Raw genomic sequence first — 72,089 nt, 5'->3', positions numbered from 1 at the left:
TAACACAGAGTGTACACTGACCTCACACTCCAATTAAACTAACATAGTCTACACTGACCTCATACATCACCGCACTCTGAATTTGGAATTTATATTCAATATTCTTGTTGTATTATGTTTTATTACCCCAGCAGGCACCCATAACGGATAAAATAAAAATCATAATTTCTCACTGAGAAATTATCATGCAATGGTCAAAAGAACAATACTATTGGATGATTTGACGCTTACAAACCAATGACCTTGTCGGTACTAAATATGACGTCATCACGATTTGGCAAACATACACAATGACGTCATGTAGTTTAAAGAGTTTCGTTTACGGCTGTCTGTTGTTGGTGTAATAAATTTATAATAAAATGTCATTTTAATGCAATTCATGTTAGATTTTGTACCAGAATAAAGATAACTCTTGTTTTTGAAAATGATCTGAAGTTACTAATTTGTTTTGAAAATGATTTATGTCGACGTTTAAATATAATGGATGACGCGGAATTAATATATTATCGAAAACACCACACTCGAGACTAAGTGACAACATATTGGACGAGTTCTCGGAATGTTGTCATCGTGGTAAATCCTGGTCGTCCATAACAGCGTACATCTAACGTCTGATATATGCAATTAACCAAGGAAAAAAGGCTTATATGAAAGTTGTATTAGAATGTTATATATAATGTCATTGTTGTTATATTCAATAGTGTTGTTGTTGTTATGCTAAATTATATAGCATAATGTTGTTATTTTGTTCAATATTGTTGTTGTTGTTTTTTGCTGTTGTTGATAATGACAACATAACAATCACATTAAAGGGACATCCCTGAGTTTGTTGCAGTATTTAAGATGTTATCGACTAACAGACTTTCTAACGATTGTAATTACATATCAAATATATTTTTCTGCATAATATATTAGTGGCTGTATATTAAACATGTTTCTGATCGTTCTAATATTTGTACTAGGTTAAATTTCATTATATTTCCTAAAATATATTTTTTCGTACGTACGAAATTATTTGAAGATAAAATCCAGTTTGGGCTTCTTACAAATATTAAGACGATCCGAAACACATTGAATATACAGCCATTGATATTCTAAACAAGAAAATATATTTAATATGTAAGTTTAATCGTAGAAATATTGTATTAGTCGGAAACATCTTACAATGTAGCAAACTCGGGAATGTCCCTTTAATTATCCCCTGTGCCAGTGCTTTAATAATTTTGCTTGTAACAGTCAAACAAGACATACACACAATATATAGATATTAATACATCAATACATACATCCATCCATCCATCCAACCATCAATCCATCCATCCATCCATCCATCCATACGTACATACATACATACATACATACATACATACATACATACATACATACATACATACGTAGGTACATACATACATAACATGCAATACAACACAGACTGACAGACATACTGACAGACAGACAGAGAGATACATAGATAAATATATATATATATATATATATATAGATAGATAGATAGATAGATAGGTAGGTAGGTAGGTAGGTAGGTAGGTAGGTAGGTAGGTAGGTAGGTAGATAGATGATAGAGAGATAGGTAGATATATAGATAGACATGCAGACAGACAGACATATAGATACGTAGAACAAGTCAGAATAGCTATGCTTTATGTGGGATGTTTAACGTTTTAGTCATTTGAACGACCTTGCACTTGAGAACGCGAGTAGAGTGAAAAGTGCTTCACAACACTAACAGACAATGAACAGCGTAATATTTATTTTCGTGGTTTGCCACCCAAGAGCACCGACCGCGAAATAAATCATACTCGAGCGTTCAACCCACGGAGATGGACACGTCCCGAAACACCCGTTAGTGTCTTCCATCAAACGACTTGACCAGCGTGGAAAGATGGCGATATTAAAGCGAATTCTCCTCTCGATCACAAGCAGCATCTTGAGTCATCTTGAGTTATCTTGAGTTATCTCCCGCGCGGCGGCCTGGACGCGGAGATTGATGAGCCCCCCAATAAGGTAAATAGATTGCGTTAAAGGTCAGCTACAGAGTTCTGTTGTCGCGCTCTCCCCCTAGGAATGTGAATTCTGTGTCCGTGGCAAGTCATTCATAAAACTGTCATGCTCGTCGCTTGTTATTAAATATAAACTCCGCCGGGACGGGGTTTGGTGTCGAGAAGATGTCACTGACGTGATTAATGCCTGTCACATCCCAAACCGCGCGTAAAGTCAGCTCAGCCGTCACTTACTAGCTGGACTAAAATGATTCCGTCTAACAGAAAACATGCAATGAGCAAGATTCTATATTAAATACAAATCTCTGTTTACAGTATCAAAAAAAGAAAGAGATGTTTTATTTAACGACGCACTCAACACATTTTATTTACGGTTATATGGCATCAGACATATGGTTAAGGACCACACATATTTTTAGAGGAAACCCGCTGACGCCACTACATGGGCTACTCTTTCCGATTAGCAGCAAGGGATCTTTTATTTGCGCTTCCCACAGGCAGGATAACACAAACCATGGCCTTTGTTGAACCAGTTATGGATCACTGGTCGGTGCAAGTGGTTTACACCTACCCACTGAGGCTTGCGGAGCACTCACTCAGGGTTTGGAGTCGGTATCTGGATTAAAAAGCCCATGCCTCGACTGTGATCCGAACCCAGTACCTACCAGCCTGTAGACCGATGGCCTAACTACGACGCTACCGACGCCGGTATGTGTACAGTATCAATGGATGTGTATCCAGAGGGCTTCCTGCTCTGTTTGATAACCAGCAAGGGGTTGTTTTGCATGCTCTTTCCCACATATAGGGCATCGCATACCATGTCCTGTGATACGCTAGTTATAGGGCACAGGTGGGGACGGGGAAGCATTAGAGATTAGGTTCGTCAAGGGAAATTGATCCTACGACCCAGTGAGTTCGTGTTAAAACGATTTAATTTAAAACATATGACCAAACCCCGGTTATGTTTACAGTTAAACTTTGTTTTGTTTAACGACAACAATGGAACACACTGATTTAATCACTGGCTATTAGATAACAAACATTTGGTAATTTTTGACATATAATCTTAAGGATTACTAGCAAGGATATTGTGCATGCACCATCTCAAAGATAGAACAGTACATGCCACGACCTTTGATATACCAGTTGTGATGCACCAGCTGGGATCATGTCTATAACAGGATGTCAGTGTATCAGTTCGTTGTCTCTAGTTGAGAGGTGGAAATAGGGGTTTCTGATAAAAAGTATATACACACTAGATTACACGTTAACTGTCTGATAAAATTATATACTCATCATATTACAAGTTCACACACCCATAAAAATATAGATCTATCACAAGTTAACTCACTTATAGAAATATAGACCCATCACAAGTTAACTTACTTATAGAATTATAGACCCATCACAAGTTAACTTACTCACAAGTTAACTCAATCAAAGAACTATAGACCCACCAAAAGTTCACACGCCCATACACATATAGACCCATCACAAGTTAACTCACTTATAGAATTAAAGACCCACTAAAAATTAACTCAATCATAGAAATATAGACCCGTCACAAGTTAACTCATTTATAGAAATATAGACCCATCAAAAGTTAACTCAGTCATAGAAATATAGACCCATCACAAGTTAACTAAATCATAGAAATGTAGACCCATCACACGTTAACTCACTCAAAGAACTATAGACCCACCAAAAGTTAACTCAATCATAGAAATGTAGACCCATCACACGTTAACTCACTCAAAGAACTATAGACCCACCAAAAGTTAACCCAATCATAGAAATGTAGACCCATCACAAGTTAACTCACTCAAAGAACTATAGACCCACCAAAAGTTAACTCAATCATAGAAATGTAGACCCATCACACGTTAACTCATCAAAGAACTATAGACCAATAAAAAGTTAACTCAATCATAGAAATGTAGACCCATCACATTACAAGCTAACTCCCTGACAGAACTATAGAACCAACACATCACAAATATAGGGTGGGATTTAGCACAGTCGGTTGAGTGCTGGCTTGAGGTGCTTGCGTCGCAGGATCGAACCACCTCAGTGCATCCATTTTTCTCGCTCCCACTAGTGCAACACAACTAGTCAAAGGCCGTAGTATGTGGTTTCCTGTCTGTGTCAAAGTGTATTTAAAAGATCCATTGCTGCATTACGAAAAATGTAGCGGGTTTCATCTGATGACTACGAGTCAGAATTACCAAATGTTTGAAATCCAGTAGCCGATAATTAATTAATCAATGTGCTCCAGTGGTGTCGTTAAAGAAAACAAACATTTAATTTTTTCTTAATCGATTATTAAGATAAATTGTGCAACGTATCATTTCCTGTTTATTTGTGTTAATTATTTAACGCGTACTGGTTATTTATATTGATTGCTACACAATATCACATTCCTCTGGTTTACTACACTGCCGGCCTCCAGTCCAGTGAATGTGAGTTTAAATAGCCAGATTTACTACTCTGCCGGCCTCCAGTCCAGTGAATGGGAGTTTAAATAGCCAGATTTACTACACTGCCGGCCTCCAGTCCAGTGAATGGGAGTTTAAATAGCCAGATTTACTACACTGCCGGCCTCCAGTCCAGTGAATGGGAGTTTAAATAGCCAGATTTACTACACTGCCGGCCTCCAGTCCAGTGAATGGGAGTTTAAATAGCCAGATTTACTACACTGTCGGCCTCCAGTCCAGTGAATGGGAGTTTAAATAGCCAGATTTACTACACTGCCGGCCTCCAGTCCAGTGAATGGGAGTTTAAATAGCCAGATTTACTACACTGACGGCCTCCAGTCCAGTGAATGGGAGTTTAAATAGCCAGATTTACTACACTGACGGCCTCCAGTCCAGTGAATGGGAGTTTAAATAGCCAGATTTACTACACTGCCGGCCTCCAGTCCAGTGAATGGGAGTTTAAATAGCCAGATTTACTACACTGCCGGCCTCCAGTCCAGTGAATGGGAGTTTAAATAGCCAGATTTACTACACTGCCGGCCTCCAATCCAGTGAATGTGAGTTTAAATAGCCAGATTTACTACATTGCTGGACTCGGTGATGTAGTGGCTAAGACATCGGGCTGAAGGCTGGTAGGTGCCAGCTCCCACCCAGAGTTCAACATGTACGTGTAAGGTCACTAAACCGAATTATCTCTCACTAACCACAAACAACTAACCACTACCCGACTGTCCTGGACAGAGGGCCCAGATAGCTGAGGTGTGTGCTCAGAACAGCATCTTTGAACCTTAATTGGATATAAGCACGAGCATAAGTTCAAATGAATTAATGAATGAACACTACTATGTACACTTTATATATATAATATATATATATATATATATATATATATATATATATATATATATATATATATATATATATATATATATAGAGAGAGAGAGAGAGAGAGAGAGAGAGAGAGAGAGAGAGAGAGAGAGAGAGAGAGAGAGAGAGATTACCAGAGTGTTTTTCGGTATCATCAATATCATATATTAGGAATAAAAATTGTATTATGCGAGCCTCTGGCGAGCATAATACACTATTTGTATTCCTAATATATGATATTGACGATACCGAAATACACCAGGGTAATAATCTCTTTATCATATAAGCTCAAGCTTAATACATCGTGTTTCTGTAAACTGTACACGCAACTTTAATTCCAGTCCGCCATTACTAGATATGACGTAAGAATATTTATTACCCTCCTGGTGAAGATATAGCGGTGTCGTACAAATTCCGTACGCACCACCAGGTGCGTATTACAAACTGTATTTTGATTTGTCAACAGGGAACAGAGTCAATTTCGATTGGTTGGACAGCGACCTTATTAGCATAACGGGACTTCTTTTTTTTCATTCATAATTAATGTCAAGGTCAGTAACATCCACAACTTTTACTACAAATGTCATTCACTGATTCAGCAATGTCATTCATTAAAAGTCGATGTAAACTGGACCGCGCGAGAAATATTTTTAAATACAAAATAAAAAATAAAATAATGAACAGAACAATAATTAAACATATTTATTTTATTTATTATGTGGATTTTTGGTCTACAAATTGTTATTGTCAGTTGTGATTTGTGAATTCATCATTATCAAGGTCTACGACAGTCACTTTTTGGACCCTTGTTTTGGCTTCGTACACAATAAATGAAACATATTCAACGTTAATTTTTTCATATGATATATTTGACAAAAGGTAGTTTTTTTTTTTTTTTTAAACTTAAACTTAATATTTTTTGTAGAATTATGAAAAAGTAAAATATACCGACCTGTAAACAGCGTTGTTTGCTTGTTGTAGAAATTTAACAGGGGTCAAGGTTAGTAGACCAGTTTTTATTTTAATGTGGCGATGCATTGTAATAATAATAGCTAATTTTGAATTTGAATGACGTCAGAATTCCAATGACGTCAAACTGGAATGACGTCATTTTGGATGTCCTTACATCAAAATAAAGTTATGCCTAACGTTTTTTTGTTTTCTGAACGCTGCACAGTTTTCAGTGTCAAATTGTCATTGAAATGTTTTTATTTGATGACTATGAATGCGTACGTCAATCATGGAGTGTCACCCAAGTACGTTTGCTTAAATGTTAATAAACCTAGTGCCGAGACCTCGACAAATTTACATCTAATTTGCAAAGTTATCAAATTCTTAAAGTATCTGATCTGAAAAATATCACATACTTTGATTGCACTGAAAATGTAAGATATTATTTGATAAATAAATAAATATTTGCGTATTAGTATGTATGTGCGTGTGTGACTGTGTGTGTGCGTATGTGTGTGTGTGTGTGTGTGTGTTGCTGTGTATGTATGTATGTATGTATGTATGTAATTATATGTATGTATATATGTATGTGTGTGTCTGTGTTACTGTGTGTGCGTCTCTGTGCGTATGTATGTGTGTGTTTGTGTGCGTGTGTGTGTTACTGTACGTGTGTGTTATATTGTGTGCGTTACTCTGTGTGTTACTCTGTGCGTGTATTTGTGTGTGTGGGTGACTGTGTATGTGTGTATGTGTGTGGGTGTATGTGTGGGTGTGCGTGTGTATGTGTGTATGTGTGTGTTTGTGTGCGTGTGTATATGTGTGCGAGTGTGTGTGTTACTGTACGTATGTGTCATATTGTGTGTGTTACTATGTGTGTTACTCTGTGTGTGTATGTGTGTGTGTGGTGGGTGGGTGTGTGTGTATGTATGTGTGTGTGTATGTGTGTGTGTGTGTGTGTGTGTGTTTGTTTGTGTGTGTGTGTTTGTGTGTGTGTGTTTGTGTGTATGTGTGTGTGTGTGTTTGTATGCGTGTACGTGCGTGTGTGTGTACGTGTGCGTGTGCGGGTGTGTGTGGTGTGTATGTGGTGTGTGTGTGGTGTGTGTGTGTGGTGTGTGTGTGATGTATGTGTGTGTGTGGTGTGTGTGTGTGTTTGTGTATGTGTGTGTGTGGTGTGTGTGTAGGTGTGTGCGTGCGTGTATGTCTGTGTGTGTATAATATATGTGTGTGGTATATATATGTGTGTGTGTGTGTGTGTGTGTGTGTGTCTGTGTGTGTATAATATATGTGTGTGGTATATATATATATATATGTGTGTGTGTGTGTGTGTGTGTGTGTGTGTGTGTGTGTGTGTGTGTGTGTGTGTGATACTTTATGAACGCTTTAACAGTAATATGTCAGATGATTGTCTGGTGTCCTATCCAGGCCATTATTAGGTGGTCTGGCATACTGAGGTGGAATTTCGATAGTAAATGGGATCACGAGTATTTCACATCGTATTGTTATATTCACAACGTATACATTGTTGTCATCTCTCTAATTATCCACTTGAAAACATTTTCCTATCTAATTATTTGTGTAACATTAATATCCTTGTTGACGTCATTGTTGCCATGGCAATCGATTTTTTTTAAACGGTGACACGTTTCTCTTCCAAAAAACTTAACGTTAATAGTTACTATTGAACACCTTCACTTTTTTCTTTCTTCTTACTTTCTATTATTAAAACTGGGTTTGTCATTAGTCAGTGAAACGAAATGTGCAGTAAAGTAAATCGCATTATGGCAGCGGTTGTTAAGTATTTATTATTCAGTCACAGCTAAAGCACATGTCCCGCAAAATACCGCTTTCTGAAATCAATACAGTCTTAAGCTTTAATGCCATGCTCGTTATCAAACACAGATCCAGTCAGCCCACACATTGTTCAGCTGTGTTCTTGCATCCATTCTTTATTGACTTTGAGCTATAAAGCTCACGAGTTACATGAAGAAAATATATAAATACATAAATACACAAATATACAGGTGAACAATGGTCACACATAATGAAATAATGTACAATGGGAAGTATTTAAACAATAAATAAATAAATAATAATTCTTATAAGTAAATAAATAAATAAGATAAGATAACTACATAGTGTTGTTTCTTAACTGGGTAGCTTGATACTGATAATTTCCTAAATTGCGTAACTGCTTAATGTTATTAATAGAAAATAGTTGAATAAATTTGCAAACAGACGGGGTTTTCCAATAGTAGGGTTTAATATATGCCCTTCTCAATTCACTATAAAATGGACATACGAATGCAAAATGAAATTCATATTCAATATCTGTATCACACATTGAACATAATCTATTTGCTCTGTCAGTATTATTGTATCTGCCAGTTTCAATAGCTAGATTGTGTGATGATAGACGGTATCTTGTTATCGCTTTCCTACTTCGCTCTGGGATGTACGTTTAAAAGTAATATTGCAAAGCATAAATATTAATATAATGTAAGTAATGTGTGCATTTTGTGAAATCTGAGATTGTAGCTCTAATGACGTGTTGAGAATGGTCTATTATGTTATGTCTAATGACTGTTTAATGCATTGGGTTTAGCTGGGAATGCAATAATTTGTGTTCGAAAGCTTAGACCAGTACTTTATCATGTTAAATACTCTACTAATGGGAGGCGGCCGAGTTCAGCATACACCACATAATTATTAGTAGGTTGTTTAACAGCAAGCAATGTTTTATAAAAAATTAAGATGTACTATTTCAACAATATCTCCCTTATGAGATTTCCACACTTCTGAAGCATACCATACAATGCATGTGATATAACAGTCAAACAATGATAACAATGTTTCAATATTTAACTTCAAATGTTTTGGTTTAGGATGCAAGGCAAATAAAGCGTTTCAACCTTCATTTATCATTATAATGCAACATACATCCTAGATTCGAAAAAATTATCAACCAATTCTAATATTTTACCGTTATAAATCCATTTCTCTGTACTATTAATTTTCCCACCATTCCTGTAAATCATGACTTTAGTTTTAACTTCCATGTTTAGTGTCTCATGAATTCAGCCGACACATTCTTGAACTGTGTACTACGTGTGTCTTCGTCTTCTTGCGTTTAGTGTCTCATGAATTCAGCCGACACATTGTTCATCTGTGTAATACGTGTGATTTTACCTTCTGCTCCTTGAGTTTCGGATCTGATCAATTCAGCCCACTTGCTGCTCAGCTGTACGCTGTCCTCTGACTGATATGTCAGTCCCAAAACAAAGAGTGTAGTATGTGATGCCCTGCCTGCAGCATGGAACATATATACGAATCATTGCTGGTAATGAAAAACAAATGTTTTTTATTCTATAAATTATGTTATAGATTTATCAAGTGCTTCATTTCCAGTAGCCAATCAGGGACTGGTTAATACTCTCCACAGGTGTCGTTCAAGCAAACCTTTTACATAAACAACATCACATTCCACATCTGGCAGTATTGTGTAATATTATACAAGTATCTATCAGCATTGTGTAATATAGTACATATAGTATTGCATAATGCAATAGATGTATGTATCAGTATAGTGTAATATAATATACGTATTCATCATTATTGTGTAATATACTACACGCATTTATCAATAGTATGTAATATAATACACGTATTTATCATTATTGTGTAATATAATACACGTATTTATCAATAGTGTGTAATATAATACACGTATGTATCAATAATGTGTAATATAATACACGTATTTATCATTATTGTGTAATATAATACACGTATTTATCAACAGTGTGTAATATAATACACGTATTTATCAGTAATGTGTAATATAATACACGTATTTATAATTATTGTGTAATATAATACGCGTATTTATCAGTATTGTATAATATAATACATACATTTGTCAATAGTGTGTAATATAATACACGTATGTATCAGTATAGTGTAATATAATACACGTATTTATCAATAGTGTGTAATATAATACACGTATTTATCAATAGTGTGTAATATAATACACGTATTTATCAATAGTGTGTAATATAATACACGTATTTATCAGTATTGTGTAATATAATACACGTATTTATCAGTATTGTGTAATACGAAACCTGTATGTATCATTATTGTGTAATATATTACACGTATTTATCAATAGTGTGTAATATAATACACGTATTTATCATTATTTTGTAATATAATACACGTATTTATCAGTATTGTATAATATAATACACGCATGTGTCAATAGTGTGTAATATAATACACGAATATATCAATAGTGTGTAATATAATACACGTATTTATCATTATTTTGTAATATAATACACGTATTTATCATTATTTTGTAATATAATACACGTATTTATCAGTATTGTATAATATAATACACGCATATGTCAATAGTGTGTAATATAATACACGTATTTATCATTATTGTGTAATATAATACACGTATATATCAATAGTGTGTAATACAATACACGTATGTGTCATTATTGTGTAATATAATACACGTATTTATCAATAGTGTGTAATATAATACACGTATTTATCAATAGTGTGTAATATAATACACGTATATATCAATAGTGTGTAATATAATACACGTATTTATCATTATTTTGTAATATAATACACGTATTTATCAGTATTGTATAATATAATACACGCATGTGTCAATAGTGTGTAATATAATACACGTATTTATCATTATTGTGTAATATAATACACGTATATATCAATAGTGTGTAATATAATACACGTATTTATCAGTAATGTGTAATATAATACACGTATGTGTCATTATTGTGTAATATAATACACGTATTTATCAATAGTGTGTAATATAATACACGTATTTATCAGTAATGTGTAATATAATACACATATTTATCTTTATTGTGTAATATAATACACGTATTTTTCAGTATTGTATAATATAATACACGCATTTGTCAATAGTGTGTAATATAATACACGAATTTATCAATAGTGTGTAATATAATACACGTATTTATCAGTATTGTGTAATATGAAACACGTATGTATCATTATTGTGTAATATAATACACGTATTTATCAATAGTGTGTAATATAATACACGTATTTATCATTATTTTGTAATATAATACATGTATGTATCAGTATTGTGTAATATAATACACACATTTATCAGTATTGTATAATACATGTATTTATCAGTATTGTGTAATATAATACACGTATTTATCAGTATTGTGTAATATAATATACATATTTATCCGTATTATGTAATATAATACACTAGATTTCGGTTGCCATGGGTATGTTGTGCAACATGACACTCTTACGACTGGCAGACACAAAGAGTAGACAGTGATTTATGCACGCAGACTGATGGTTTAATCTGACCTCGTTGAATGCAGACACCACCAGTTCACATAAAACACTAGTTTTGTGAATAACAGAAAGAGCATTATTGAGTTATTGGAGATGGGATTATACCAAGAACCAGAATACCCCCTCTGGTTTGAATGTCTATGGTTGCTACTGTCCAGCGATCGTTGTGATGTATAGAAAATATCCCATCACAACTGAGCAAACACGCAGTATTGCGATACGAGTTCAAGACAATATCAGACAAGACTTTATTCTATACGGAAAATAGACCACAGGTGTATACGTCATATGAACAACACCCCTCATAGGTAATATCCCACATTGAGCTGTGTATTATTATGGACCAATTCGTGAGAAACAAAACCAATCAAACATCCTCTTAATAGACACGTGGCGGACTGTCATCGTGTCATCAAGCAAATCGTTTTATTTTGGGGTGTCGTTAACATTCGTTCATTTTTAATTAATTAATTAATTAACTAATTCATTCATTCATTCATTCATTCATTCATTCATTTCGTCATGCCTTCATTCATTCGTGGGGTTTCTGAGAAATGTATGGAAGACGTAACGTGTTCTTTGTTTAATGAGCACGTATTCTACTAATACTCGTCTATTGACTATCAAACATTGAGTCATTCTGACGCTTTGTCTTCAGACGAAACCTGCTACATTCCACCAGGTACGCATGCTTCAGCCAATGAGAGTTCAAGTTCGGTACAATACACTGACTGAGAGATGGATAAGCAGCAGAAGTATTTTACTTAAAATTTCAAGCTGTCTGACATATTTACCCATAAGCAACAAGAAATAGTTTACGTACAATTTCAAGTTGTCTGACATATTTCCACATAAACAGCAAGAAGTATTTATGTACAATTTCAAGGTGTCTGACATGTTTCGCTATAAGCAGCAAGAAATAGTTTACTTAAAATTTGCCATTTGACATATTTGTCCAGAAGTACCGGCCTCGGTGGCGTCGTGGTTAGGCCATCGGTCTACAGGCTGGTAGGTACTGGGTTTGGATCCCAGTCGAGGCAAGGAATTTGTAATCTAGATACCGACTCCAAACCCTGAGTGAGTGCTCCGCAAGGCTCAATGGGTAGGTGTAAACCACTTGCACCGACCAGTGATCCATAACTGGTTCAACAAAGGTCATGGTTTGTGCTATCCTGCCTGTGGGAGGCGCAAATAAGACATCCCTTGCTGCCTGTTATAAAAGAGTAGCATATGTGGCGACAGCAGGTTTCCCTTAAAATAACAGTGTCAGAAAGTCCATATGTTTGACGTCCAATAGCCGGTGATAAGATAAAAAATCAATGTGCTCTAGTGGCGTCGTTAAATAAAACAAACTTTACTTTTTTGTATTTGCCCATAAGCAGAAAGAAGTATTTTATATACACTTCCCCAGCTGTCCTGCGCTGGGTGGGTTTTTTTTTTTTTTTTTTTTTTTTTTGGGGGGGGGGGGGGGGGGGAAGAGACAAAATTTATATTCTTAGTGGAAAATGGGCAAGAGCAAACTCCACCCCACACACACCCCACAAACACGCGACAAACGGGCCACAGGTCAAAGTCTCTTAACAGTTGCAGTACTGATTTTTTATGATTTGTTTTAATGTGATATTTATCTCAGTCTGTAGGTCGCTCGCCTTGTGTATTTGTTTTCAGGATCGAAGCTTCTTGGCGAATCTGTTGGCTTTCCCCATCCCAACCAGTGCCTCAATATTGATATATCACAGATTGTGGTATGTGATGTCCTGCATATTGACAAATGCACGTTGGCATGTAAATAACAAAGACGGTAAATTTTAACATAAAGTTTTATTTACACAGTCAACATGATACACGTGACAGTTTACGACCAGATATGATGACTGTCGTTACATCGTATGCTTGCATGTATGTGTAGATAGACGGATGTATCGATGGGTGCATGTATCACAAGCATGCGCGCGCACACGCATTCGTGTATGTTTCATCTATTTGTGTGTGTGTGTGTGTGATCTAAATATATTAACACAACATACCACCAAAACAAACTAGTAACCACTGGTGTGTGTGTGTGTGTGATCTAAATATATTAATACAACATACCACCAAAACAAACTAGTAACCACTGGTGTGTGTGTGTGTGTGATCTAAATATATTAATACAACATACCACCAAAACAAACTAGTAACCACTGGTGTGTGTGTGTGTGTGTGTGTGTGTGTGTGTGTGTGTGTGTGTGATCCAAATATATTAATACAACATATGTCTTGTAGTGTAACAGCAGTCATGTGTAACAGGCGCGTTCCTGTGCACCTGCATAAGTAAGACAGTATAGTCATAAAAACTAAATGTCTACGACAAAACTGTTATACGTAATCAAGACCGTATTTTGAGTCGAATGGGCAAACAAAAACACTTTGTCTACTCAGTGTCAAATGACGTCCGACTAGGCCGCTATAGACTACGTCGTGATGTCATAATAATATCACAAATGTCGGACTTGACTGCTATACATTAGCTCGTGACGTCATAATAATCTCAAAATTGTCCGACTAGGCAGCTAATTAATGTTAGGTTTGAAATAACGTTGAACTAGGCCGTTATATTCTACGTCGTGACGTCATATTAATCTAATAAATGATATGAGTGAAATGGCGCCCAACTTGTCCGCTATAATCTGCGTCGTGACGTCATAATGAACTTATCTGTTACGTTGAAAATGACGTCAGACTAGGCTGTTATATACTACGCCGTGATGTCATAATAATCCCATCAATGTGTCCAGCAAAACATTTACGCCATTGGAAGATGATGCGACATATCGTTTTGTTTTTCTCAACATTAACTTTACACAATACAAGTTGTCCCTATTCGTTGTTTGAGCTGCCATAGTAAAATATCAACATAATATTGAAACAAGATGAGATGTGATACAGAATATGAGAAGAAATAACAATAACAACATCAATAATAGTAGTAGTAGTAATAATAATAATAATAATAATAATAATAATGGGTAGTGGACCATCGCTAGATAGACTTGTAACAATAGAATATAACTATACAAACATACTCGCACATTTTGTGGTGTAACATAATATTGCTAAATATGTTTTCCAATGTGTAGCATGTAAATGCATAATACAAAAACTCTTGAGACGTGCTAAATGACGTAGCCTGGGGTCAATAGCCGATGCATTTTTCGTGCTGGGGTGTTGTTAAATATCTATTTTGTTCTATTTATGTGGGTATACACTATATATTAGTGATTTTATTGAGCGACATAAACCACGTGGTGTGGACACAAAGAGGTGTGTTTGGGGGTATGACACGCATTTTCCTTCCCCCTGGCTACGCCATGCAGGTGCTACACAAATACAAGTGAGAATATGCATAGTGTGAGATACACATATGTAATAGTTTAGGTGCACATACACCCTGTATAAATGAATACAAGAACCACCAACGATGATTTGCTGTGAATAATAATTTCAACCAGTGGCCACATTCACAGAACATCCTAACTTTATAGATTACGAATCATGGTAAATATGAAATGAAATTAAGTTTCTTACACTCCCATGTGAGACACCACTTTTGAGACTTATGATTAGCTTCTCAGTGATGACATTGTCGCCACAGCCATTCCATGCAATAAAATAAGCACGATCGAAATTGATTTATCTGTGACCTGCACATTAACACATACATATGTGACGTACGAGATAACTGCAAGCGCGTGTGCCATAAATTAATTTTAGAAGTAAAACAAACTTTAAAATTTACTATAACCTTTTTTCCTGTTCTTTTTTATTGTCTCAAATAAATAATACTAACTTCGTGTCCGCTAGATACGATTTACCTTACAACTCGTGTTTTGAAAAAATCGTATCTAACTCGATTTCACTCTTCAGATATGTAGTGTTCTGTTTTGTTTTTTGTTTTTTTTGGTTTGTTTGCCTTTTTTAAAAATAGCTAGTTCTAAGGTAAGTGATACCTAACAGACACTCGTATTGCATTTCATGAGTGAAAACGTCGATCTCACTGTACTACAAAGGTTATTTTAATCCTCGATTTAGTCTCCTAGTTTTGCACTTAAACGTAAATGTACTCACACACACACACACACACACACACACACACACACACACCACGCACACTATATATATATATATATAGATAGATAGATAGAGAGAGAGATAGATAGATAGATAGATATAGATAGATATAGGTTATTACCAGAGTGTATTTCGGTATCGTCAATATCACATATTAGGAATAAAAACTGTATTATGCGAGCCTCTGGAGGGCACCTATATATGATATTGACGATACCGAAATACACGAGGGTAATAATCTCTTTATCATATAAGCTTAATACAACGTGTTTTTGTAAACTGTTCACGCAACTTTAATTCTAGTTCGCCATTACTAGATATTCAAATGACGTAATGATATGTGGCGCGGTGTATTTTTGAATGGAAATGACGCCAAACTCGAATGACGTCATTTTGGATGTACTTACATCAAAATAAAGTTATGCCTAACATTTTTTTTTTTTTAAATTTTCTGAAAGCTTTATTTGATGACTATGAATGCATATGTCAATCATGAAGTGTCACCCAAGTCCGTTTGCTTAAATGTCAATAAACCTAGTGCCGGGACCTCGACTAATTTACATCTAATTTGCAAAGTTATCAAATTCTTAAGGTATGTGATCTGAAAAATATCACATACTTTGATTGCACTGAAAATGTCATATATATATATATATATATATATATATATCGAATACACGAGTATTTATCCACGTCTGACAGATAACTTACACGCGCGATGTTTTGTGAATTCAGCTCCTGTTGTGTGATTGGCTTTAGAGAAAAGCTTAATGATATCAATAACAAACCTACACTATAAAACATCTTCATACGGTTTACGTTAACACATGCACGCACTTAGCAATAGCTTTATTTAGTTAATTATGCTCAGCCGCCGAAACGTCCTGAACTGGTCTCGGAACACAAACAGTCGAATATAGCCCCTCTCTTTTGTAAGTGGATTTAAAGTAAAATGGTCAGAAATTATCCACACAAACGTGCACTGAAAAACGCATTGCAGAAATGGTATGAATTCGCACCCCAACCCCTCCTTCGTGGAAATAACAATTGCATAACTAATAATCGCTCACGCATATCAAATGCTAAAGGTCTGGATGTAGAACTGGTATATGTGTTAGGTATGTGCGTTTTGCCGTTGGTACCAGGTGCTTATCAGTTTTATGGCAATGGTACAAAAACATTTGTATCTCTTATATTAATCATTTTAACCTAGCTTAGCTTACGTTACTTCCATGTAAACTCACACATTTTAAAACTGTAAATGCACTGTTATTTATAATTAAATAAGAGGACATGAAGGTAAAAACCGTAACAACATTCAGTTTGAAGGGAAACAAAATAATATATAATGATTTCTCAGACACATTAATATTCTAAACAACGCCATGCCGTTCACTTGAATGGCCTATCCAAGTCTGCGATTTCGAGTCAGTGTTTGTGCCATGCAGTTCGTGAACACGTCCATCTCTAAGTGACATTTCGTCAGTGCTCAAAACGTCGAACACCACATCTCATCACGTGGTATGGTACCGGTAAACAATGTTCTCTGCTCATTGTGACGTCACAAAAGTTGAGGGAGGTCAGGTTCCTAGACTGTGTATAGCTCGGACTACATCTGAAAACAGAGATGCTCATTTAAGATTAATATTGAAACAGAGTTTGCTATATACAATATGGGTGGGTTTTTTTTTTTTTTTTGTTGGGGGGGGGGGGGGGGCTTTTTTTTGGTTGGGTTTATTTTATGGATGAATTCATAAACTATCTGAATATTATCAATGTAAATACTACTACTACTACTACTACTACTACTACTACTACTACTACTACTACTACTACTACTACTAATAATAATAATAATAATAATATTAATAATAATAACAATAAATAAAACTACAAGATGGATGTCATGTGTAAATCCAAAACATTTACTATACGCTTGATCCTATGCAGTCAGAAATGACATGAATAAACTGGCCATATCTAAATCGGCCTATGGAAATGATATGAATAAACTGGCGATATCTAAATCCATATTGTCCTATGGAAATCACATGAATAAACTGGCCATATGTAAATCCATATTGTCCTATGGAAATGACATGAATAAACTGGCCATATCTAAATCCATATTGTCCTATGGAAATGACATGAATAAACTGGCCATATCTAAATCCATATTGTCCTATGGACTTCATTTTGATTGGTCGAAGGCGGCTATCTTGTTTCCCGGATACGCTTGTTCAAGTGATATCAAATACAGCCGCCGTAAATCATAGATGACCTATATTCGTGAGCCGTTATTTTTCGTGATCTGCAATTGTCCAGTTCACTATGCGTGCCACGTTTCAATGCACTTAGCTCAGCTCTTTCAGAACAATAATTCGTATTAAAAAGTAAGTTATTTTTAAATTCAAGATGGCCACCATTACTGTTGACCTACAGTTTTCTGTTTTAGTTCGTGTGCATCTTCGGCTACTGTCCTACCAATTCCCAAACTTTCAGATCTCACTGATCAACGTTTGTCTTGTTTAAAGAAGAAGTGGAAGAGGCTGACGACGACGACGACGAGAAGAAGACTCGGGAAGACAAACGACGGGAACGCGGTCGGATCCGTGACAATAATGTGCTGGGTTGGCAGTGTTTCACCGTTGATTAGTTCGACGTAGTCGTAAACCAGATACATCGACGTAGTTAGCGGTAGATTAAAGCTGTCAGGCAAACGTCAAAAGTATCATGACAGCGCAGCCTATGGTGTTGATATCACTGTATTATGTGTGTCGTTATTGCGAGAGCGTTGTCTATATAACGCTTGCTATTGAACACATTCCGCAATAAGTTGTCTCAGGTGTTACGGGAGTATTTTCTGTGGTGATGTGTTTCACATATAGATAAAAGGCGCCTCCAGAAAAAAAACATCGACTTTGTTCTGAGGTTGTGCAATAACTGCGTGTCAGTCGTAAAAAAATCGACTTTGTTCTGTGGTTGTGCAATGACTGCGTGTCAGTCGTAAGAAAAAACGACTTTGTTCTGAGTTTGTGCAATAACTGCGTGTCAGTCGTAAAAAAACCGACTTTGTTCTGAGGTTGTGTAATAACTGCGTGTCAGTCGTAAAAAAAACGACTTTGTTCTGAAGTTGTGCAATAACTGCGTGTCAGTCGTAAAAAAAACGACTTTGTTCTGAGGTTGTGCAATAACTGCGTGTCAGTCGTAAAAAAAACGACTTTGTTCTGAGGTTGTGCAATAACTGCGTGTCAGTCGTAAAAAAACCGAATCACTACAGTAATACGATATTCACTTTTATTGTTAATCTAGTATTGCAGGGTTTTTTTTCTTCATTTTAAGTTGTTTTTATTTTGTTTTTATTTATTTATTTTATTATTTATATATTATATTTATATATGCATGTTTGTTTCTTGTTTTGTACAAATTATTGTTATATAGTGGTCAAAGTTCCACTAATATCAAAGAGTAAAACTAGTAAAACTATTACTTATTTATTTCATTAGAACAATATTAAAATGATTAAAGCTTCATTGCAACTATAGTAAAATTAATACTATTTTTAGAATTATTGTAAAATTGTTTCATTCGAAGGTAAGTAAACATTATCCATTTCATCATAACATTAATAATCTTTTTAGAGTTATTTTAAAACTAAAACTGTTTCATTGGAGCTATAGTAAAAATTATTAAGTTTCGTTGGAACTATATTAAAATTAATTTTATTTTTTATAATTATTGTAAAACTGAAACTGTTTAATTAAAACTATGGTAAAAGTATTACAGTGTCATCAGAACTATAGACACAACATTATTGTTTGGTTAGAATTGTAGTAAAGCTAATACTGCTGGTTACAACAATACTAAAACTAACAGTTTTATTAGAACTAGATTAAAATTATCTTCATTATTAGAAATATAATAAACAAAAACACTGTTTTATTAAAACTACAGTAAAACTAATAATTTTGTATTGGACGGGCATCTGGTAGTTGATAAAGGAAGCATTCACAGCTTTCCCTAACATCCTGTCAACTATGACTTGTGCAGAGATACGATTTTTATATGGAACAACAGTTTTGTTGTTCAGATGTATCAGGACCACATAATAGTACACACAACCTAAAACTAAGATTGCTGTATCAGGCCGGTAAACGAAACCTCAACTGCTACATTACACTAAGTAAAAGAAATATTGTTTCCGTAGACCTATAGTGACACAAATATGTTTTATCAAAATTATAGTTAAACCATTACTGTGTTTGGAGAACTACATTAAAACTAATATCCATTTTAGAACTATTGTATAATTAAATGAATACTGTATTATTCGAACTGTAGACTAACCAAACCTTGTAATGGGTAGCGTGTTGGCTAATGACACTAGGCATACGCAAGCAGTTAGTAGTCGTGCTCGTCTAGCGATTAAAGTTAAAACATGTTGTATTGGGCACAAGTTTCAATTAGCTTGTAGATAAAATAAATATTAGTCTACTACAGACAGTGAAATGAACAGGCCTGCACTGAATTTCAAACTCCATGCAATGCATATATATATTATGTATGTATGTATGTATGTATGTATGTGTCTATATATATATATATATATATATATATATATATATATATATATATATATATATATATAAGACTCATTGGTCGATTTCTTTTATAAGGAACCCGAATTCGCCTTATTCTGATTTATCATAAAATGCATGCAATGCAAAACAAAGCAGTCATCCTGATTATCTTCGCCAAAATAATCAGTGATTGCCTTTATACTCTATAAAACACTGCCCCTCTTTCCTGTTAGATTGCCTTTATACTCTATAAAACACTGCCCCTCTTTCCTGGTAGATTACCTTTATACTCTATAAAACACTGGCCCTCTTTCTTGGCGCACTTTATCAGATCTTCCACTTCGTCTGCAGACATTCGCTCGCCCATTGTCGTCATGAATCGGCGGAACTCGTCAATATCAATTCGGCCGTTTCCGTTGCGGTCGAGTACCTGGAAGGCGGCATGGATGTCGTCCTCCTCGTCGTATCCAATGAACGTGCAGCCACGACGTGCGATGTATCGCTCCACGTCCGGCAGAGAAATAGTCCCTCGACCTGCGGGAACAAAAACAAAAATTCTTTATGATAGTCTATTGTTGTTGTTTTTTGTTTGTTTGTTTGTTTGTTTGTTTTTGTTTGGGTTTTTTTTTTTTTTTTTTGGGGGGGGGGGGGGGGGGGGTGTTTTTTTTGTGTTTTTTTTATTGTCCCAGATCACAAACATAGCAGTGTCAGGGATGGGAGCTCCAATTCACTGCTGTACATATAATAAATATACAACACATATATCCATACACAGATACGTACACACGTACCCGGATGTCCTCCGATGCATACACGTATGTGCATACATAGATTCACACATACATACATATATGCAAAAAGGCATCAATGTAAGTGAGTACAAGAGTAGTAAATATACATACATGTAATTGGTTTAATCTGGGATATTATAAAGAGAAGAGAAAGGATAAGAAAGAGGAGAAAGAGGTAGAAGACGAGATAAGGTTATACGTGAGGTGTATGCTTATTTTTGCTTGTTTTCCGCTATCTCCAAACAAGCCATAGACAAGAACAAACTTAAACTAACATCATATATTTCATTTAATCGTTATCATTAAATAAATTAGCCCATGGAGCCCATTGTTTATTAAACATTTCGTATTTGCAATTTTTATATAAAATATATCTTTCTATTTTAAACTGTTGCTTCAACAGATTTTTAACAACTTTGATTTCTAAATATTTTTTTTTTGTATCTTAGTTCCATAAACATAATATTTGATGTTAATAATTAACCAGTTAAGGAAGTTAGATTTTTCGTTATTAATAATACCAAAGATAATATTATCTTTATTGAAATTAATTATAATACCAGTCTGAGTCAATATCCAGTTTTTAACTGCAACGCATAAGTTGTGAACGTTATTCCATTCGAAAAATAGATGTGGTATCGTTTCTGGATGGTTCTTGCAAAAGCTACACATGTTTGACTCAACATAGTGAATAATATATAAGAAAGTGTTCGTAGCTAAGATTCGGTGAATTAGTCAATATTGAAACCATATTAATGTTGAATCCTGAGTGCTCTGAAAAGGAAGTAAATAATATTCTGCCCATTCACTTGATGAAAAGATAAAACCTTGATTGGTGTATTTAGCTTGCGATTTTGGAGTTATGGATTTAGAGTTTAATAAGTTGAACATATCCTTACATCCTCTTTGTCCTTTTAATAAAAGATTAAGTTTAAATGGAAGAATTGGGTTATTAACCATTTTAAATTTGTTATCTTTCAAATCATCTAAACTATATATGCACGTTTTTACTGCATTTGTTAACGAAGCATAGCTAATGAAATTGGTGGATATATTGTATGTTTTATGAACTGATCATATTTTAAAATATCACCTTTTTCGTCAATACGGTCGTTTATAAAAACAATTCCTTTTTCAAAATATTGTTTATATAGAAATGGCTTACGATCAATGAGTATTCTATCATTCAGCCAAATAATATACATAAAATATCATCTACGGTTTGAGGATTAAGTTCTTTCTCTGTTTTTAACCAGTTAGTATCTCTCCACAATCTATTTGCAATATTATTATTTTTTGTTTGTTTGTTAAATAATAGTCTATTGTTGAATATGAACTATGTTATTTGTGATTGCACGACCTTGCTATTAATATGAAATACTAATTGATTTGATTCTTACTGAATGATTCGCACTGGATGTCTTTGCTTTCCTTTTCGTCCTTTGTATTGTATTTCATTATATTATATTTTATTTATTGTATTTTGTATTATTTTATTTTTAATGTTGTCAAAGATATCCGGGAAAACCTGATGGCTTCAAGCTCACAATCAATTGTTTATTGATTGTAGTGCTTGGTGCGTGTTTGTGAATCTTCTTCTTTTTCGTCTGTTGCTTTCTTTCTTTTTTGTTTTTCTTCTCTTGTTAATATACTTCAAAACGTATGCATGGAACGTTTTGGCCACCAATTAACATGCTGGCGTGTATGGATAGTAATATTTTGTTATTCAAATATATTAATGTATTAATACTGCCAACAACAAACATTTGACAACAGCAAAGTTCAGCCACTCATGACAAACTGGCGTTTATAGATAGCAATGTGCTGTCGTTCAAATATATCATTATTACCAACAACAAACGCTTAACAACGCCAAAGTTGTGACCACTAATGACAAACTGGCGTTTATAGATAGCAATATGTTGTCGTTCAAATATATTAATATTACCAACAACAAAGTTAGATAACTTGTATGCAATAAAATATGTTTTAATCAAAACTAACAAAACACGCTTAACAACGTCAACATTAAAGCCACTAATGAACCTACTGACGTTACAATATTTTGTCATTGAGATATATTAATATGACTAACAACAAAAACTTATACACGCCAAAGTTGCGACCACTAATGAACAAAGTGCCATGTGGGCTGATATTGACGGGGCTCCGAGCTTTCACACCCAAACTCCTCTCAATCTGTGATCACATCAATAGATTGGTTTCACTCTCCATTTGATGATTGACCGGCGCCTGACGTTTCTTAGCGGATCACCGCAAACGAACCAGTTGGAGTGGGACCGCCAGATTCACAATCTCGGAGATGAGATCAGCGAGATGGGTTTTAGTACGTTTCAATAATACCGCCACGTGCGACTATAAATAGCCACTCGTCGATTCGCTTCTAATAACACCAACTTAAAAGGGACGTTGCTAAAGTCAATACGTGCTGGCCACAAACAGAATAGTCATGTTACAGAAATATCCCATCTTGTCTCGGTCAACTAAACAAACTGAAGAACCATGTCACAGCAATATCCCTTCTTGTCTCGGTCAACTAAACAAACATAATGACCATGTCACAGCGATATCCCTTCTTGTCTCGGTCAACTAAGCAAGCATAATAACCATGTCACAGCAATATCCCTTCTTGTATCGGTCAACTAAAGGAGCATAATAACCATGTCACAGCAATATCCCTTCTTGTCTCGGTCAACTAAACAAACTGAAGAACCATGACAGGGTAATATTCTATCTTATCTTGGTAAACCAAACTGGCCCAACTCAAAAGACATATTAGAATATTTGGCGCACCAGGCCAGTGTTATTTTTGTGATACACCCCCCCCCCCCCCCCCCCTCCCTCACCATCTCTCAATAATCGTAGGCTGTAGCACAAGTTCTCTGCCGTTCAAAAGCAAGAGGGAAATTTGCACACATCTGGTACTGTCGTATGTCTTCATGTAGTATGTATTACGATTAATATGTTAAGTAGTTGTTATCAGAAAACTCGAAAATGATCAATGTAATGGTATTCAACGTCGAATATAGATTTATTGTTGTATTACAGCGGAAATCTTTGCCTACCCGATGGTTGGCAGCCATTCCGTGTTTTCACTGTGTAGTTATCGCTGACTGAGAGAGCTATGATAACCGTCCGAATGTCCGTCTTGCTCTCGAACGGTAGAGTACTCAGGCAGTGTAGGCTGTAGCCAGTTAGCTAGGCCAGCTGTGCACCCTACACAATGCACTGCAGCAGTCCTCCTCAGTTAAGACCCCATCGAATAAAAGATCCCGACCTCTATAAAATACCTACCTATTGTGATGCTAGAATTGACTTGACATGTAAATGAATCACTCTCAAATAACTTCCCCTGAGATAAGACCTCAATGTTATTGACGAATAGTAGGTCTCATCTGATGGAGACTACTGTAGCAGAACGTAATGACTGATTGAAAGAACAACATACTGACATGCAAATTGCATTATTGCGTTCATACACAAACGGCCACATTACATCTTGATGTGTAAGGATACGCGAACGAATATGAGGGTGGTGGAGTGGTGCGGTTTTATGGAATAAAGAATAGTTTTTAAAATAGGGCTAGGCGGATGAACATGAGTGGAGGGTGGGATGGATGGGTCGGGAATAAAAAGAAGCTTCTACAACTTAGTGGGAAAATCGGGAAGTCAAATGAGTAGAAAAGTTATTTTTGCGCTGCATGCCAAACAAAAATATTGTTTGCTGCCATGACAAAACATATTGATTATCAGGCTTGTTAATGCAATTACCCTATTTTGATTTTCTATATTATGTCCTTTGTAGATAAAAGCGACCACGACTGATTTGACATCTGTAGGCCGAGCCCATAATGAGGGTGATCTGTGAGGCGGGGACATGGTGAGGGTGATATGTGAGGCGGGGACATGGTGAGGGTGATCTGTGAAGCGGGGACGTGGCGAGGGTGATCTGTGAGGCTGGGACATGGTGAGGGTGATCTGTGAGGCGGGGACGTGCTCATCTTAAGCAAACACATCAACATATCCTCGTTGTTTTTACACTGATTCGTATGCGCATCTCATACCAGCTGTATGCAAATACATTTCGGAATGTCTGCCGTGTGCAAGTTGTCGGAATCCGTGTTAATCCTTCTACAGACCGGTCTGAAAAAGTGGATCGTCCTCGGGAGTGGGAGTATCTCTGAAGACATCTTGGAGGACTGTCGTAGAACAGAGCCAGTCTCTTGTAGACATATGGGATGACTGTCTTACACTAGAGAAAGTCCTCTTGTAGATATCTGGTTGGACTATCGTAGAACATAGCAACATTCCTCTTGTAGACATTAATTTCGGAGGACTACCGGAAATCAGAACAGTCATTTCGTAGACATTTGGGAGGACTATCGTAGAAGAGACCAACAGACCTCTTGTGGACATTTTGAGGACTATCAGAAATCAGAACAGTTCTCTTGTAGACATCTGAGACGACTATTATACAAACGAGCTGCACTCCTCTTGAATATATCTGAGAGGACTATCGTCACGATGACAATCCCCAGCTTCTGACAAACTCACTGACTCTGATTTGTAGAGAGGTACAACGTTTGATTATTGTAACGGTTTTGTTGTTCAGACGAGTGCTTTCATCGCACGCACATTCACGACTTGCCCATTTATTAAAACTTGACCTCGATATTAAACAAATATCGGTCCACATCCGGGCGGGCGGTGAGCGCAAGATCTCATCTTGCCGGGCTCTGATAGAATACGCAACCTAAATGCTGATTGGTGACTGCGAGTTGTCTGTTTATTCTCGCATACTTCCGTAATGACTTCGTGACTTCCACGCTTACATCCGAGCTGGAAATCCCAGCATTCATATCCCATTTCGCTTCTCACTCGTGTCTGTGAATCTACGTATTTGTTCAGGTGACCCCCATTGGTGCAAATTGTATTTATTTGATATCGATTGAATAGGCCCACGGACACAACTATCACGAAGGTTGTAGTAGTAGAATAAAGGTAATAATAACATTGTAATGTTACTAGTAGCTGAAGAAGCAGCTGTAGCAGTAGTAGTAGTAGTAGTAGTAGTAGTAGTAGTAGTAGTAGTAGTAGTAGTAGTAGTAGTAGTAGAAGAAGTAGTAATAGTAGTAGTAGTAATAGTAGTATTAGTATTAGTAGTAGTAGTAGTAAAATCAGTGGTAGTAGCAGCAGTAGTAGTAGTAGTAGTGGTAGTAGTAGTGGTGGTGGTGGTAGTAGTAGTAGTAGTAGTAGTAGTAGTAGTAGTAGTAGTAGTAGTAGTAGTAGTAGTAGTAATAGTAGTAGTAGTAATAATGACATTGGTAGTAGCAGCATCAGCAGCAGTAGTAGTAGTAGTCATAGCAGTAGTAGTAGTAGTAGTCATAGCAGTAGTAGTAGTAGTAGCAACAGTGGTTTTAGCAGTAGTAGTAGTAGTAGTATCAGTGGTAGTAGCAGTAGTAGTAGTAGTAACAGTGGTGGTAGCATTAGTAGTAGTAGTAGTAGTAGTAGTAGTAGTAGTAACAGTGGCGGTAGCAGTAGTAGTAGTAGTAGTAGTAGCAGTAGTAGTAGTAGTAGTAGTAGTAGTAGTAACAGTGGTAGTAGCAGCAGCAGCAGTAGTAGTAGCAGTAGTAGTAGTAGTAGCAATAGTACCATCAAGGGTAGTAGTAGTAGTAGTAGTAACAGTGGTAGTAGTAGTAGTAGTAGTAGTAGTAGTAGTAGTAGTAGTAGCAACAACAGTGGTAGTAGCAGCAGTAGTAGTAGTAGTAACATCAATGGCAGTAGCAGTAGCAGTAGTAGTAGTAGTAGTAGTAGTAGTAGTAGTAGTAGTAGTTGTTGTTGTTGTTGTTGTTGTTGTTGTTGTAGTAGTAGTAACAACAGTGGTAGTAGCAGCAGTAGTAGTAGTAGTAACATCAGTAGTAGTAACATCAATGGTAGTAACAGTAGTAGTGGTAGTAGTAGTAGTAGTAGTAGTAGTAGTAGTAGTAGTAGTAGTAGTAGTAGTAGTAGCAGGTAGTACTAAGCCAAATAACTTCCGGCTGGGTGAAAGTTCGAGGTGCCCCAAACTTTTGATACAGGACTCGCCACCACAAATCTTGTGATTGGTGTTAAAGGTGAATGTGTTGGTTGTAAAAAAAAAAAGAAGTTTCATCTGGGTAAAAAAACTACAATTATTTTATCTAGTACCACTGAGTCAAGTAGCATTGTGCTTGAAACATGTATGGGGTACCTGTAAAAAAAAGTACTCTAATTTTGTGCGGAACTAGCTTGACCCCCATTTTTTTCTGATTCAATTCAAAGGTAGGGTCAACTCAAACAAGAGCCTTATGTGTTGGAAAGATGCATACCCGGACCATCAACACATACTGACACTTCAGCAAATGAAAAACGCGTAATTTTAGAGTTAATAAAAAAACATGATTATTCCTGCTAGCTGGGGGGCAACCATTTTGTTTCGTTTTTGTGACGTCCGGTGGGATAGCTTGGGGAGAAATGACGTCAGCTCCTGACCATCTCCTGTATGTACAGTGTAAACAAAAGCAGTAATTTTCGACAAGGCGCTTCTCTTTGATCAACCTGACTTGTAAAACAGCATAAATGACGTAATAATATAATAAACTATTTAACTAAATATATTTCAAGCTGCATTAACGGAACAAAATAGGGTTATAGTATTTTTCTATGTTTAATAATCCAAAGGAAAAATGTACACTATTAGGTCTATTGATATGCTACGTTGGAGCAAAAACAACAACCCTCGATACCCAAGTGATAATTTTCTTTTCTTTGGGACTACGTAATTTGTCAGTTCTGTGGTTTTAGATGAAAAAGTATACTTAATCAATAGTTTTACAGAACTATTTACAGTAATAAACTATGTCCATTACAATTTTAGGGGCGACAGGTAATATTCCACAATACCGGTATGTATTTTTGTGTCTAGACAGAGTCAATTAATTGGCTCGTCTGGTTACCAATCAAATACACACCTGCCAATCAGGAATCACAGGTAGAAACAACTAACAGGATATACCAATTAACTAAGAAAACACTCCGTGTATCATTTCAGTACGTAGGTTAATGCATGGGCAAAACATTGTTCATTGTTTCGACTTGTTGTGTAGCCACTTTTGACAAAGGTATTTTATTTTGTATTGAAACATAATATATAGTGCTGGATATACTTATTGCTGGCTTACTGGGATGTGTATTATTACAAAACATTGCAATGTATAACTATTTTCATCCGGTAAAAACCAGGTAGATTATGTTTCTCTACTTCTAAGGGTCATGCCTGACGTTACGCGTTAAGTATTACGTAACCACCAGCTCGCCAGATGCCGTACTCAATGATATGGTACAAAATGGCTGCGCCCGTTATATATAATAGCCGTCACATTTAACCGTTTTATTAATAACTATACGATTATACGTGTTGATATTAAGCAATAATGTGCATTATATATCGTTGAATATGCATGCCAGGCCAAATGCCTTACTTGTCCTCTCCTTTAAGGGTGAGGGGTGGTAGTATTTATATCCGTGGCGTTTATGTCGATTGATACGCTGCAGGTAGGAGTTTTAGCCATATATGTTACTATTGTCGTCTATGGGATTTGATTTGGTAGTATACACCCTAGTAGTAGTAATAGCAGTGGTACTAGCAGTAGTAGTAGTAATAGCAGTGGAGGTAGCAGCAGCAGAAGCAGTAGTAGTAGTATAGTAGTAGTAGTAGTAGTAGTAACAGTGGTAGTAGCAGTAGTAGTAGTAGTAGTAACAGTGGTAGTAGCAGTAGTAATAACAGTGGTAGTAGCAGTAGTAGTAGTAGTAGTAGTAGTAGTAGTAGTAGTAACAGTAGTAGTAGCAGTAGTAATAACAGTGGTAGTAGCAGTAGTAGCAGTAGTAATAACAGTGGTAGTAGCAGTAGTAGTAGTAGTAGTAGTAGTAACAGTGGTAGTAGCAGTAGTAGTAACAGTGGTAGTAGTAGTAGTAGTAACAGTGGTAGTAGCAGTAGTAGTAACAGTGGTAGTAGTAGTAGTAGTAACAGTGGTAGTAGTAGTAGTAGTAACAGTGGTAGTAGCAGTAGTAGTAACAGTGGTAGTAGCAGTAGTAGTAACAGTGGTAGTAGCAGTAGTAGTAACAGTGGTAGTAGCAGTAGTAGTAACAGTGGTAGTAGTAGTAGTAGTAACAGTGGTAGTAGTAGTAGTAGTAGTAACAGTGGTAGTAGTAGTAGTAGTAACAGTGGTAGTAGCAGTAGTAGTAACAGTGGTAGTAGTAGTAGTAGTAACAGTGGTAGTAGCAGTAGTAGTAACAGTGGTAGTAGTAGTAGTAGTAGTAACAGTGGTAGTAGTAGTAGTAGTAACAGTAGTAGTAGTAGTAGTAGTAACAGTGGTAGTAGTAGTAGTAGTAACAGTGGTAGTAGCAGTAGTAGTAACAGTGGTAGTAGTAGTAGTAGTAGTAACAGTGGTAGTAGCAGTAGTAGCAGTAGTAATAACAGTGGTAGTAGCAGTAGTAGCAGTAGTAATAACAGTGGTAGTAGCAGTAGTAATAACAGTGGTAGTAGCAGTAATAATAACAGCGGTAGTAGTAGTAGCAGTAGTAGTAGTAGTAGTAGTAATATATATGTGGTAGTAGCAGTAGTAGTGATGGTGGTGGCGGTGGTCGTTTTCGTAGTTGTCGGTAGTATGACATTGTGTTTCTACTGCCCTACAATTAGAAATCTTTGTTCCAAACTCGTGTCCCAACCTGCCGTGTTTTGCTCTGAAATTAAAGATATGTTTTCCACTCTCTGGATATTAATTTCATTTTGTAATTTGTAGAACCGCCCTTACCTTTGGAAACCTCGAGTTCATGTCTTGCCTCCTCTAGATCTCTCTCTGATGGGTTCATCCCGAGTGATCGCAGTAATCCCCCCAGGTCGCGTACGTGAATCCGACCCTTGCCGGCTTTTTCGAACAGACAAAACGCCTCCCTAAGTTCTGAAATAGTAATTGTAAAATAACAAATATAAAACCATCTTCAAATCGCATGATGTGCTTATTTACACCATCCAGCTCCATCCCTTTCGATTTCCTATATAAACAATGTGTTATTGATTTTAAATGAATTGTAGATGCATCTATTATTTAACTACTGTCTCTCATAATTCCATAAGGAATGGCTTATGCACGTTTTTCTTTGTTTTATTGTGTATATGTTATGCATATTTAAGGAAGGAAGGAAATGGTTTATTTAACGACGCACTCAAAACATTTTTGTTTATATGGCGTCAGAAATATGGTTAAGGACCACACATATATTGAGGGAGGAAACCCGCTGTCGACACTTCATTGGCTACTCTTTTCGATTAGCAGCAATGGATATTTTATATACACCATCCCACAGACAGGATAGTACATACCACGACCTTTGTTACACCAGTTGTGGAACACTGGCTGGAACGAGAAATAGTCCAATGGGTCCACCGACGGGGATCGATCCTAGATCGACCGCGCATCAAGCGAACGCTTTACCACTGGCCTACGCCCCGCCCCTGCATATATAAGATGATACGCTAACACGTTAACTGTCTGAATGTCTGCCTGTCTGAATTCTAGTGTCCGTTGTTTGGCAGTCTGAAATTATAAATGTTATCTTAATCGGACCGACAGTTCAAGTTCTTTATTGTTTTATGTTTTTACAACTTTTCAGCATAATACACTATACAACAAACCTATCCTGTATATATATATATATATATATATATATATATATATATATATATATGGAGAGGAATTTAGTAAAAAACAATTATTATAATATTAATAATACTAATAACTATATAATCAATAAATTAAGGTTATATTGACTTATATGCTTTAATACGTATAAGTAATTATTAAGCATAGTGAGAGACACATGTATCATTGGTTTAATATACACGTAAACGAATAGTTATATACTGAATAAATGAATCAATGTTAGTATTAACCAATTTGCTCCAATAGCTGCTGTCTGACGGCATTAGCTTTAACTAAAACATTCCCTAGATTATTAAGTTATTTAACATTGTCAGACGCTAATAGCTAGGTATGTTTGTAAACGATTGGACGTATATGGTAATATATGTATTTTTAAAAATCATTCTTAAATCATTATATCGTGGACACTTGATAATAAAATGAACCTCGTCTTCTATTTAATTTGTGTCACTAAGTGTACATTTTCTCCGTGATCTTTCAATATTTCAATATTTCTATACCTGCCAAATTCTATATTTAATTTATGTGCACACATTCCGATTTTAGTTATTTCTTTTAGATGACGAACTTTCAATGATTTGCTAAGATAATTTTATATTTTGCAATTATTTAACAAGTGATTATATAGACTTCCCTTTGAAGTTATCATTGTTCTATTGTAACATTGTTGCTTGAATATATCAGTTATCCTTTCTCTACCTGCACTGTATACATTGCTATAAAAATGTGCTAAGTTCCATATATAATTAAAACCTAGTTCGTTTAGTTCCTGTTTAACCTTCATTAACCAGTCATTTTCATACTGAACCATTTCCTCATATATAGCTCTTAATATACGTTTATTAGTGTTACACAGTTTTATCCAATATTTAAAAGAATGTAAATTTCTTATAATTTGCATTAGTTAATTTTGTGTCAAACAGACAGAATTGTTTTAATATTAAAATAATTCTTATTACACACTTTCAGTACTGCAAATAAAGCTTCTCGACCCTGTTCTGCTACTATGTTCTGTGTGCGACTAAATTTACCATTGTAAAATAATAATATGCCTAGGTAATTAAATTCTGGCAGCCGTTATAAAATCATTTCTCATTTTATCTCACTTTCCCTCCATTTCTAAACACCACAATCTTTGTCTTAGTTGTATTTACAGTCAAATCCCATTTAAGAGTATAATCAGATAGTGAATCAAGTATTGTTTGCAGTCCATCTGGCGTTTCAGCCAGCACCACCATGTCATCAGCAGACATTATTAAAACTAGGTTTAGCATTTCTCAGTATAGGGGCAATTATCTGATACTAACTGCATTTATTATCTGATACTAACTGCATGTATTATCTGATACTAACTGCATGTATTATCTGATACTAACTGCATGTATTATCCGATACTAACTGCATGTATTATCCGATACTAACTGCATGTATTATCCGATACTAACTGCATGTATTATCTGATACTAACTGCATTCACAATCATTCCAATGCATAGAAAATAACACTGGAGATAAACTTTCTCCCGGAAATAAACAAAGACTGAAAGTACATTATTATATTTTACACAGCATTTAACATTGTCATATAAATAAAGACTGAAAGTACATTATTATATTTTACACAGCATTTGGCATTGTCATATAAACAAAGACTGAAAGTACATTATTATATTTTACACAGCATTTAGCATTGTCATATAAACAAAGACTGAAAGTGCATTATTATATTTTACACAACATTTAGCATTGTCATATAAACAAAGACTGAAAGTACATTATTATATTTTACACAGCATTTAACATTGTCATATAAATAAAGACTGAAAGTACATTATTATATTTTACACAGCATTTAGCATTGTCATATAAACAAAGACTGAAAGTACATTATTATATTTTACACAACATTTAACATTGTCATATAAAGACCGTATAATGGTAACCATTCTCCCCTCGACGCCCTGTCGAATTAGTTTATAGCACAGGTTTTGTCTGTTAACAAACTCGGAATATTTGCTATAATCTACAAAACAACAATAAAAGCGATTTCGATTCTTCAATGTTCTATATATTAAGTATCGCAGAGTAAAACTGGCATCTATAGTGGACAGATCTTTTCTAAACCCAAACTGTGTGTCAGATAACATTATCCTCTCTGTCGAAATATATTAATCTGTTATTTAGGAAACAGGTAAATAATTTCCTGAAACGGCTAACTAGAGTAATTTCTCGGTAATTATATATATATAACACTACTAGTATGTTAGTAATTTAAATTTGTAAATACCCCAGCCTATAGCACTACGCTAGCCTAATCTAGATGGTATTTTAATGCTATATGTACAGGAAAAGATACAGTAACTCCAGCCTACAGCACTACACTAGCCTAATCTAGATGGTATTTTAATGCTATATGTACAGGAAAAGGTAGATTAACTCCAGTCTACAGCACTACACTAGCCTAATCTAGATGGTATTTTAATGCTCTATGTACAGGAAAAGGTACAGTAACTCGCACTACACTAGCCTAATATAGATGGTATTTTAATGCTATATGTACAGCAAAAGGTACAGTAACTCCAGCCTACAGCAGTACACTAGCCTAATCTAGATGGCATTTTAATGCTATATGTACAGGAAAAGGTACAGTAACTCCAGCCTACAGCAGTACACTAGCCTAATCTAGATGGCATTTTAATGCTATATGTACAGGAAAAGGTACAGTAACTCCAGCCTACAGCACTACACTAGCCTAATCTAGATGGTACAGTACACTAGCCTAATCTAGATGGCATTTTAATGCTATATGTACAGGAAAAGGTATAGTAACTCCAGCCTACAGCACTACACTAGCCTAATCTAGATGGCATTTTAATGCTATATGTACAGGAAAAGGTACAGTAACTCCAGCCTACAGCCCTACACTAGCCTAATCTAGATGGTATTTTAATGCTATATGTACAGGAAAAGGTACAGTAACTCCAGCCTACAGCCCTACACTAGCCTAATCTAGATGGTATTTTAATGCTATATGTACAGGAAAAGGTACAGTAACTCCAGCCTACAGCATTACACTAGCCTAATCTAGATGTTTTTTTGATGCTATATGTACAGGAAAAGGTACAGTAACTCCAGCCTACAGCATTACACTAGCCTAATCTAGATGGCATTTTAATGCTATATGTACAGGAAAAGGTACCGTAACTCCAGCCTACAGCAGTACACTAGCCTAATCTAGATGGCATTTTAATGCTATATGTACAGGAAAAGGTACAGTAACTCCAGCCTACAGAAGTACACTAGCCTAATCTAGATGGCATTTTAATGCTATATGTACAGGAAAAGGTACAGTAACTCCAGCCTACAGAAGTACACTAGCCTAATCTAGATGGCATTTTAATGCTATATGTACAGAAAAAGGTACAGTAACTCCAGCCTACAGAACTACACTATCCTAATCTAGATGGTATTGTAATGCTATACGTACAGGAAAAGGTACGGTAACTCCAGCCTACAGAACTACACTAGCCTAATCTAGATGGTATTTTAATGCTATACGTACAGGAAAAGGTACGGTAACTCCAGCCTACAGCAGTACACTAGCCTAATCTAGATGGTATTTTGATGCTATATGTACAGGAAAAGGTACAGTAACCCCAGCCTACAGCAGTACACTAGCCTAATCTAGATGGTATTTTGATGCTATATGTACAGGAAAAGGTACAGTCTAGATTACCTTTAAAACCGCTGTAATAACATGCGTAACAACCGTGTGTCAGTAGACGTTTGCTTTGTCTAACGACACTACTAGAGCATACTGATTAAATATTCATCAGACTGGATAGCACATGCCACGGCCTATGATAGAGCAGTCGTGGCGCACTGGTTGGAACGAGTCCTTTGTCAGTATGTCTACCAAATAAACTGTTCATTTCTACTCGAGCTAGCGATGAAGACGGACACCGTTCCATGCTCTCTCGTGTTACCCCCCCCCCCCCTCCCCCAACCTGGGGGGATTAATTGCTTCGTATGGGACGCTGATAGAGTACCGCGTCGCGTACACCGTGTCACGGGCAACCGTCACTTTGGTGTACGGCGACCCTGCTCCACAAAAGAAGGGAAGAGTACCGAGGAAGAGGAAACGTGCGCCAGGGGCGGCACAGGGAGGAACAAAGCTGGCGGGTCAACCTCCAGCGGCGGTCCCTTCTGCGTCGTCGCCCCTAGCCCAACCGGACAAGCCAGCCAAGCCAGCTGAGGAAACCCAGCAAGCGAAGTCTGACGAGTCGACGCCAGGAGAGGTGCTGAACATCACCATGTGCCAGACGCCACGGCCGGCGTCTCCCGTTCCTGCACCGGGAGGGTCTGTACAGACAAGGAATCCTTTTCAGGGATATGGACAACAACACCGTCGACAGAGTACTCAAGATCATCGCCGGCATCCATTACGTCGAGCTAGCAAAAACCCTGCTAGGTCACAGGTGGAGGAAACTTGTGCCACACTTCAACGGTGAACAGTTCATCTCGTCTCCGTAGGCGCCAACCTCCTCAAGAACAAAACGGCCTTAACGAGGCCACTCACGTGGACATATAAATCGGACTTTAAACTTTTAGACCTTCGTTCAAAATTTTATGTCGAAATTACTTCTTTTTTTACAAATATTATTAAATAGTCCGATCCTCTCTTCTTTCTCTTATTTATTTTTGGACTGTCCTTCTAAAATGCTCCAAATTATATAAATATTCGACCGAGCAGTCAATTCTTTTTTATTTTTGGCTTGTAACCTTTTATTTATTTATTTTTAATTCTATTAACTTTTTTTTTTCTTCACTAATTGCTGTTTTCAAAATTCTGCCCATTTTCAACTCTACCCCCCCCCCCCCCCCCCCCCCCCCCATCCCGAGTCACGCCACCGATCTTATCGGAGGTCGGACTCTGGATGAGCGTGTTCGAAACCCTAGTGGTATATGGGCACGTTAAAATAGTTATCTATCTATCTATCTAAACTGTACGTGGTATATCAGAAGAGCAATTATTTTAATAAACGTACCAATTATCTTAATTCGTCACATGACATATGTGCTGTATTTGTTTGCTACAGCAAAACATATCTAAAATAGCACAATCTGGCAAGTTGAGTCTGTAATCACCAATAAACCTATCTATTTCAGGAACCATTAATTGTAAACATACGTAATAACATAAGGCTGATTGCGGAGACTGTAACCAGTCTATATAATGTCATCAAGTTCGTAATTTCTGAACAATCACACAAACGACATTTACGTCTACATACAGATTACCTCGATACGGACGGCCAGTTATAGTTAACATCGTTAGCGTTGCGCAGTAAATATGTGCTTTCACTGCTTTGATGGGATTAGGCTAAAAGCGAAACACGTAACATACACCAATCTGTTCGAATTGTCTGTTTAAATCGTTTTAACACCGTCACTAGCAGCAAAGAGCAACACTAACAGGCATTGTCCCCTCAAAAGCAAAAGCAAAACTTGTGTCAGTAATATTTATAAGTTTTATATGTTATTACGTCAATAAACCCATAAACCTTATCCATAAAAGTCAGTTTCGTGTCCAATTAAGGTTCAAGCACCCTGTCCTGGACACACATCCCAGCTGTCTGTTCAGGACAGTGTGTTAGTGGTTAGTTGTTAGTATGTAGTGATATCGAAATCATACACCTACCCACAGAGTCGTTGAAACTTGCTCTGGATGGGAGCCGGTACCGGGCTGCGAACACAGTACCTACCAGACTTATAACTTGACCACGACCCCACGAAGGCCGGTACTTCACGATTTCATAATTTTTTTATCTACCAGACTTATGTCCGATAGCTTGACCACGACCGGTACTTCACGGCGTCGTCATTTCTTTATCTATCAGACTTATGTCCAATAACTTGACCACGACCTCACGGAAGCCAGTACTTCACGACGTCGTCATTTCTTTATCTACCAGACTTATGTCCAATAACATGACCACGACCCCACGGAGGCCGGTACTTCACGACGTCGTCATTACTTTATCTACCAGACTTATGCCCCATAGCTTGACCACGACCCCACGGAGACCGGAACTTCACGACGTCGTCATTTTTTATCTACCAGACTTATGTCCAATAACTTGACCACGACCCCACGGAGGCCGGTACTTAACGACGTCATCATTTCTTTATCTACCAGACTTAAGTCCGATGGCTTGGCCACGACCCGACGGAGGCCGGTACCTCACGACGTCGTCATTTGTTCATCTACCAGACTTAAGTCCGATGGCTTGGCCACGACCCGACGGAGGCCGGTACCTCACGACGTCGTCATTTGTTCATCTACCAGACTTAAGTCCGATGGCTTGGCCACGACCCGACAGAGGCCGGTACCTCACGACGTCGTCATTTGTTCATCTACCAGACTTAAGTCCGATGGCTTGGCCACGACCCGACGGAGGCCGGTACCTCACGACGTCGTCATTTGTTCATCTACCAGACTTAAGTCCGATGGCTTGGCCACGACCCCACGGAGGCCGGTAGCTCACGACGTCGTCATTTGTTCATCTACCAGACTTAAGTCCGGTAGCTTGGCCACGACCCCACGGAGGCCGGTAGCTCACGACGTCGTCATTTGTTCATCTACCAGACTTAAGTCCGGTAGCTTGGCCACGACCCGACGGAGGTCGGTACCTCACGACGTCGTCATTTCTTTATCTACCAGACTTATGTCCTTTAGACGGGTTTAATTCGTCCCTCGCTGCAGTCATCCGTTCATTCCCGAGTTTACTCGTTGATTGGTTTGCTAATTATGTGTATTGATTAACGTGTTCATTCATTCGTTAGTTTAATAATTCATTGGTTAATTAATTCAATCGTCTTAATGGACTCCAACCGATCACTTGTAAACAGCCGAGAACGCCTCGTCATAACACGGTTTGTCTTCCAGTGGGATGAAGAGTGCTGTGATAACAATGGAATCTCCACTAATGATCTCCTCGGGAGTAACAATATATTATGTTTTATGTTGTCAAATGTCCATTCGACTCTTAACTGGATATCAATCCGGCCCTTATCCCGTGTTACAATTTTATCGTTCATATTTGCAATATCAAAAGAGTTGCCAGTCACAAAAGTAAATCTTCAGTGTTATTTCCATGACGAAGGTTATACGTATGACGTGTAAATCTATCAACATTCATTTACAAGTTCGTGTCTAGATAACTCGAGTGTATAGAGCATGGTTCATTGCATGGCGTGTAAATCTATTGACATTCATTTACAGTTCATGTCTAGATAACTCGAGTGTGTGTAGCATGGTTCATTGCATGACGTGTAAATCTATTGACATTCGTGTACAGTTCATGTCTAGATAACTCGAGTGTATAGAGCATGGTTCATTGCATGACGTGTAAATCTATTGACATTCGTTTACAGTTCATGTCTAGATAACTCGAGTGTATAGAGCATGGTTCATTGCATGGCGTGTAAATCTATTGACATTCGTTTACAGTTCATGTCTAGATAACTCGAGTGTGTATAGCATGGTTCATTGCATGACGTGTAAATCTATTGACATTCGTGTACAGTTCATGTCTAGATAACTCGAGTGTGTGTAGCATGGTTCATTGCATGACGTGTAAATCTATTGACATTCGTGTACAGTTCATGTCTAGATAACTCGAGTGTATAGAGCATGGTTCATTGCATGGCGTGTAAATCTATTGACATTCGTTTACAGTTGATGTCTAGATAACTCGAGTGTATAGAGCATGGCTCATTGCATGGCGTGTAAATCTATTGACATTCGTTTACAGTTGATGTCTAGATAACTCGAGTGTATAGAGCATGGCTCATTGCATGGCGTGTAAATCTATTGACATTCGTTTACAGTTGATGTCTAGATAACTCGAGTGTATAGAGCATGGCTCATTGCATGGCGTGTAAATCTATTGACATTCGTTTACAGTTGATGTCTAGATAACTCGAGTGTATAGAGCATGGCTCGTTGCATGGCGTGTAAGTCTATTGACATTCGTTTACAGTTGATGTCTAGATAACTCGAGTGTATAGAGCATGGCTCGTTGCATGGCGTGTAAGTCTATTGACATTCGTTTACAGTTCATGTCTAGATAACTCGAGTGTATAGAGCATGGCTCGTTTCATGACGTGTAAGTCTATTGACATTCGTTTACAGTTCATGTCTAGATAACTCGAGTGTATAAATCATGACCCATTGCATGGCGTGTAAATCTATTGACATTCGTTTACAGTTCATGTCTAGATAACTCGAGTGTATAGAGCATGGTTCATTGCATGACGTGAAAATCTATTGACATTCGTTTACAGTTCATGTCTAGATAACTCGAGTGTATAGAGCATGGTTCATTGCATGACGCGTAAATCTATTGACATTCGTTTACAGTTCATGTCTAGATAACTCGAGTGTATAGAGCATGGTTCATTGCATGACGTGTAAATCTATTGACATTCGTTTACAGTTCATGTCTAGATAACTCGAGTGTATATAGCATGGTTCATTGATGACGTGTAAATCTATTGACATTTGTTTACAGTTCATGTCTAGATAACTCGACTGTATATAGCAGAGTTCCGTTTGGATTTCGCAGATCTCACTTTCATTACTGAGTTTACTTTGGTCTTATTCAGATGACTTTTGTTTATGTTTGAGCTTTATTTATTTATTTATTTATTTATTATTTTTTAAATTTTATTTAAATAATTATTAATTAACATATTTATAAATTAATTTATTGACTTGTTTGCATGGCTGATTAGTTGTTTTTTCGTTGCTATGGCTGTCATCACAATCATAATAATCGTATTCGTCATAGCAATCATCATAATCATAATCATCATCGCAATAATCATAATCATAATTGCAATCATCACAGTCATAATCATCATCTTCGTTCTCGTCATTGTGATGATGATGATGATTATCATTATTATTATTGTTATTATTATTATTATTATTATTATTATTGTCATTATCATTATTATTATTACCGGTATTATTATTATTTTTATTATTATTATTATATTATTATTATTATTATTATTATTATTGTTATTTTTATTGTCATTATTATTATTATTATTATTATTATTATTATTATTGTCATTATTATTATTGTTGTTTTTATTGTATATTTTCTATTATTGTTTTGTAAATATGGATACATTTAACATCTATATGCTAATGTATATTATATCATAGAGGTTGTGTCAAGTTCGCTGTCTTTTCTCTTAAGTATCCAGGATAATTATTTAATAAAACACAGCTATCACAAGATTGCGCTTAACAACATAAGGATGACGTCGGTGTTAATGTAATACCCCATATTAAAGCGAGTTTGTCAAGTGAGTTCATCAAAGAAGTTTTAGACTGGCAGTTGGTGACTATAATCGTCGTATGAAATATCTTGTTAAAATGTGGCGTTAAATTGCATTTATCACATGAAACAGACATGTTTTAATGATAAAATGATCGAATGAAAAAGTTAGTTATTTGTATGTTTTTTAGCATTTCTTTTCGTGTAAAATAATACGTAATTTACAGAATGGGTGAGAGAAAGATAACTACATAATTCGTATAATAGTCTTATCATGATCATGGGATAACTCTGTCCTATAAGCTAAATGATGTGAGAAAAGAGAACTACATAATTAATATATAGACAAAACTATAGAAGAAACGCAAAACCACATTGTCGTAACATTTGGAGAATTGATTTAATTATTGAATGGTGAGTCCGATAATTACCAAATGTGGCAGGATTGTTCACAATTCACTCTAGTCCATTGTGAGTAAGTGATAGGACACACCACCAAGGTCAAGGTCATCTGGAGTCAATACCGGGTGTGGCCTCCGCGTGTGTTGACAACTGCCTGGCACCGCCTGCCCATTGAAGCAACCAGAGTACGGATGACATCCCGGGGGATGGTGGCCCACTCGGCCTGCAAGGCTGCTGCCAGCTCGGGCAGGGTCTGGGGCTGTGGTTGTCGCTGTCGGAGGCGTCGGTCCAACTCGTCCCATAGATGCTCAATTGGGTTCAAATCCGGTGATATCGATGGCCAAGGAAGGACATTAATGTTGTTGTTCTGTAGGAAAGCCGTTGTGAGACGTGCTGTGTGAGGCCTGGCGTTGTCATGTTGGAACACTGCGTTGGCGTTGGCTATAACTGGAACGATGTGTGGCCGGAGGATCTGGTCAATGTAGCCCTGTGCATTCAGGTTGCCCTGCACGTGGACCAGGTCAGTTCTGCCAGTGTGTGAGATGGCTGCCCACACCATGACACTACCCCCGCCGAATCTGTCCACTTCCTGCACGCAGTTTGTCGCATAACGTTCACCACGACGCCTATACACGCGACATCTTCCATCATGACGTCGGAGCAGAAATCGGGACTCGTCACTGAACCACACCTGTCTCCATCGCAGTTGAGGCCATTGTCGATGAATCTGGCACCACTGCAGTCGGAGTCGACGGTGTTGTGGTGTTAAGATGACACCTCGAACTGGACGTCTGGCACGAATTCCTACCTCACGTAGGCGGTTCCGTACGGTCTGGTCGGATATCCTGCGCAAACCTGGTATTGCTGCGGCTGTGGAGGTGGCAGTAGTCAATCGTTCCCGAAGGTGGCGTACCCGGATGTAGCGGTCCTGCCCGGGGGTAGTGACCCGTGGTCGACCGGATCTAGGGAGGTCACGTGTTGATCCATGTTGCTGGTAACGGTCCCACAGTCTGGAGATGGTGCTTGGGGACACATGGAATGCCCTGGCAACGGCCGTTCTGGATTCGCCTGCGTCTAGTCGGCCGATGGCATTGTTTCTCTGCGGTTCACTGAGACGTGGCATGTCCTGGATTGTCAACTGTCGGCCAGATACAGAGGCCAGGCAAGCGAACACCCTGCACTTTTATACTGTCGGTGTTCATGTTGCACGTGCAGACAACGCACGTGCAGTGGTGACATGGTTTGCACGTGGCTGCGTTTTTGCGAATATTCACATTTTGGAACTTTATTGTACAGTAGCTGCGTTTTATCGAATGTAACCGTGGGAATGTGTTTGGGACATGCAATGACCTTATATTCACAAAGCATGAACCGGTAGAAAACATAAAATCGGAGTTATAACCCATTTGTACCCTTTTGCGTTTCTTTTTTTGAAGAGTATATATATGTGGTTTTCTGGTTTCTGTATTCCACGAGTATATTTCCTGCAGGAAACCCCGATGCCGTAGTAACACTGCTAGCTAATGACGGGTATTTCCAAATTTACACAACTAGATCAGCTGTCTTACTACGCGGACCGAAGAACCACCAATTATTACACATAGGAATATAGTTCTATTTAAACAGTAAACAGAAATAAGAAAGAACGAGTGAAAAGTTACCTATAATGTTAATGATATTGTTTGAAATGCCTTTTAAAGATAATGTAATAGCTAAAATTCACGAACAATATAATATTTAATTTGCTCGTAATACGTCAGAAAATTTTTCAGCGTGCCAGTTTTATCAACGAAGAAAAATGTCAAGAATTGTTCACTCAGTGTCTGAGTTGTCATCGGTGTGTTTTCTTTTATTGATGTTCATGGAATTAGTCGTTGCTGAAAAGTTTAAGTTTATATTAAATGTGCCTCCATAAATCATCGCTCCACTGAATAATCCAGTTGACAGTTCATTCAAGTTTTCTACATGAGGAGACGGCATTGTTACTAAAGTCGACGACAGTCACTTTTTGCACCTTAAATTTGGCTTCGTACATAATAAATATAGCATATCTTACCGTAATTTCACTAGAAATCCATATTTCGTAAAAGGTGCAATTTTTTAATCACAAGATTTTGTTCAAAGACATCCAGGTGCATTAGTAATGTTAAGAAAAAAAAATTCAATAGCAATTTTACATCGGAATTTTTCCAAAAAGGAAACGTCATGTACCCAGTTTATGGTTATTGTAAGGAGATGCAAAGTGACGTCATTGGAATACTGACGTCATTTAAATTCAAAATTAGCTGTATTATTACAATGCTGCGCCACATTAAAATAAAAACTAGTCTACTAACCTTGAACCCTGTCAAATTCCTATAACAAGCAGACAACGCTGTTTACAGGTCGGTACTTTTTTTTTTCTCATAATTCTGGACAAAATATTAATTTGAAGTTTTGAAAGATGAAAGAAATAAAACGTACCTTTTGTCAAATATATCATATCACAAAATTACGGTTGGAGATGTTTTATTTATTGCAAAAGAATAAGAATTGTGTACGATGTAAAGAAGCCAAAACAAGGGTCCAAAAAGTGACTGTCGTCGACCTTAATTATCGTGGATTAAAAGCTCGTTGGTTAGTAGTGTTCCCGTCTCAAGTTTTGGTATTGCGCTCATTAAATTGTAAATATTTGTCACCGTTTTCGTCTGTTTTCAGTTCAAATTTTCCACAAAATAACATTTTAAACAAACCAAGCACAAACTTTGTTTACATATCGCGAAGGGCATTCCCGGTAACCATGTGCTATAAATAGTAGCGTTGAATACGGTATAGTTCCGAGTTGAATACGGAAAGTTGTATTCAATTCTTGTATTCAGAGCTGTATTTATATAGTAAGATTTAATGGGTATGCAATAAAATACTCTTATTACGATCATGGGATAACTCTGTCCTATAAGCTAAATGATGTGAGAAAAGAGAACTACATAATTAATATAATACTCTTATTACAATTATGGGATAACTCTGTCCTCTAAGCTAAATGATGGGAGAAACGAAAACTACATAATTAGTACAACACTCTTATTATGAATCTAAACGCACAACGCACCTGATTTTTGTTCGTCTGTCAGCTCAATTTCCTTTTCAGTTTCTTGAACCTGAAATATAAATTGAAGGGAATACAGATTTTAACGGATTTATCCGCACAACGGTTAACTAATAGACAAAAAATCAAAGTTGTTTTGTTTTTTCCCTCTCAGATATTCTACAAAAAGTCCTTATAATGAGCTGGGATGTCACGTATATGCTTACACCACCTTGCTCTATTGTGAATCCGGTTACGTTATGCTGAATTGTTTCTGTCTGTCCGTCGTTTCCTTCCTCGCTCTACGTTGATTTTGTTTTCAGTGTGGTGTGACAAGATGACGGATGAGAAGCGATTTTAATTTCAATTTTGCAACACCCCCCCCCCCCCCCCCCCCCCCCACACACACTACTACCACCACCAATACTGACCTATTTAAGATAGTATGAATAGAGAAATATCCAAATATGAATCTAATTCTGATATTACGGACAGATAGTAATACGCGTGTGCGTATTTGTGTCAGTATAAAACAATAACGCTTGCAAGATGGGTGGATTGGAATAATATATAATGCACATACTGACGCATTAACATTCAGAATACCTGATAGCAATGAAATGTAAAAACATGTATTAGCATACAATATTTATCCTTCCATAATAAAATATGTTTTGCTAATATTTTGTGAAATCCCACTAGAAATATCTCATCTTCAGAACTTTTTACAACTTGATTTAAAGTCTATTATTTACCGTATGAGTTTTTTCATTCTTGGTGTCGACCGGTTTCTCCATCGTCCCTCACTAATCCATCCTAATACGCGTGTGTAGCTTTCTCCTAGCCCGCGACGTGAGGACGGAGAACTCCGATATCGGTTACGTTTCTAATTATACGTCACTAATCGAATTACGCCGCATCTGCGGCCTCGGCAGTGTCCGGAAGTGGAATGAGTTATGGCTCGTTCGTCTTCGTCGTTGATTGTCGTCCGTGGATTAAGCCGATCGTGTTTGATCGGATAACAGCCTGGTCGACACACAGACACGGGCGATGATTTCCCCACGGGTATCACGTGAACAGCGTTTTGATTGGTTACTCTCTTATCTGACGTCATTAATACATTTTTATACAGTCTAGGGATTCTAATTATAGGTTTTGACATAACTAAATGCATTATTCGAGGATCTTAATGTTTGATCCTCATGGATGTAAAACTATTAAATATTTATCTTTACCACTGAGGGGACGATTCCTTCCAGCCTCTACGTTATCGACGAAAACATGTGCTTAATCCTCGAGTGACCCAAACCGCTACTGCTTTAGTTAATTGGGTTCAAATGGACTTACCAGTTACATTATGATAGTTCCCTAGAGCGTCTTTATTGTTATTATTATTATTATTAGTAGTAGTAGTAGTAGTAGTAGTAGTAGTAGTAGTAGTAGTAGTAGTAGTAGTAGTAGTAGTATTTACCTGATATCCATATACAATATTTATCCCGCAATCACTGTATTCATTGTCAAGGTATGATGACTAGATAAATCTCTATATTGTTGGTCAGTGACTAAATATATAGGTCACGTGACAAGCCCGACTTTATTTTCAATAAACATACTCTTTAAATCATTTGTTTTATTACAGTACATGCAAATGAATTTTTAGTTTTGCCATAACAATACAAAACTTGTATATTTGTTTATGAATTGGAGTTTAGAAACGCTTTTTGAATGCGACAGAATGTAGCAAGCGTCTTACAAAGAATGACGTCATGCATCTTGTTTGACGTCATACGGCAAAAGCCTTGCTAGATTGACAGTACTCGATTTGCGTACACAAAAATGGAATATATATATATATACAGCATGATAACAGAGATAATATGCAAACAAATGAATGAATGAATGAATGTTTAACGACACCCCAGCACGAAAAATACATCGGCTATTGGGTGTCAAACTATGGTAATGCAAATAAATAAAGTGATGATCAACATCAATATAAAAATTCAAGACTTAAACAAAAACAGTGTAAAGAACTGTGCAAAAACACAAATATCACAGAATTTTACGGATACTGAATTTTACTAAAAAGTTCAGTTTTGTGCTGTATTGGCCATTCTCAAAGAGAATGTTACACCCCTGCACCACGGCGAGGTTACAGCACACGCAGGGGCAAACAAATGAAGACACAAATGTAATAATATTGACTTGTGGATATTTGTATATAATTATTGTTTTATATTAATGCATTGGTTTTATTTGTGTTCATGTAATTAATGATTTTATTTCCACAAACAGATAATGAATTACAACAGATTATGTACCTTTAATTATTTTATTCCAATAACGACAAGTTGATTACTATTTTCAGGTATCTTGGCTTGTTATAAATTGCACAAACATGTATGCCACCTTGCACAACTTAGTAACAATAGCACTATCACCCATGCGCCGCGTCTGTCCTATTGTTTCCAGTTTGGGTACAGTCTAAGCTGATGTGGTTTTAGCTTTTCTTGTCTGAAGTGATAGCTTACTATAGTTCACTGTTTCCTTAAATACTGGTTTACGTCTGGCATTGTGGTCCACGTCATATTTTGTTCTTATAGAGTTAACACTTCATGTTTGCTTAATTTATTGAAGATATTCCTAGAAAAGATTTAAGGTTAGTTATAGTGTTTATTTATTCGGTTACTCTATAATAACACCTATTTTAATGTAAATGTAATTGACTAAATAATGTTTTATAATTAGTAATTATTATATCTTTCTGTATAATCTTATAAACTGTACAGTGTAATATTAATTCTTGTTAATTCTGTAATTCGATTAATGTAAATTTAAATGTGATAAACATAATTTAGTATGAATGCAGTGTGTATGTTTGTGGTGATGAACACTTTAGAGATTGTTGTATTTTATTATATATTTTATGAAACATAACGTGTCTGCGTGGTTATTTTTTATTGTAATTATTTTATGCAGACACGTCAATCCTTTTAAGTGTGACCACTTCCATTTGCCCTGCTGTCACATACTTGGTATGTAATTTGTATGTTTATAATATAATTCTTATTTATTATAATGGAGATGAATGTTAAATCATTTATTTGGACATGAGAGTGATAATGTATATTATGTATGTATTATAATTATGTCTGTTATAGTCAGAAGACATATTGTGTATTATGACAATGTATGCATTAATTACTTGTATATGTCATGTCAAATACTATAATTTAAATAATGGAATATTATGTATTGTTATATTGTATTTTAATTATATTGTTACAGGGTGATAAAAATGGAAAATACTATCGTCCATTAAAGTACCGTTAGACTCTAAACAATGCAGTTGTTGTCATTTATTACAAAACGACGATGCATTTTTAACGGAGGTCAGTGATATTCGTGCATACTATTATGTTGTTGTTGTTGTTATAATAATAACAATTATTATTATTATTTATTATTATTATATTATTATTATTATTATTATTATTATTATTATCACCATTACTACGATTATTAAAAAATAAATAAATACTTCTTAAGTTATAAATAAATTATGGCAAATTTACAAAATTTTGGTGAATGTATGGAAACTATAGTTTTTGCAGTGTAATAGACGTTGGTCACCTTTTGTTGAACTTAAATTCAATGTTGCTGCCAGTGTTTTTTATATAAATCCAGTTCTGAATTTTAGTTTAATATATATGTGTGTGTATATATATATACTAGCGGAAAAAAGTAACAGTGTAACTTGAAACATCAGATAAAATTAACACGGCTCAATATTTTAGCCTGATGTTTTGCACAGTTGACCAGTGAACGCACCGCCACACAATCGCGGGGTCAATTCCGTATTGGCACGTGCCGTTTCGCTTCTTGGACATGGGTCTGTTTTTCAAGGTTTTTCCGCCCAACATTTTACTGCTCCAGCTTTTGTCGACTTTGCTACTGTCGGGTCATTGTTTGGCAACCGGTGGAACAGAAAAGCAGGTTTTTTCGGTTGAAAGTGGTCGTAGAGCAATGCCCAGGCTAAATGTAAATGACCGCCTTCGCGCAATTGGTATGATCCAGGCTGAAATGCTCCATTGCGCTGTTGCTACGCAATTTGGTGTCAACATAAACACTATTCAGGCTTTGTCGCGACGTTTTCAACAATTTGGTAATGTCAGAGACCGACCACGTGCAGGTCGTCCACGCGTGACGTCACGACAGCAGGACAATCATACCCGACTCGTGCACCTCAGGAATCACTTCCAAACGGAAAGTCTGACAGCGCGGACCATTCCTGGATTGCGTGCCATCAGCCCCAGAACTGTACGGAATCGATTACGTGAACAGCGTATTTGTTCGCGACGTCCGGCTGTCCGTTCAGTTTTTGCTAAGACGCCATCGTGTAGCACGTCAGGCTTGGTGTAGAAGACACTTGCGCTTTAATCGCCGACACTGGGCGGGTATTCTGTTTACAGACGAGTCCAGGTTTCACTTAGACAGCAGCGACGGCCGTTCAAGAGTCTATCGTCGTGTTAGAGAACGTTTTAGTGACGCCTGTATTGTGGAGCGACGTGCTTTTGGCGGAGGCAGTGTCATGGTTTGGGGTGGTATCACGTCAACTGGACGAACACCTATTGTGGTCATCGATGGCAATTTGAACGCCGTAGGCTACCGTGACGACATTATCCAGGCTCACGTCATCCCATTTGTGCAAAGACAGCAACGTCACATCACGCTTCAGCAAGACAACGCTAGACCTCACGTCGCCCGGGTGGTAAGGGATTTCTAGCTCAGCAGAATACCGATGTGTTGCAGTGGCCTGCAGTCTCACCCGATCTTGCACCAATCGAGCATGTCTGGGATGAGATGCAACGTCGTGTACGTGCGCTGCCTAACCAGCCGGTGACGTTGGCAGCGCTGGGTCAGACGTTAGTCCAGATCTGGAACGGCATTCCCCAGGCATTCTTCAACAATTTGGTAGGCTCTATGAGGCGACGGTACCAGGCCTGCATCGACGCAAACCATGGCCATACGCGCTATTAACTTTGTGAACTGATTTTTTACCCTCGTGTCTTTCATCCCCAATACCAATGAAACGACGGATGCTGTGACATTTTAAATGAATTGAAGTTTTGCAGATTTGCCTATTAACCATGCTATCTGATCGTTTCATCGTTTTATGTCTTGAAATTATGTTTTTATCAACATGATAACCATACACAGTTACTTTTTTCCGCTAGTATATATATATATATATATGTATATGTATATGTGTGTGTGTGTGTGTGTGTGTGTGTGTGTGTGTGTGTGTGTGTGTGTGTGTGTGTGTGTGTGTGTGTGTGTGTGTGTGTGTGTGTGTGTGTGTGTGCATATGCATATACATATACATTCTGCCATTCTGTGTGATTTTTGTTCATTGATGTGCGGTGAAATAAGTAAAATACTATACACGTTATGTACGATTAGAAATACACCCGTTGTAATATAACCAGTCTCACACGGGAACTTTGTGTCCAATCTATACGCGTTATGTACGATTAAAAATACGCCCGTTGTAATATAACCGGTCTCACGCTGGAACTTTTTTAGTATTCACTATATAATGTTCTTCTTAATAGTGTTAAAGTTCTACTGGACAAAATTTAATACATTAACTTTGTGTCCAATAAAAATTCCATTATTTACATTATGTGTATATATTCCTTTTTTTTAGAACCTATCCATATTAGTTTTGTTTTGCCCACGTTAATGTTAAGGCGCATAATGCGTAAATATATAACATAGGGGTTTGTTTCTGTTTAATCTGAAGTTACTGATGTGTCATCTACAAATTGAGTTAATAAGAATTCTATGTTTCCATCTGTTATACCTTTTTAAGTTGTTTTTAGTTTTTAAAAATACTATTCAAAATTTCACACAAAATTAGAAAAATACTTGGATACATCGGGTCCCCGTGACGGCAACCTCTTTCTAATTTAAACAATGGTAAACAAACAAAAAAAACATTAACAAGAACAATGCTTCAGACTTCTTTGGAACAATAGAAATTAATTATTGTTATCGAAGTGCCAAAACCAAAGTATTTGAGAACATTATCAATAAATTTCCAGTATATTAAATCAAAAGCATTTTCTAAATCAATCAGTCAATCAGCCAATCAATCAATGAATCCAGGAATGTGTTGTTTTATATGTATATACTCCATAACGTCGTATATTCACCTAAATATCTCTGACTTTTATTATGTGTGCTGTAACAGCTGATACAAGATTATATGAAACATTCAACAACGAAATGAGTACTTAGTTCTTTTGTTGTTATTTTTAAAACATTGTTTAGGATTTATTACATGTGATAATGTCTTAGTTTGAGATATAAAACTAGTTTCGAATTGATGAGCATAATTTAATGATCGTAATGAATATTTATACAAATATGTTGTAGATGTATCGCCTATTTGCTATGCATCCGCTTTAGCCCACATACATTTTCCTTTTGCCTTTTCAATATTAATGTATTCTAATTTACAGTTTATATCTTTCATTAGATTATGTTTTATGTCAATGTCTTTTAAGGCATCCAATTATTTCGTTATGTCATACAGTTAAGCATTCAAAGTTCTTCTTCCTTTTGATTTTTATAGTTGATTAAAGCAAATTGTTTTTACTGGTATCATAAGTAATAATGTTGTCCACAATAACTGGTTTTCCTTATCAATATATTTATACTGTTTAAAGGGTTTTTATTGTTTCTTTCATTATCAACATATTTATACTGTTCAAAAGGGTTTTATTGTTTTCTTCATTGTCAATATATTTATACTGTTCAAAAGGGTTTTTATTGTTTCTTTCATTATCCATATATTTATACTGTTCAAAAGGGGTTTTATTGTTTCTTTCATTATCCATATATTTATACTGTTCAAAAGGGTTTTATTGTTTCTTTCATTATCCATATATTTATACTGTTCAAAAGGATTTTTATTGTTTCTTTCATTATCAACATATTTATACTGTTCAAAAGGGTTTTATTGTTTCTTTCATTATCAATATATTTATACTGTTCAAAAGGGGTTTTATTGTTTCTTTCATTATCAATATATTTATACTGTTCAAAAGGGGTTTTATTGTTTCTTTCATTATCAATATATTTATACTGTTCAAAAGGGGTTTTATTGTTTCTTTCATTATCCATATATTTATACTGTTCAAAAGGGTTTTATTGTTTCTTTCATTGTCAATATATTTATACTGTTCAAAAGGGTTTTTATTGTTTCTTTCATTATACTGAACAGTAGAACCGTATTACCACATACACATCGTAACTATACACACGGCAGACTGGAAACGACGTGATTGCTTCCGTGATTGGTTCACTAATTGTAAAGATCAAACTGCATGAGAGAGAGAGAGAGAGAGAGAGAGAGAGAGAGAGAGAGAGAGAGAGAGAGAGAGAGAGAGAGAGAGAGAGAGAGAGAGAGAGAGAGAGAGAGAGAGAGAGATCCGTGTGTGTATGTTACAACATCGTGAATAAGGAATGCAAATTGTATTATACGAGCCTCTGGCGAGCATAATGCATAAAACATTATTTGTATTCTTAATATACCGAAACACACGAAGGTAATAATCTCAAGTTTAATGCAACGTGTTTCTGTGAACTGTATACGCAACTTTAGTTCTAATCAGCTATAACCTGATATATAAATGACGTAAAACTGTGACGTCATTTTCGATAGCTTTACATAAAAATAAACTAGTGTTCAATGCTTTTTTTTTTGCTTTTTTTCTGAACGCTGGACATTAAAATGAATGCATAAGTCAATTATGGCGTGTCACTGAAGTACATTTGATTAAATGTCATTAAATATGTGTTATTACCAGTGTTTTTCGGTATCGTCAGTATGGTATATTAGGAATAAAAATTGTTATTTCTAATATATGATATTGACTACACCGAAGCACACGAGGGTAATAATCTCAAGTTTAATACAACGTGTTTCTGTGAACTGTATACGCAACTTTAGTTCCAGTCAGCTATAACCTGATATATAAATGATGTAAAACTGTGACGTCATTTTCGATAGCTTTACATAAAAATAAACTAGTGTTCAATGGGTTTTGTTTTGTTTTCTGAACGTTGGACATTGAAATGAATGCATAAGTCAATTATGGCGTGTCACTGAAGTACATTTGATTAAATGCCATTAAATATATGTTATTACCAGTGTTTTTCGGTATCGTTAATATCGTATAATTACAAACTTTCCGAATTTATACGATTTACTGTATTCTGATTGGCTGACGTCACTAAAAAACCAAGCGTTATCCTTCCATAAACCTCATAAAAATACGTCATCACGGAAGACCAAGATCGAAATAACCGCACAACACCAACAGTCACTACACGTAAACAAAAGTTAATATCAAGGTCACTTTGCGATAGAAAAACACAAGACAAATCTGCACATGAAATTGTTTCATTTTTTAAAAAGAAGTTATAATAAAGATATATACACTGTTTTTGTTGATTCAGTACTTATTTTTATTTTTAGCGGACAATTTCCAATAGTGTGTATAGATGTATTCCTACGCTTATTTACAGAACATGGTTGACGGTAAGAACGAAAGAAATTATTTTTGAGTGTTTTAAGGTACACTTCTTGTACAGTTTGTAATTATAAGAATTGTTTCTCATTTTTTAGGAATTTATCGATGTATAAAAGTCACAAATGTAGTATAAAATCGCTTCGCTACGCTACGCGATTTTATACCATTTGTGACTGTTACACATCGATAAATTCCTAAAAAATGAGAAACAATTCTTATATATTAGGAATAAAAATTGTTATTCCTAATATATGATATTGACTACACCGAAGCAGACGAGGGTAATAATCTCTGTATCACATAATCTCAAGCTTAATACAACGCGTTGTTTTCAAACTGTGCACGCAACTTTAATTCCAGTAAGCCATTATAAGATATTCAAATGATGTAATACTATATGGCGCGGGGTATTTTTGAATGGAAATGACGTCAAACTCGAATGACGTCATTTTGGGTGTCCATACATTAAAACAAACTAGTGCATAACGTTTTTGGGTTGGTTGTTTTAGGGGTTTTGTTTTTGTTTTTCGTTTTGTTTTGATTTTTTTTGTTTTAGTTTTTTTTAAGGCTGGACAGCTGTTAGTGTTAAAATTGCTATTGAAAGTGTTTTTATTTGATGACTATGCATGCATACGTCAGTTATGGAGTGCCAATCTAGTACGTTTGCTTAAATGTGAATACACCTAGTACCGTGACCTCGATTAATTTACATCTAATTTGCAAAGCTATAAAATTCGTAAAGTATTCTATCTAAAATATATCACATACATGTACTTTGATTGCACTGAAAATGTAAGATATTATATGATATACACACACACATATATATATATATATATATATATATATATATATATATATATATATATATATATATATATATGATGAATGAATGAATGAATGAATGAATGAATGAATGAATGAATGTTTAACACCCCAGCACAAAAATATATATCAGCTATTGGGTGTCACAAACGGTGTATAATATATATATATATATTTTATGGAATGGCGTGTGTGGAATCCAACGGGATCTCTCTCTCTCTCTCTCTCTCTCCCCCCCCCCCCCCTCTCTCTCTCTCTCTCTCTCTCTCTCTCTCTCTCTCTCTCTCTCTCTCTCTCTCTCTCTCTCTCTCTCTCTATATATATATATATATATATATATATATATATAATCTGTGTGTGTGTGTGTGTGTATTAAAATTTTATGACGTTAAGCAGATATTCCTATAATACCCAGAGGGACTATATGTGACGGCTGAGATCAATTGACGTGTCATTATGCCCCGACATGCTCTGCGCGACGTGATCCGTGCAGATGAACAGAATATGAAGAACGTTCGATTGAACAATATGGATCGCGTTGCGACCAGTTTCTGCTTTGTGTAATTCTGAGTAAATTTTACAGGCAGTGCATCTAGATTTAATTACTTCCATGCACGGGCAAAAGTCGTTTAATAGATGCAGCAGATTTCAACAGAAAATAAGAGTTGTGATTGGCGGTTTAATGTTACGCTATTATCAACAGTCTCTGTCATTGGCCAGTAAATGCTATTATCAACAGTTGTAGTGATTGGCCAGTAAGGCTAAAGTAATGTGTTTTCTGAATATCCAGTTATTTGTATGATGGACAAAAATACCCTACTAATTATACAGTTTGCCAGCTAAATGTAATTAACTTTGGGTAAATAGCTCTATTTTGGGAGTATTAAACATACGTATTATCTAGTGAAAAGGTAACTTGGAATGTATAAGATAAGATCGTTATAAGAACGCATCCTACATATATTAAAGACCGGCCTCGGTGGAGCAGTGGATACGCCATCTGACATAAGGCTGATAGGTACTGGGGTCTCCTCCCGGTACCGCCTCCTACCAATAATTAAAGTTTGTTTTGTTTAACGACACCACTGGATGTGATTATTTGACACGTCGTCATAAAAAAAAATCCCCGCCACATTTGTCCTACTGCAGCAAGGGATCCTTTATATGCATTTTCTCATAGTGGTGTAACAATACATCGAGCTATCGATATATTGCGATAGTCAGTGCCTCGATAGCAATGCATCGATAGTTAATTCAGATACATTAATATCAATGTATGTAACAGCCATCCTCGACATACATAAAATATATAGATTTTCATACATCAATACATACATACATGCGTTAATATCTATGTATGTAACAGCCATCCTCGACATACATACAATATATAGATATTTATACATCAATACATACATACATGCGTTAATATCTATGTATGCAACAGCCATCCTCGACATACATACAATATATAGATATTCATACATCAATACATACAAGACTGACCGAAAAACAGTTATATTTTGTATATCACAACGGTCAATTTAAAATCAATTTCGAATCCCTGGGGCAAAATTAGAAAATAACAATGTTTTAGTTTTTAAAAAATTCCTGAGCCAGTGCGTTCATTCATTCTTAAATACATACATACGTTAATATCTATGTATGTAACAGTTATCCTCGACATACATAAAATATATAGATATTCATAAATCAATACATACATACATACATACGTTAATATCTATGTATGTAACAGCCATCCTCGACATACATAAAATATATAGATATTCATACATCAATACATACATACATGCATACGTTAATATCTATGTATCTAACAGCCATCCTCGACATACATAAAATATATAGATATTCATACATGTATGCGTTAATATCTATGTATGTAACAGCCATCCTCGACATACATAAAATATATACATATTCATACATATATACGTTAATATCTATGTATGTAACAGCCATCCTCGACATACATAAAACATATAGATATTCATACCTATATGCGTTAATATCTATGTATGTAACAGCCATCCTCGACATACATAAACTATATACATATTCATACATCAATGCATACATACCTGCGTTAATATCTATGTATGTAACAGCCATCCTCGACATACATAAAATATATAGATAGTCATACCTATATGTGTTAATATCTATGTATGTAACAGCCATCCTCGACATACATAAAATATATAGATATTCATACATCAATACATACATACATACGTTAATATCTATGTATGTAACAGCCATCTCGACATACATAAAATATATAGATATTCATCAATACATACATACAGGCGTTAATATCTATGTATGTAACAGCCATCCTCGACATACATAAAATATATAGATATTCATACATGTATGCGTTAATTTCTATGTATGTAACAGCCATCGTCGACATACATAAAATATATAGATATTCATACATATATGCGTTAATATCTATGTATGTAACAGCCATCCTCGACATACATAAAATATATAGATATTCATACATCAATACATACATATATGCGTTAATATCTATGTATGTAACAGCCATCCTCCACATACATACAATATATAGATATTCATACATGATACATACATATATGCGTTAATATCTATGTATGTAACAGTCATCCTCGACATACATAAAATATATAGATATTCATACATCAATACATACATATACTCTTCAAAAAAAGAAACGCAAAAGGGTACAAATGAGTTATAACTCCGATTTTATGTTTCCTACCGGTTCATGCTTTGTGAATATAAGGTCATTGCATGTCCCAAACACATTCCCACGGTTACATTCGATAAAACGCAGCTACTGTACAATAAAGTTCCAAAATGTGAATATTCGCAAAAACGCAGCCACGTGCAAACCATGTCACCACTGCACGTGCGTTGTCTGCACGTGCAACATGAACACCGACAGTATAAAAGTGCAGGGCGTTCGCTTGCCTGGCCTCTGTATCTGGCCGACAGTTGACAATCCAGGACATGCCACGCCTCAGTGAACCGCAGAGAAACAATGCCATCGGCCGACTAGACGCAGGCGAATCCAGAACGGCCGTTGCCAGGGCATTCCATGTGTCCCCAAGCACCATCTCCAGACTGTGGGACCGTTACCAGCAACATGGATCAACACGTGACCTCCCTAGATCCGGTCGACCACGGGTCACTACCCCCGGGCAGGACCGCTACATCCGGGTACGCCACCTTCGGGAACGATTGACTACTGCCACCTCCACAGCCGCAGCAATACCAGGTTTGCGCAGGATATCCGACCAGACCGTACGGAACCGCCTACGTGAGGTAGGAATTCGTGCCAGACGTCCAGTTCGAGGTGTCATCTTAACACCACAACACCGTCGACTCCGACTGCAGTGGTGCCAGATTCATCGACAATGGCCTCAACTGCGATGGAGACAGGTGTGGTTCAGTGACGAGTCCCGATTTCTGCTCCGACGTCATGATGGAAGATGTCGCGTGTATAGGCGTCGTGGTGAACGTTATGCGGCAAACTGCGTGCAGGAAGTGGACAGATTCGGCGGGGGTAGTGTCATGGTGTGGGCAGCCATCTCACACACTGGCAGAACTGACCTGGTCCACGTGCAGGGCAACCTGAATGCACAGGGCTACATTGACCAGATCCTCCAACCACACATCGTTCCAGTTATGGCCAACGCCAACGCAGTGTTCCAACATGACAACGCCAGGCTTCACACAGCACGTCTCACAACGGCTTTCCTACAGAACAACAACATTAATGTCCTTCCTTGGCCATCGATATCACCGGATTTGAACCCAATTGAGCATCTATGGGACGAGTTGGACCGACGCCTCCGACAGCGACAACCACAGCCCCAGGCCCTGCCCGAGCTGGCAGCAGCCTTGCAGGCCGAGTGGGCCACCATCCCCCGGGACGTCATCCGTACTCTGGTTGCTTCAATGGGCAGGCGGTGCCAGGCAGTTGTCAACACACGCGGAGGCCACACCCGGTATTGACTCCAGATGACCTTGACCTTGGTGGTGTGTCCTATCACTTACTCACAATGGACTAGAGTGAATTGTGAACAATCCTGCAACATTTGGTAATTATCGGACTCACCATTCAATAATTAAATCAATTCTCCAAATGTTACGACAATGTGGTTTTGCGTTTCTTCTTTTGAAGAGTATATATGCGTTAATATCAATGTATGTAACAGCCATCCTCGACATACATAAAATATATAGATTTTCATACATCAATACATACATACATGCGTTAATATCTATGTATGTAACAGCCATCCTCGACATACATACAATATATAGATATTTATACATCAATACATACATACATGCGTTAATATCTATGTATGCAACAGCCATCCTCGACATACATACAATATATAGATATTCATACATCAATACATACAAGACTGACCGAAAAACAGTTATATTTTGTATATCACAACGGTCAATTTAAAATCAATTTCGAATCCCTGGGGCAAAATTAGAAAATAACAATGTTTTAGTTTTTAAAAAATTCCTGAGCCAGTGCGTTCATTCATTCTTAAATACATACATACGTTAATATCTATGTATGTAACAGTTATCCTCGACATACATAAAATATATAGATATTCATAAATCAATACATACATACATACATACGTTAATATCTATGTATGTAACAGCCATCCTCGACATACATAAAATATATAGATATTCATACATCAATACATACATACATGCATACGTTAATATCTATGTATCTAACAGCCATCCTCGACATACATAAAATATATAGATATTCATACATGTATGCGTTAATATCTATGTATGTAACAGCCATCCTCGACATACATAAAATATATACATATTCATACATATATACGTTAATATCTATGTATGTAACAGCCATCCTCGACATACATAAAACATATAGATATTCATACCTATATGCGTTAATATCTATGTATGTAACAGCCATCCTCGACATACATAAACTATATACATATTCATACATCAATGCATACATACCTGCGTTAATATCTATGTATGTAACAGCCATCCTCGACATACATAAAATATATAGATAGTCATACCTATATGTGTTAATATCTATGTATGTAACAGCCATCCTCGACATACATAAAATATATAGATATTCATACATCAATACATACATACATACGTTAATATCTATGTATGTAACAGCCATCTCGACATACATAAAATATATAGATATTCATCAATACATACATACAGGCGTTAATATCTATGTATGTAACAGCCATCCTCGACATACATAAAATATATAGATATTCATACATGTATGCGTTAATTTCTATGTATGTAACAGCCATCGTCGACATACATAAAATATATAGATATTCATACATATATGCGTTAATATCTATGTATGTAACAGCCATCCTCGACATACATAAAATATATAGATATTCATACATCAATACATACATATATGCGTTAATATCTATGTATGTAACAGCCATCCTCCACATACATACAATATATAGATATTCATACATGATACATACATATATGCGTTAATATCTATGTATGTAACAGTCATCCTCGACATACATAAAATATATAGATATTCATACATCAATACATACATATACTCTTCAAAAAAAGAAACGCAAAAGGGTACAAATGAGTTATAACTCCGATTTTATGTTTCCTACCGGTTCATGCTTTGTGAATATAAGGTCATTGCATGTCCCAAACACATTCCCACGGTTACATTCGATAAAACGCAGCTACTGTACAATAAAGTTCCAAAATGTGAATATTCGCAAAAACGCAGCCACGTGCAAACCATGTCACCACTGCACGTGCGTTGTCTGCACGTGCAACATGAACACCGACAGTATAAAAGTGCAGGGCGTTCGCTTGCCTGGCCTCTGTATCTGGCCGACAGTTGACAATCCAGGACATGCCACGCCTCAGTGAACCGCAGAGAAACAATGCCATCGGCCGACTAGACGCAGGCGAATCCAGAACGGCCGTTGCCAGGGCATTCCATGTGTCCCCAAGCACCATCTCCAGACTGTGGGACCGTTACCAGCAACATGGATCAACACGTGACCTCCCTAGATCCGGTCGACCACGGGTCACTACCCCCGGGCAGGACCGCTACATCCGGGTACGCCACCTTCGGGAACGATTGACTACTGCCACCTCCACAGCCGCAGCAATACCAGGTTTGCGCAGGATATCCGACCAGACCGTACGGAACCGCCTACGTGAGGTAGGAATTCGTGCCAGACGTCCAGTTCGAGGTGTCATCTTAACACCACAACACCGTCGACTCCGACTGCAGTGGTGCCAGATTCATCGACAATGGCCTCAACTGCGATGGAGACAGGTGTGGTTCAGTGACGAGTCCCGATTTCTGCTCCGACGTCATGATGGAAGATGTCGCGTGTATAGGCGTCGTGGTGAACGTTATGCGGCAAACTGCGTGCAGGAAGTGGACAGATTCGGCGGGGGTAGTGTCATGGTGTGGGCAGCCATCTCACACACTGGCAGAACTGACCTGGTCCACGTGCAGGGCAACCTGAATGCACAGGGCTACATTGACCAGATCCTCCAACCACACATCGTTCCAGTTATGGCCAACGCCAACGCAGTGTTCCAACATGACAACGCCAGGCTTCACACAGCACGTCTCACAACGGCTTTCCTACAGAACAACAACATTAATGTCCTTCCTTGGCCATCGATATCACCGGATTTGAACCCAATTGAGCATCTATGGGACGAGTTGGACCGACGCCTCCGACAGCGACAACCACAGCCCCAGGCCCTGCCCGAGCTGGCAGCAGCCTTGCAGGCCGAGTGGGCCACCATCCCCCGGGACGTCATCCGTACTCTGGTTGCTTCAATGGGCAGGCGGTGCCAGGCAGTTGTCAACACACGCGGAGGCCACACCCGGTATTGACTCCAGATGACCTTGACCTTGGTGGTGTGTCCTATCACTTACTCACAATGGACTAGAGTGAATTGTGAACAATCCTGCAACATTTGGTAATTATCGGACTCACCATTCAATAATTAAATCAATTCTCCAAATGTTACGACAATGTGGTTTTGCGTTTCTTCTTTTGAAGAGTATATATGCGTTAATATCAATGTATGTAACAGCCATCCTCGACATACATAAAATATATAGATTTTCATACATCAATACATACATACATGCGTTAATATCTATGTATGTAACAGCCATCCTCGACATACATACAATATATAGATATTTATACATCAATACATACATACATGCGTTAATATCTATGTATGCAACAGCCATCCTCGACATACATACAATATATAGATATTCATACATCAATACATACAAGACTGACCGAAAAACAGTTATATTTTGTATATCACAACGGTCAATTTAAAATCAATTTCGAATCCCTGGGGCAAAATTAGAAAATAACAATGTTTTAGTTTTTAAAAAATTCCTGAGCCAGTGCGTTCATTCATTCTTAAATACATACATACGTTAATATCTATGTATGTAACAGTTATCCTCGACATACATAAAATATATAGATATTCATAAATCAATACATACATACATACATACGTTAATATCTATGTATGTAACAGCCATCCTCGACATACATAAAATATATAGATATTCATACATCAATACATACATACATGCATACGTTAATATCTATGTATCTAACAGCCATCCTCGACATACATAAAATATATAGATATTCATACATGTATGCGTTAATATCTATGTATGTAACAGCCATCCTCGACATACATAAAATATATACATATTCATACATATATACGTTAATATCTATGTATGTAACAGCCATCCTCGACATACATAAAACATATAGATATTCATACCTATATGCGTTAATATCTATGTATGTAACAGCCATCCTCGACATACATAAACTATATACATATTCATACATCAATGCATACATACCTGCGTTAATATCTATGTATGTAACAGCCATCCTCGACATACATAAAATATATAGATAGTCATACCTATATGTGTTAATATCTATGTATGTAACAGCCATCCTCGACATACATAAAATATATAGATATTCATACATCAATACATACATACATACGTTAATATCTATGTATGTAACAGCCATCTCGACATACATAAAATATATAGATATTCATCAATACATACATACAGGCGTTAATATCTATGTATGTAACAGCCATCCTCGACATACATAAAATATATAGATATTCATACATGTATGCGTTAATTTCTATGTATGTAACAGCCATCGTCGACATACATAAAATATATAGATATTCATACATATATGCGTTAATATCTATGTATGTAACAGCCATCCTCGACATACATAAAATATATAGATATATCTATCATACATCAATAAAATATATAGATATTCGTATATATGCATACATATATGCGTTAATATCTATGTATGTAACAGCCATCCTCCACATACATAAAATATATAGATATTCATACATGATACATACATATATGCGTTAATATCTATGTATGTAACAGTCATCCTCGACATACATAAAATATATAGACAGGTAGTACATACATTAACTATCGCAATAATATTGCCATAGTAAAACTGGCCGCAGTAGTCACCCCTACTTTTCCACAGCCATGTAAGCACGCACCACGGGCCTTGTCCAGTTGTGGTGCACTGGTTGGAACGAGAAAAACCCTCAGTTGAATGGATCCACCGAGCTGGTTCGATCGTGCAACACAAACACCTCAAGCGAGCTCTTAACTGACTGAGCTAAATAACCACCACCAATAGCGAGTTGCACACTTCGGTGGGTAGGTGCAAGACCGCTAAAGCGACTTCTTTCTCACTAACCTTTATTCAGCAACCATTTGTCTAGGACAGACAGTCCAGAGACCTGAAATGAGTGCATGCGTGAACCTTAATTGGATACAAGTACAAAATTAACCACTAACAAACGAACGAATGAAACTATGACACTGATAGTACCCCAGCAATGTGACACGTATACAGAACTTCACATACGTTGTTTCCGCGTCCTATTTATTGCACGAGTATATCTGGCGCACGAATATATACCACGATACCGTTACGCGGTCGAGAGGTATGTTCTTGCGCAAAATAAACTCGTGCCATTAATAGAAAGCGGAAACAACGTATGTGAAGTTCTATATTTATTATATACCTGGGTTTTTTTACTAAAACGTTGGGTTTTTTTACTTGTTCCAAGCTCACTTTATGGATTTACTTAATGTTAAGGATCATACTCTGCGGCAATCTTTTGTAATGTTTAAAATACGATGTGACCTAATTTGTAAATCGGACATTACGTCGGTAATAAAAAGGCGATAACTCCAGTACAAATACCACGGAAATTCCCCATTTACAAGCTCATTTAAACAACATTTATGTTTTTGATGTTTGACAGGCAGGGTTGGTTAACAGTGTAACATGCTGTATAGAGATTGAGGTGTTCATTTAAAGAACATTTATGTTTGTAATGTTTGACAGGCAGGGTTGGCCATCAGTGTAACAAGATGTACAGATATTTAGATCTTCGTTTAAACAAACTTTGTGCCTGTAATGTTTGACAGTCGGACTTGGTCAACATAGAGTAAGGTCTTTCAATCCACTGGATCACTGATGTCATAGACTAACACACAAGTGTAGAGCAACGTTTGGTTTCCAGACACGATGTCGATAACGGCAATAGATATTGTATTGATGATAGTATATTTTCATTACAGTAATAACTGTTATCATAGCACTGACAATTTCCAATGCTAAAGCAAAATGATTATAACGACGCGCATACGAAAGAAAAAAAACAATCAAATTCCATAAGCATATGTTTGCTCTTGATGTTATTTAAAACAACAACGCTCGATGTGTGAGACTAATCCACTTGATGCTATTTAAATGAATAACGTTCGATGTATGAGACTAATCCACTTGATGCTATTTAAACGAACAACGCTCGATGTATGAGACTAATCCACTTGATGCTATTTAAATGAATAGCGTTCGATGTATGGGACTAATCCACTTGATGCTATTTAAATGAATCACGTTCGATGTATGAGACTAATCCACTTGATGCTATTTAAATGAATCACGTTCGATGTATGGGATTAAGCCACTTGATGTTATTTAAATGAATAACGTTCGACGTATGGGACTAATCCACTTGATGCTATTTAAATGAATCACGTTCAATGTATGGGATTAATCCACTTGATGCTATTTAAATGAATCACGTTCGATGTATGGGATTAATCCACTTGATGCTATTTAAATGAATCACGTTCGATGTATGGGATTACTTCACTTGATGCTATTTAAATGAATCACGTTCGATGTATGGGATTAATCCACTTGATGATATTTAAATGAATCACGTTCGATGTATGGGATTACTTCACTTGATGCTATTTAAATGAATCACGTTCGATGTATGGGACTAAGCCACTTGATGTTATTTAAATGAATAACGTTCGACGTATGGGACTAATCCACTTGATGCTATTTAAATGAATCACGTTCAATGTATGGGATTAATCCACTTGATGCTATTTAAATGAATCACGTTCGATGTATGGGATTAATCCACTTGATGTTATTTAAATGAATCACGTTCGATGTATGGGACTAAGCCACTTGATGTTATTTAAATGAATAACGTTGGACGTATGGGACTAATCCACTTGATGCTATTTAAATGAATCACGTTCGATGTATGGGACTAAGCCACTTGATGTTATTTAAATGAATAACGTTCGACGTATGGGACTAATCCACTTGATGCTATTTAAATCAATCACGTTCAATGTATGGGATTAATCCACTTGATGCTATTTAAATGAATCACGTTCGATGTATGGGATTAATCCACTTGATGTTATTTAAATGAATCACGTTCGATGTATGGGACTAAGCCACTTGATGTTATTTAAATGAATAACGTTGGACGTATGGGACTAATCCATTTGATGCTATTTAAATGAATCACGTTCAATGTATGGGATTAATCCACTTGATGCTATTTAAATGAAACACGTTCGATGTATGGGATTAATCCACTTGATGCTATTTAAATGAATCACGTTCGATGTATGGGACTAATCCAAACCGTTTAGCAGTTTATTCCCTGTGTAGCTTTTTTGTCGATGAAATCAATGGAAGTGATTGGTACGTGACACCAGAAACTGAGGACGTGTTTGTGTAACATGACCAACCACCATTAACAATTAAAAATAATAGCCATTCATATGATCTGCTGATGTTCGTTATGGTTTCCACTGAACAATGAAAATAGAAACCACGGTGGAAAGCAAATAAATACATTAAAAAATAAAATGTTACGTAACTTATCCACCCATTTTATTACAATGTGAATTGACAGTGTTAGATGGGTGCATTTTATTCAACGAAGGCACTATTGAAACAGTATGATTAGAAGCAGCTAGAAACGCAATTATCTATTGCTCGTTCCAGCTAGTGCACCACGACTGGTATACCGTGGTATGTACTACCCTGTCTGTGGGATGATGCATATAAAAAACCGTAAATACAATGTGTTGAGTGCATCGTTAGATAAAACATTTCTTTCTTTCTTTCAATAACTGCATTATCTAACATTGTCTGTAAACATTGTTTTAGAGTACACAAACACAAATAATCTCAATGTACTACATTGTATATTTATAATGTTACTAAGTGATTAAAGAGACAGAACCTAGTTTGTTAAACACTAAGGCATATTTATTTACCTAGACCCTAGTTTCACCCGTAAATATGGACACTAACTTTGGTTAACTTACAAACCTGTAACAAATTTTGATAACACAGAGTAAAACAAGAGTCTGTAATATTGAAATACCCTTAAAAATAGACTAAAACGTGACTCCATGACCGTTACTTCTCAGACGCACGTGCGTTTTTAAAGTATGACCAAAAACACTTCGTTTGTACGGAAATGGATTATCTAAACAATAAAATATAAGTAATATTTGATTCCAGTGATCATAAATGGCTCTAATAGTGAAAAATATGTCTTAGTGTTTAAAAACTAGGATCTGTCCCTTTAAGATATGTTTTCTTTAATATCATATAATAGGTAGCATGTTCAGTGTAATCAAAGCATGTAATATTTTTCAGATCACATACTTTCAGAATTTGATAACTTTGTAAATTAGATGAAATTACAAGCCAATTAATCGAGGTCACAGCACTACATATTTATTTGCATTTAAGCAAACGTACTACGGTGACACTCCGTAACTGTCGAATGCATCCATGGTCATCAAGCGAAAACATTCCATTAGCAACATTACACTGAAAGCTGTTAAAAAACTAAAAACGATAAGCACTAGTTTATTTTTATGTAAGGATATCCAACTTCGTATGTCATTTGAGTATCAAATATTGGCGGACTGGAAATAAAGTTTCATATACAGTGTACAGCATTGTATTAAGTTGGTATTATATGATAAAGCGATTATTGCCCTCGTGTGTTTCGGTACCTTCAATATCATATATTACGATAAAACTAATGTATTATGCTCGACAAAGTTCGCATAATACAATTTGTCTTCCTATATATATATAATATCCAATATCCAGTGTAATCAAAGTATATGCTATTAACATATCACAGACTTTGCAAATCAGACGCAAATTACTTGTAACTTAATCAGGCCACGGCATTAGGTTTACTGACATTTAAGCAATCGTACAATTCAATAATTGACGTACGTCATATACTATGGGGTTTTTTAAGCAATGATGTCCAAAATAACGTGTGTTTTTTTCTCACTTTAACGCCATTTCCATTCAAAATGCAACCGTCATATATTCCTACGTGATTTGAATATCGAGTAATGGCTGACTGGAATTAAAATTATATTAGAAATAAAAATAATGTATTTTGCTCTCATGAGGCTGACATAATACAATTATATATATATAAAGTTGTTGTTTTTATTGAGCCTACACGTAATCAGATTATGATGCTTTGTGTTTGTGAGCTATGTTTTTACAAAATCTGCTGTGAGATTAGTGGACATAAACGAATTCCCCTTCATCTTTTCCTTCTTCCTATCTTCCTTTGTTTCGTTATTTCTTTCTTTCTTTCTCTCTTTTATATTTAATAATATACATTGTTGTACACATTTAAAATAAAATAAATGTATCATTGTCGTAAAAAAAAAAAGTGTTACAGAGTAGGCCTAGTAAGTTGGAAACAGTGCCTTGTCCATTTGGTGTTTTAAAGCAATAACACCTGTTTGAACCCGTCAATCACGTGACGTGGCGGTGACGAAACAGTAATAAAAGGTTTACTCCAGGCAGACAGTACAGGATTCCATATTGTTCACACGACGACAACGACTGCTCTACCGCACACCATGCCGTACCCCCCCCCCCCCCCCCCCCCCCAGACACACACATCCTATCTCATATCGTTACCCGTCCCATATGGACTTGAGGACACAGTGGTGTATGGTTTGCTACAGTTGGACAATACATGCTGCCTTGGTTTCCAGAAGACATAAACTTACCTCTTCAAAATCTGACTCGCTTTCCCGACTGGAGCTGCCGGCGCTATTCCACAAGAGACGGATTCGTTTCATCCCCAAATAGAATTCGCGCTTTATACTCTCCCATCAATGTCTGTTTTCATCACCAAATTATATTTGCGTTTTGTACTCTCCCACGAACGTGTGTTTTTATCACCAAATAAAAATCGCGTTTTATACTCTCCCTACAACGTCTGTTTTCATCACCTAATAGAATTCGTGTTATATACTCTCCCATCAACATTTACTTTCATCACCAAACAGAATTCGCGTTTTATACTCTCCCATCAATGTGTGGTTTCATCATTAAATATAATTCTGCTTTTGTACTCTCCTATCAACGTTTGTTTTTATCATCAACTGTAATTCGCGTTTTATACTGTTCAAAGTCTGTTTTATCACCAAATAGAATTCGCGTTTTGCACTGTTTAACGTCTGTTTTACGTCTGTTTTTAGTGACTGTTTCGAAACGACCGATGTCTTTCCAACACAAACACTAATTGTCTAGTCTACTCTATACAGCAAGATAAAATATTTAAGCCGACCACGTGATTTGTCTGTTGAAGCGGCGTACGGTGAATTGCATGCGTAGGTTTATATATAAAATGTCTTGTTTCAGTTTTTTTCTTTTTTTAAATCTTTTCTCTTGTCTTGGTTATTACATATTAATCACGTTTCACGCGTGAGCCAGCACCGTGAAAGAGAATAGGATTAAGCTTGGTAAACATTGGAATCAAATGAATGTCAGCAGGGATCCACACATTCACACTCGCGCGTCTCCGGTTTCAAGCCCCGCACACACTGACACGACTTGATATACATCATGCAGTTTCCAAGATGACAATAGAACTGCATTGTGTTTCGAGCGCAGGTCGCTCTTACACGGCTCTCCAGAGATTGGTGTGTTTTAGCGCGCGCAATTTGACCGGATCGCCTTGGGACTTGCATTCACGTCAGAGAAGTTTTAAATAATTAACACGGCCAATTTGCCGGCTGCGCGCGCGGTCTGGGAGTGGAGATGTCGGCACACTGTGAGATGCAGAACGTCGTGCACGAGACGCCGACACACGATCAAATCTGCTCGCCCGACGACGTAATTAGCGGGGACAAAAGAGGCCGTCTCACACCACGTGTGTTACTGTCCGCAAACGCCGGTAACACGGGGTGTCGTACACAGACTGTAACACGGGGTATCATACACAGACGGTAATAAGGGGTGTCATACACAGACAGTAACACGGGGTGTCACACATAAACTGTAACACGGGTGTCATACACAGACAATAACACGGGGTGTCGTACACAGACTGTAACACGGGGTATCATACACAGACGGTAACAAGGGGTGTCATACACAGACTGTAACACGGGGTGTCGTACACAGACTGTAACAAGGGGTGTCATACACAGACTGTAACACGGTGTGTCGTACACAGACTGTAACACGAGTGTCATACACAGACTGTAACACGGGGTGTCATACACAGACTGTAACACGGGGTGTCATACACAGACTGTAACACGAGGTGTCATACACAGACTGTAACACGAGTGTCGTACACAGACTGTAACACGGGGTGTCATACACAGACTGTAACACGGGGTGTCATACACAGACTGTAACACGAGTGTCATACACAGACTGTAACACGTGGTGCCATACACAGACTGTAACACGGGGTGTCATACACAGACTATAACACGGGTGTCATACACAGACTGTAACACGGGGCGACGTACACAGACTGTAACACGGGTATCGTACACAGACTGTAACACGGGGTGTCATACACAGATTGTAACACGGGGTGTCATACACAGACTGTAACACGGAGTGTCATACACAGTCTGTAACACGGGGTGTCATACACAGACTGTAACACGGGGTGTCGTACACAGACTGTAACACAGGGTGTCATACACATACTGTAACACGGGGTGTCATACACAGACTGTAATATGGGTGTCGTACACAGACTGTAACATGGGGTGTCATAAACAGATTGTAATATGGGTGTCATACACAGACTATAACACGGGTGTCATACACAGACTGTAACACGGGGCGACGTACACAGACTGTAACACGGGTATCGTACACATACTGTAACACGGGGTGTCATACACAGATTGTAACACGGGGTGTCATACACAGACTGTAACACGGAGTGTCATACACAGTCTGTAACACGGGGTGTCATACACAGACTGTAACACGAGTGTCATACACAGACTGTAACACGGGGTGTCGTACACAGACTGTAACACGGGGTGTCATACACATACTGTAACACGGGGTGTCATACACAGACTGTAACATGGGTATCGTAGACAGACTGTAACACAGGTATTGTACACAGACTGTAACACGGGGTATCATACATAAACTGTAACACGTGTGTCATACACAGACTGTAACACGGAGCGTCATACACAGACTGTAACACGGGTGTCGTCCACAGTCTGTAACACGGGGCGTCATACACAGAGTGTAACACGGGTATCGTACACAGACTGTAACACGGGGTGTCATACACAGACTGTAACACTGGGTGTCATACACAGACTGTAACACGGGTATCATAGACTGTAACACGGGGTGTCATACACATATTGTAACACGGCTGCCGTACACAGACTGTAACACGGGTGACGTACACAGACTGTAACACGGGGTGTCATACACATACTGTAACACGGGGTGTCATACACAGACTGTAACACGGGTGTCATACACAGACTGTAACACACACAGACTGTAACACGGGGTGTTATACACCGACTGTAACACGGGTGTCGTACACCGACTGTAACACGGGGTGTCATACACAGACTGTAACATGGGGTGTCGTACACAGACTGTAACACGGGTGTCTTACACAGAGTGTAACACGGGTGTCTTACACCGACTGTAACACGGGTGTCTTACACAGACTGTAACACGGGTGTCTTAAACAGACTGTAACACGGGTGTCTTACACAGACTGTCTTACACAGACTGTAACACGGGTGTTTTACACATACTGTAACAAGGGGTGTCATACACAGACTGTAACACGGGGTGTCATACAGAGACTGTAACACGGGGTGTCATACATAAACTGTAACACGGGTGTCATACACAGACTGTAACACGGGTTTCATACACAGACTGTAACACGGGGTGTCGTACACAGACTGTAACACATGTGTCGTACACAGACTGTAACACGGGGTGTCATACACTGACTGTAACACTGGTGTCGTACACAGACTGTAACACGGGGTTTCATACACAGACTGTAACACGGGTGTCGTACACAGACTGTAACACGGAGTGTCATACCCATACTGTAACACGGAGTGTCATACACAGACTGTAACACGGGTGTCATACACAGACTGTAACACGGGGTGTCATACACAGACTGTAACACGGGGTGTCATACACAGACTGTAACACGGGTGTCATACACAGACTGTAACACGGGGTGTCATACACAGACTGTAACACGGGTGTCATACACAGACTGTAACACGGGTTTCATACACAGACTGTAACACGGGGTGTCATACACAGACTGTAACACGGGTGTCATACACAGACTGTAACACGGGGTGTCATACACAGACTGTAACACGGGGTGTCGTACACAGACTGTAACACGGGGTGTCATACACAGACTGTAACACGGGGTGTCATACACAGACTGTAACACGGGTGTCATACACAGACTGTAACACGGGTGTCATACACAGACTGTAACACGGGGTGTCATACACAGACTGTAACACGGGTGTCATACACAGACTGTAACACGGGGTGACGTACACAGACTGTAACACGGGTGTCGTACACAGACTGTAACACGGGGTGTCATACACAGACTGTAACACGGGGTGTCATACACAGACTGTAACACGGGTGTCGTACACAGACTGTAACACGGGGTGTCATACACAGACTGTAACACGGGGTGTCGTACACAGACTGTAACACGGGGTGTCATACACATACTGTAACACGGGGTGTCATACACAGACTGTAATATGGGTGTCGTACACAGACTGTAACATGGGGTGTCATAAACACACTGTAATATGGGTGTCATACACAGACTATAACACGGGTGTCATACACAGACTGTAACACGGGGTGTCGTACACAGACTGTAACACGGGTATCGTACACAGACTGTAACACGGGGTGTCATACACAGATTGTAACACGGGGTGTACACAGACTGTAACACGGAGTGTCATACACAGTCTGTAACACGGGGTGTCATACACAGACTGTAACACGGGTGTCATACACAGACTGTAACACGGGTGTCGTACACAGACTGTAACATGGGGTGTCATACACATACTGTAACACGGGGTGTCATACACAGACTGTAACATGGGTATCGTAGACAGACTGTAACACAGGTATTGTACACAGACTGTAACACGGGGTGTACATACGGTAACACGTGTGTCATACACAGACTGTAACACGGAGCGTCATACACAGACTGTAACACGGGTGTCGTCCACAGGCTGTAACACGGGGCGTCATACACAGAGTGTAACACGGGTATCGTACACAGACTGTAACACGGGGTGTCATACACAGACTGTAACACTGGGTGTCATACACAGACTGTAACACGGGTATCATAGACTGTAACACGGGGTGTCATACACATATTGTAACACGGCTGCCGTACACAGACTGTAACACGGGTGACGTACACAGACTGTAACACGGGGTGTCATACACATATTTTAACACGGGGTGTCATACACAGACTGTAACACGGGTGTCAGACACAGACTGTAACACACACAGACTGTAACACGGGGTGTTATACACCGACTGTAACACGGGTGTCGTACACCGACTGTAACACGGGGTGTCATACACAGACTGTAACATGGGGTGTCGTACACAGACTGTAACACGGGTGTCTTACACAGAGTGTAACACGGGTGTCTTACACAGACTGTAACACGGGTGTCTTACACAGACTGTAACACGGGTGTCTTACACAGACTGTCTTACACAGACTGTAACACAGGTGTTTTACACATACTGTAACAAGGGGTGTCATACACAGACTGTAACAAGGGGTGTCATACAGAGACTGTAACACGGGGTGTCATACATAAACTGTAACACGGGTGTCATACACAGACTGTAACACGGGTTTCATACACAGACTGTAACACGGGGTGTCGTACACAGACTGTAACACATGTGTCGTACACAGACTGTAACACGG

The 72,089-nt window shown here is 37.2% G+C and overlaps 2 protein-coding genes across 2 annotated transcripts in view; both read right to left on the bottom strand.

Moving 5' to 3' along the window:
• LOC121377137 (endoglucanase E-4-like) overlaps nucleotides 1-1,944 on the bottom strand; it is a 28,331-nt gene extending 26,387 nt beyond the window's left edge. The window contains exon 1 of the mRNA XM_041505030.1: nucleotides 1,818-1,944. Within this exon, the coding sequence (XP_041360964.1) occupies nucleotides 1,818-1,944 (127 nt within the window). The remainder of the gene's footprint in view (nucleotides 1-1,817) is intronic.
• Nucleotides 1,945-16,182: 14,238 nt separating this feature from the next.
• LOC121376734 (calmodulin-like) lies at nucleotides 16,183-67,276 on the bottom strand. Its single transcript, XM_041504498.1, has 5 exons — nucleotides 66,823-67,276; nucleotides 43,795-43,843; nucleotides 30,038-30,184; nucleotides 20,677-20,928; nucleotides 16,183-17,429 (listed from the first exon to the last, which is right to left on the bottom strand). Exons 1-5 carry the CDS (start codon nucleotides 66,892-66,894, stop codon nucleotides 17,395-17,397), a joined length of 555 nt encoding a protein of 184 aa, XP_041360432.1. The 5' UTR covers nucleotides 66,895-67,276; the 3' UTR covers nucleotides 16,183-17,394.
• Between the last annotated feature and the right edge of the window lie 4,813 nt (nucleotides 67,277-72,089).

This window comes from Gigantopelta aegis, chromosome 7 (assembly GCF_016097555.1).
Source record: "Gigantopelta aegis isolate Gae_Host chromosome 7, Gae_host_genome, whole genome shotgun sequence".
Lineage (NCBI taxonomy): Eukaryota > Metazoa > Mollusca > Gastropoda > Neomphalida > Peltospiridae > Gigantopelta > Gigantopelta aegis.
The sequence above is the reverse complement of the archived record's forward strand: the minus strand, read 5'-3'. Positions and strand labels throughout refer to the sequence as shown.

Coding starts and splice junctions, on each gene's coding strand:
- LOC121376734 (XM_041504498.1), bottom strand. CDS start 66,894: ATGAAACGAATCCGTCTCTTGTGGAATAGCGCCGGCAGCTCCAGTCGG. Junction 43,844..66,822: donor GCGAGTCAGATTTTGAAGAG/GTAAGTTTATGT, acceptor TTTATATTTCAG/GTTCAAGAAACTGAAAAGGA. Junction 30,185..43,794: donor GACAGACGAACAAAAATCAG/GTGCGTTGTGCG, acceptor TTACTATTTCAG/AACTTAGGGAGGCGTTTTGT.